The sequence below is a fragment of the Harpia harpyja genome, chromosome 1, assembly GCF_026419915.1.
Source record: "Harpia harpyja isolate bHarHar1 chromosome 1, bHarHar1 primary haplotype, whole genome shotgun sequence".
In the NCBI taxonomy this organism is placed as follows: Eukaryota; Metazoa; Chordata; class Aves; order Accipitriformes; family Accipitridae; genus Harpia; species Harpia harpyja.
The window spans coordinates 106,465,526-106,536,418 of NC_068940.1; the positions used below are offsets into that span (position 1 = coordinate 106,465,526).

Here is a 70,893-nt window from a genome sequence, read left to right on the forward strand (position 1 = left end):
CAGGGCAGGCTGCTTTTCCACAAGTTTATTTTTGCAAAGGTTTGGTCAGGGACTGGGCTGGGATGTTTTACACATTAAAAATTAAAGCAGCTTTCCTCCTGCTCCCCCCCTGCCATGCTTTTATTCTGAAAATAAGCAGAACCCAAATAGTTTGCACAGTGCTGGGAAGGCTGGAAATGCCTGAGTGCATGGCCTGTGGTGAGAATAAATTCACCGAGCTCCCAGTGTCCACCACGGTTATCCGAGGCTCTCGCCGTCTTGTCGTGCACCCAAATTGTCACCAGCTGGGCACAGCGGGGACAGTGGCTTTTGAGATGAGAGTCCAGTGCCAAGTACCTGCGTGTCCTCCTGTCTGTGTCCCCGGGGGGACACGGGGCGGTTCAGCAGCATGACACCCACACACACACGCTCCGGAGTGAAACCTTTTTGTTATTGGGTGGCAGCAGGTGCAGAAATTACCTCGAGGATGACGACGAGAGTGACGTCGACCGACCTGCAACGACTCTGCCACCAAGCACCCGGCCCGAAGAGCTGACGTTTTGGGTATTAACTACTTCCCAGCCGGGTTGCTCATCCTCCTGTCCGTGCATTGGGGTCTCTGCGCATCGCTCTTGCACGGGGCTGGGAGTGTGCGCACAAGAGCGTGCGATGCCCGTGCCTTTCCACGTCCAGCCTTTGCACGACCGATCGGCTCTTGTGTGCTGGATCAGCCCTTGCCCATCTTGCCTCTGCACGGCTGTCTAGCCTTTAAAAGACTCACTGGCATGTCCGACCCTCGGACAACTGTCCGGCCTTTGCACAACTATCTACTTTTTGCATGATGGATCATCACTACCTGCAGCCCTTGCGTGTCTAGTCATCGCACGCCTGGCTTTTGCACGCCTGCCTGGCCCTAACATGTCCGGACCTTACACACCCAGCCCTTGCACAACAGTCTGGCCTTTGCACGCCCACCCTTAGCCCAGCAGCCCATCCCTGCCACATCCAGCCCTTGCACACTTAGCTTTTTCACGACTGCTCAGCCCTTGCCCGGCTGTGGCACATCCAGCTCTTGCACATCTGGCCCGTGCACGACCGCCCGTTTGTCACGTCCCAATTTCTCAGGACGACGACTCAGGTTTGCTGATTCCCAGGTCAGGATTAAGGTGAAACGACACCGGGGATCCTTTAACTCACAAAACTCGACTTTTATTTGCTCACAACAAGAATTGGCATGCTCATCCCCCAAAACTGGTACGCTCACAACAAAAATTGGCATGAAACTATGTCAGTAAACTGTGTAACGTGCTAACCGTGCATCACCAAACATATACTGCAGGCCTTGCTTATCTGGGAATCAGTTCAGGGAAGACAATAAGGAGATTCCTCCCGTTGGGTCAGGGGGTTCAGAGCAGACCCCCTCACTTTCTAGACCCCTTCTCAGAGAGGAGCCCGGGGGGGCTGGATCTGCTCTTAGTCCCAGACTTGGTCAACGGTTTATGTCTAAAGGGAGGAGGGGAGGGAGAAGGGGAGAGAGAGCATCGGTCCAGTCGGCCGAGGGGTCCCGTGCCGGTGGGCTTGCACACCCGGGGGCTTCAGTTTGTGTCCTTTTAGCATCCCCACCCCTCCTTCGGGTGGGCATTAGGCTAATTAGGTGTCATGAGCGGTTTGTGAGCCTTTGGGACTTGGGGGTCATTTGGGGAGTGACTTCCCCTTCCCTGCAGACAACATTTTTGGGCACGCACGGTGAGCTGTGCTGCTCAGCACATCAGAGCAGGGAGCTGGGCACCCTCCTGCACGCCCTCCCCTCCTGGTGCTGGTGGGTGCTGGTGGGTGCTGGTGGGTTTCTTCTCACCTGGGGTTCCTTCCTGGGCAGGGTTCCTGGTTAAGCAGAACTTGCCCCACCACAATGTTTGAGACATGAACTCTTCCAGCCTCTCACGCCATTTCTGGCACATCTAGCCCTTGCACACCCAACCTTTGCACATTTGCCTGAACTTTGCACAGCTGCCCATCCCGGGCACACCCAACCCTTGCACGACTGCCCTGTCCTGGCACGCCCAACCTTTGCACATTTGCTTGAACCTCGCATGACTGCCCAGACCTTGCATGCCCAACCCTTGCACATCTGCCTGAACCTTGCACGACTGCCCAGCCCTTGCACGCCCAACCTTTGCACACTTGCTTGAACCTCGCATGACTGCCCAGCCCTTGCATGACTGCCCAGCCCTTGCACGCCCAACTCTTGCACATTTGCCTGAACGTTGCACAACTGACCAGCCCTTGCACACCCAGCCCTTGCACGCCCAGCCCTTGCACATTTTCCTGAACCTTGCACGACTGCCCTGCCCTGGCACGTCCAACCCTTGCACGCCCAACTCTTGCACATTCTCCTGAACCTCGCACGACTGCCCAGCCCTTGCACAACTGCCCAGCCCTTGCACGCCCACCCCTTGCACATTCGCCTGAACCTTGCATGACTGCCCCGCCCTTGCACGCCCAACCTTTGCGCATTTGCCTTAGCCTTGCACGACTGCCCAGCCCTGCCACGTCCAGCCCTTGCACGCCCAGCCCTTGCACATTTGCCTGAACCTTACATGACTGCCCTGCCCTGGCACATCCAACCCTTGCACAACTGCCCTGCCCTGGCACGCCCAGCCCTTGCACATTTGCCTGAACCTTGCACAACTGCCCTGCCCTTGCACGCCCAGGCCTTGCACGCCCAGCCCTTGCACATTTGCCTGAACCTTGCACATTTGCCTGAACCTTGCACGACTGCCCTGCCCTGGCACATCCAACCCTTGCACAACTGCCCAGCCCTTGCACGCCCAGCCCTTGCACATTTGCCTGAACCTTGCACGCCAGCCCAGCCCCGCCACGCCCAGCCCTCGCACGCCCAACCCTTGCACATTTGCCTTACCCTTGCACGACTGCCCACCCCTTGCACATTTGCCTGAACCTCTCACGCCAGCCCAGCCCTCTCCTGCCCGGCCGTTTCCCCCGTCCCGTCCCGCTCTCTCCGCCCCCTCCGCGCCGCTGCCCCCCCCCCCCCCTCCTCCTCCTCCTCCTCCTCCTCCTCCCCCCCCTCCCTCCTCCCGGGGAGGGGGCGTGTCCCCGCCGCCTCCCGCCCCGCCCCTCCGCCCGCCGCCCCGCCCCTCCCCGCCCCCTGCCCCGCCCCTCCGCCGGCCGGGCGCTCGCCGCCGGCCGCGCTATAAGAAGCGGGGCGGGCGGCGGGGGCCGCAGCGGGCGCGGCGGGGGAACGAGATGAGCAGCGCCGGCGCCGCTGCAAGATGCTGGATGGACACGTCCTGCTGGGATGGCTCTCCTCCTGCGCTCTCCTAGGGCTGCTCGCCTGCGCCCCGCGGCCCTCCGCCGCCTACTTCGGGTAGGTGCCCGGCCGCCCCCGCACCCCCGCTCCTCCTTTTTAACTTTTGCTTTGGCTTGGGTGGGTTTTTTTTTTTTTTTTTGCAGTTGCAAAAGGGGCTTTTCTACGTTTGGCCGTCCCGCCCGAGGTGGGGATGCTGCTGTGCGCCTGCCGGCAGGCTCCTTGCCTTCTTGCATCCCCTCCCGCCGGCGCTGACAGCCGCCCCGGGGAGCGACAACCCCGTGCCCCCTTCTTCCCCCCCCCCCACCCGGCCCGCCGCTCGGAGCCGGCTCTCCCTAATCCCTTCGGCGTGCTGCCTGCCACGGCCGGGCTCTCCGGGAGCTGCAGGTTGCAGCCTGCCGGGGGCTGCCGTGCGTTCCCGGGGGGCCGCGGGCAGAAACCCCGTTGAGGGCGAGGGAGCGTTTCGTTCTGCCCTTTCCCCGACGGGGTGCGCGGCGGTGGCCCGCACCGAGAGGACCCGTGGCGGGGTGACCGAGGAGCTCGGCTCCCAGGTGCGTGCTGTAACCTCCACCAGCAAGGGACAGCGCCGAAAAAACCTCCTTTTTTTTTTTTTTCCCCCCCTAATTTAAGTGCATGCTTCAGCACCAGGTGCTGGCAAGCGGGTCCCGCCATCACCCCGGCGGCGTTGTTTTGGGGGTTTTTTGGTTAGGTTTTTTTTTGGTTGTGTTTTTTTTTTTTTGGGAGGGGGGTCTGCATGCTGCCGTCACCAGCCTGCGACGGTGCAAAACTTATTCCCGAAGGAGGTGAGGATTCCCGCCGGGCTGGGTGCGGAGCGGTCCCGCCGCATCCCGCCGTGCTCACCTGTGCGCGGTGCGGCGGCGCGGCCGGCAGGGGGCGCCAAAAGCTCGGGCCGCGCCGCGCAGGTGGATCCCGCTGCCCCCCCCCCGACCCCCCCATCCCCTTTCCTCCGGAGGGGGGGGGCTGATATGGAGAGGCCAAATAAAACCCGCTCACCCCCTTTTTTTCAAGCCCCCCCGCAGCCGTATCGTGAAGTTTCAGGCCGTAGCGATGGGGCCCTGCTGGCTTTCCATCTGCGCGGCCCCCCCGTTTTGCTTTTTTGGGGTGTTAATGTAGCTGCCTCTTGTCTTTTTTTTATTATTATTATTTTTTTAAAGGCTTAGTTCCAGAATGGGGTCGGTTTGTGAGGGGAGTGGGGTGCGAGCACCTGATTAAGGGGTTTCGGTGCAAGTTTACTCCAGAGTGATGGTTCTTGCTTCTTTTGGGGATGTTGTGTTGTGACCGCTGGTAGGAGCCACTGGACCGGCCCTGGAGAATGTTTTAGCAGACTTGAGGTTTTTCCCCCTCTTTCCAGTAAAACAAATCCTGGTGTTGAGGCTTGTCCATTGCCTGTGGTCTGGCAAAGTTTTCCAAACAGTGCTACTTACATCTTCTGTTTCCAACTCGAGAACCATTTAACTTCCTGCTGCTGGGGCTGGTTTTCTGAGGAAACAGCCTGTCCTGTGTTTGCAGGTTTTTAGGAAAAGCCCTTTTCTCCCTCGGCAGCACACGGAGGGCCGTACCGAGCCCGTTAGCTCGTGTGTCTGCCGAAGACCACCGGCACTGTGCAGTCGTACTGTGCCTCAGGGACTGACAGGGCTTGTAAGGAGCTTGGCTGTAACTCTCCTGTTAATCCACGCGGTACGGGAATCTGCTGTAGTGCAGCAGGTAACTCATTCCAGTCGCTTGCTTCTGGGATTTCTCTTCTGGCCTCGTGTGGCTGGTGTAGATTTTAACTTAAGAGCGAACACATTGAGCCAAGGGAAGTGTGCTGCTAGGTCTGTCCTGACCGCTTTGGGTTATTCTCTCCGTCTCAGTACGGCTGCTGTTTCTGATTTGAGGCTCCCTCTCTGGCAATAAGGGGGGTGAGAGGAGATGCTGCCAGATGTGCACCCAGCCAGATGTGCACTCCAAGTGCTCCGGGGCTGCTGCGATGCGCAGTGAAGTTTGCTTATGCAAAGAATCCTGCTCTCTGGTTAGAGCCCCAGCGAAGGAGCAGCATCTGCTGCTAATCTCCTCTTTGTTGTTCCAAGAGGCCTAAAACAGAGATCGCACTTGCTGAGCTGCTGGGGACACGGGGGAATAGTCACTGCTGAGGTCCAGGGTCCCCGCTAATCCCCAGCGATATGTGATCTAACAAGTGTGTGTGGAAAAGCTGAGCCCTCCTTGCTGCGGGCTTACTGTATATTGATAAGGAAAGTAAATCTTACCTGGTAAAAGCCGTATGTTCCTGCAGAGCTCTTGGTGCCCCTGCGAGTGCCCTGTGAAGGCTAGTATTAGCCCTTCTTGGTGTGCCTAGAGAGGTAGCCACACGCATGGAGGAACTGCTCCAGGTGAGGAAGGACATCTGTTTTATCTTAAAATAAACCTTTCCTAAAGACCTGGGTGCATCACCCTTTGCTCAGGAGCTGAGCTGAAATGCTGAAGTAGGCTTAGTGAACGCAGACCCCTTTCTGGGCAGGGGAAGGGACATTCTTTCCCAGTCCAAGGCATCATCAAAGCTACCATGACACCCTTTAGGTAGCCTGCTGGACCCTCCGCTCCGGGTGCGAACATCCCTGTCGGAGGAGGTGGCGGGGCGCAGAGCGTGGCAGGCGGCTGTGTTAAACAGATGTCATGCTGTAGCTGCAGCTTAGCTGCTCCATTCCGCAGTCTGGTGGGGGATAGGGACAGCTGTGGATGATCCCTTCTCCCCCCCCTCCCTGCTCCCATCCCCAATGTCTTATTTCAGGGAAAGAATTCAGTGTCTCCAAATGTGTGGCCTGGCAGGGAATTAGTGCATGGGGACAGAAATCGGGCATGGTTACACGATAACAAGATTGTGTCAGCATGTAGTTATGTCTGTGTCTGTCCCACAGGGGCAGCTAGGGAGCGGGAGGGGATGCTGGGGTGGGAAGGCCATGGCCGGAGGCCGCTGCTTCTCTGTATGTCTGGCTCTGGTGTTCTTAGAGGGATGCACAAGCAGCCCAAAATGAGAAATGCCCTCTGGAAGTAGAGCTTGGTGTATGGGAGATAAAGCGTTGGTGCAGATGAGGCAAAGATGGACCTGAAGGGATGCTGATGCGTAGCAGTGAGCAGAGCTGAGTCTCTATAGGCCCCTGCTCAGGAGGGGTTTGCTAGCCCTAATTACCAGAAAGCACCTCAAAGAGGCTGGCTTCAGGGATGTGGTGATGCTACAGCTCCTAAGCCTTGTTCCGATAGGAGACTTTGTGATGCTAGAGAGGAGAAAGCATGCCTCCAAAAGTGAGCAGGACCTGATGGCTTGTGGTAGGTTTAGAGTTGCCCATCAGGATGCCTGATGATGATGACGACGGGTGCATTTTAGGGTAGGAATCCGTATGGGAGACTGTTACTGGCTGGGTCTATACCAGAGGGGGAAGCATTGCCTTGAGATAAGCATCAGCTGAGGCTGACTTGCTGAGATGCACTGGCTGTTCTAAAAGTGAGCCTGCTTTTATGTTCAGCCATCTCCTCTGCAGCTGGGCTGTCTGAAAACTAATTTGCACCATATTGCAACTGGCTGATGGGGTAGTTTGGAGCAGCCCCAGACTGCCGGGGTCCCTGAGAAAGCATTGCATTTCACTTTTCCTCCCTGCTCTGCTTTTCTTGTGCCTGACAAGCTTTGGGTGTGGGTACCTCCCCCTCCCTCCCTTTCCTCTCTCAACTGTGGCTAGGGGGTGGTGGAAATGCCATAGCAGCATCTGGGAATTGTGTTGGGTCTTGCACTACTGGGCTTTGGAAGTGGCAGATGACAAGATTAGCCATGCTGGGGTGACAGGCAGGCTGATTAACTTCAGTCCTGCTGTGCCCTGGTGCTAGTGGGAAGGCAAACCAGCCCTGCAGGAGCTTGCTGCTTTCCTGAGCTGCCTGGTCTGTGGATCTGAGGTTGCGACCTGTCCAGGCCATAAAGCAAAACTCCTCTGTTTCTTTCTGGGTGTTCTCATAGTCTGATTCAGTTTTGATGCACCCCCTTTTTTTTTTTTTTTTTCCTTGCTGGAAGAAGGGTTGCTCTATGGGAGATACAGCTGAACAGCTCTGCTCCTTTTGCAAACACTTGTCAAGACAGTAGTAATGTTACAAGTGGCTCATGCTTACATAGTGTTTATATTGACAGATTGCAATGTTCTTCATAAATGTAACTGATCTGTATGCTGCACGCAGGCAACAGGAACCCTTAAATGCTCTTGGGGGGGGGGGGGGAGGGAGGGGAAGCATAGCTTGCCCTAATTTACCAACACATCGCTAGCGAGAGCAGGTTCCTTGCTGTATGGTGGGGTTTTTTTTTTTTTGGTGTGGGAAGTGCAATATATTTTTGTTCCCATTGGCAGGTGCAGAATAGGTACCCTGCTATGCTTTAGGTGCTGCTGGGGTAGAAACCCTGCAACTGAGGGTGTGATTTTACTAAAATTACTTAGAAAAGATCTGAATGCTGGACTTGAAGGGGTATTCATGGCTTGTGACCACCCTGATGGGGTGGGATCTTAAGGGGGCTGAGAGTTAGCATGAGCTTCTGAACTCTTGCTACAAGCGTGTGGCATCAGCTTGAATGTCATCTCCAATAAAAGCAAGCCCACTGGTGCTGGCAGGCTTTGCTGCTTGTTTTTTCCAGCCTGCGGGATACGCTAGGTGCTAACATGGCTGTTGCATATCAAGAATTTCTGTACCTGTCACTTGATGGTAGTGTGGGGCCACACGCTCGCGTTTCCAGCTTCGGCTGAAGGCGTGTGAACTTCTCGGGAAGCTGTTGCGTAGCCAGGCCACAGCGCGTTGGCTTTCCAGACACGCCGGTCGTCTCTGGCGTGTGTGAGATGGAGCAGCTGGTTCTCAGCGCAACCCAAAAAAACAAAACCTGGACTCGGGTGGCGAGGGAGGAATGCGGCACGCAGGCAAACACAGCTGGAGCGTAAGGAGGCAGCTCCTGGGGCCGGGAGGGCGGCTTTGCCATCCCACCCTGTGGTGTTCTGGTTTTTTCTACATGGCGATGCTGGTTTTTAAGGTGCTGGGTTTCTGGTTTGCCTTGGAATAGGGTGTGCCTGGCTGTGGTGGTTTTTTTGGGTGGTTTTTTTTTTTAACCCTGCTCCTTTTGAGCTGGGTGAATTGTCACGTAGAGACTGATCCGAGTCCTGACTGGCTTCTCTCCCAAAGTTGGCCTCTCTGGGTCAATTCAAAGCAGTGTTTAACCTCCATTCCTTTGCGAAGGGGAACCCCGTGCCCAGAAGAAGCATTTGCTTTGTAGATGTTTGAAGGTGGCACTGGATTTGATGAAGTGCCATAAAGGTGGTGAGAAACCCAGGAGTAGTTGGAAAAATAACTGTGCATGCAGCTAAGGTCTACCAGACCTGCATCTTCAGCCCTGGGGACTGGGATCTGTCCCAGATCAGGCTGGGAAGTACCTGAAAGCGCCTTCAACCTGCAGTGTACTTAGAGGATGGAACAAAACTTTATTCAGACGGGGATTAGTATGTCTTAGACTTCTGTATGGGATTGACCATGTTGCTTGAGACTTGGGAGCCGCTACCTTTGTGCCTCAGTTTCCCTTACTTGGAAGGGCACTGGGGCTATTTTTCTCTGAACTCAACTTAATAGTGAACATTGTATGCAGCCTCTGTGTCCAAAAACTGCATGTTTTTTTGCAGGGTTCACCAGTGCTACAGATGACTCCTTAGGGGGAGATGATGGCTGTTAGGGGAATATTGAGTGTATACTTGGCAAAGCAGGAGGCCAGTGACTTTATTTAGTGTGACTGGTGATGCAGAACTGGAGACCAGGAATCTATAGGACTCTGGTCTCCTGGTGAAAGGCCTGGTCAATGATTAACTTGCTTTCTGGAAGCTGCTAACAACAATAAAAGGGAGTCCAGCCCCACAACCCCAACACAAAAAGCCCGTGAGTGTTTAATAATTAAGGGCCTTGTGCTTTATCGCAGGGTAATGAGAATCGCCTTAAGGCTTATTCAGTGGTAGGTAATTGAATTAGGTTGTGGGATTGGGAAGGGGGGGAGGGTTAAGTGGAAGGTCTGGAAGACTGCACGGAGAAGCCAATGTGATGCTTCTTAGTTTGAATCTTTCTGACCAGACTGGGTTTTGTCAATCTTTGCTGCTTTCTTCATTTTTTTTTTTCTGTCTGCTTAATGCGCTGTGCTGGCAGACTTGGTGCAATTACCTCCTGGAGAAGATGTTCCTGTTCCAGGGATGCTCCATTCCATTCCCTTCATTTAGGGAGATGCGAAAAAGGGGTTTTATTCCTGGTGTTTCCCTCTGTGAAATGTTGATATTTAAAGGCTCCTTGAGATTTTTTTTTTTGGTGGAAGAGCTAAACCAGAAGGCACCGCTGAACTGTGCTATCCATATTCACGGAGGAGCCTGACTAGTCGGAGGAGGTGCTGACCCAGTGAGCATCACGAGTGGTTCCACTATGTGAGGCAGTTTCTGATGCAGAGCTGACCAGAGCTGCACGGGGATGGTGGGACCTAGAAAGCTGAGCTCAGAATAGCTGAAAGGCTAGACTTGCCTGCCCCGTCTCCCTCTTAAGTCCCTGTACATCGCTGCTTTCTAAGAGGGACTTAGGTTGGAAGGGGGTTTTGAAGCTGTTTTTAGAGACTGAGGAGATGCTGCATATCCCTGGGAGGGAGACCGTCTTGAGCATGGTCTCAGGCCACCAGAGGTGTAAGGACTTCTGCTGCCAGAAGCCTGATAGAGATCCTCCGCTCCAGTTTCATGGAGCAATGCGGCACCTTCAGGACTTGGGTTCTCTAGTCACCTGAGTTCTCTAGAGTACAAATGGGCCAACTCATCCTAATGTTTACCTGAGGCATTTGAGAGGAGAAGGCTCAATGCATTAAAACCGTCTTGATCTGGTGTATGTGAAGGCTCTCTCTGTGCCTAACCATGCCCCTCCAGCTACCTCCTGGAGAAAGCACTCTTGGGTGGGATGGCCCTTGCTTAGTTCATACTAAAAGCCTATGTTAGACTATGTTAGTCTAACAAACTTTTTTACCCCAAGCTCCCTGACTGCCCAGGTAGCAACCTGCCAGCTTCCCAGTGCTTCCCTTAGGGGGTGTGTTGAAGCAATCCAAGAAGTCTCATGTACCTGGCTTTCCAGACTGCAAACATGCTGAGCCTCTGGCTTCCCTCCATAATGAAGCAGCCTTTCTCTGTGCAGCCAAAAAAAAAAAAAATCTCTCCAGTGGCTTGTAGCACGTTAATGCAATTGGTTTCTTAATCTGAGCAGCCCTAAGCAGAGGGTCTGTTGCTTGCACTCTTAAATGCTGATGGGAGGCTGTGGCTGCAGGGAGACTGGTGCTGCAGGTCCTGGACCAGCACACGGTCTGGCTGTGGGCAGGACAGGTAGGATATGTTTTCCTAACTTGCTGGATCCAGAGCTGGGGAGCCAGCTCAGGTCAAGTTAAGTAAGAGCTAGAAATTATTGTGATGCTGGGTGGAAAGGGTTAACCCTTTAGAAGCTGGTTTTTGATGTTTATTCTCAAGTTTTTCCTCTTCCCCTGGTTTTAACTGCTTTTTAAGGTTCCCTCAGATCGTGGCTGTAAGTGCTAATGAGCCTTATCTCTTGAGATACTGTCATAAAATACACTTATGAAGCTTATCAGCTCAGTAAGCTTTACATTTTATTGTAATGCCTGTTTGCACTGTGCTAAGTGGAACAGGGAGTATTTTGACTACATGGATAAACATAGCAGTTACAGGATTTGCTTTAGCTGATAGAAAAATCTATTCTGACTTTTTTCCTTAGCTGTTGCAGAGAACTCTATTTCAAATGGATCAAGCAGCTCCTGCATGAGCTATGTGGTCTTTCAGTCTGCCTGTGATCTTAAATCATTCTTCTGTAAGGTGTGGGGAGTATTTTCTTAATTCAGTTGCTGAAGGATTTCTTTTGGGGGAAGGGGAAATGACAGGTTAAAAAAACTTGAACTCTTCCTTTGGAAAGAACACAGAGCAAAACAGCTCTTCTATACATCCACTGTAGAACATGCAAACTCAACAGTATCTGACATTAATGCTGAGTCTGTGCTGGCTTGGAAGGTAGCATGGAGCGTGCAGTTCATGTTGATGGGATGTCAGGCTGTATGGGAGCTGGCATGAATTTTGTGAGCGGATTCATTTGGCCTAGCTCATTAAAATAGTGTTAATTGGATAGCCAGATGCTTATGGAGTTTGGGGAAAAACTAGCTTGCTCTGACTTCTGCATTTGCCATGCGCTGGATGGACAAGTTTCACAATTGTGGCAAAAGTTTCCTTTCTTGGAAAAACTGCTCTGAGTCTTCCAGAGACTGAAGTAGCATAATTGACCATTTACTGTGCATAGTAAGAGGTAGCTTCTTGCGCTGCGGAGCAACATGTGATTTCCTCTAGATGTGAATGAAGTACTGAGATGCCCATAGGAATATCTGAGCTTTGCTGAAAAAAAACCTGTCAAATGGCCCTGTCTAAGGCAATCCTGGGAGGAATGGGCAGAAGTTTAGCCCAGAGCCTTGGTCTGCTGTTGGGAAACCTCCTGAAAATCAAACTATAGGGCAGCCTCCCAAAGCAAGTGGGGTCAAGCAACTGTTGCTTTCAAGGCCAAGTCCTTTTGGAAGAGGTCAGCTCATGAGCAAAAGAATTGGCTTCCATTGGATTACTTAGATTTTTTTTTTCTCCATCTTTAGGGTCTAGCAACAGTTTACTTTGAGGTACACAAGGGTATGTTTTGAGTCTGACCCCTGGGCAATGCCTTAATGTATAACATGCAGGTAGATGTGACAGGCTGCCAAGATTAATTACTTTGCGCAGAGCCCATGGCTTGAAACTGGTTTCTTGCTTCTGTGTCTTAAGCGCCTCTTAACTTCTTCCCAAAAGGAACTGGTCATGACTTGGTTCCAGAAGCATCAGCACTGCCAGGTGAGCATCTACAGAGGTGGGCTCACCCATGTCTTCAGGAATACCTGTTCTAACTTCCAGTCAGAGCAAGTTATTACCCTTTAAATTCCACCTCCACAAAGTGCCTTATTTTCCCTGCTGTCATCAATCAGCTGTATGTGACAGCTTTCCCAGCTCTGCATTTGGGAGTGTACTCTCTGTTGCTGCAGCGTGCAGAGGAGTGCCCTGGTGCTAGCTGACCCCTCCATAGGCTTGGCTGGGGGGGCTGCAGGACCACCGAGTGTTCATGTTACAGCGGAGTGCTCATCCGCTCAGCCCTGGCATGCACAGCCTGGCAGGATGCTCTTGTGACTTGCTGTGATTTTTGTAGACTTCCCCACCTGATTGCTTAAAAGAAACTGCACAGAGGCATTGCTCACCATCTGCCTGCAGTGAAATCCCAGTGTAGATCTTGCTGGGTGCTTTGACTGGCTTTCACTATTATGGTGAGCTCAGACCTTTAAATATCCTCATTGTAATGTCTTCTCTGCGGGTTGATTTTTTTTTTTTAAGATTGGTGATCTCATGCTTGGTATTGCAATGAAACAAAGCTGGGCAGCCCTGGGGGTGCATAACTGCACTTCTGTTAGAGATTGCAGCTGAAGATGGGAGATGAAGCTGGTTCTGCATGTTGCAGAGGACCTCTTGTGGGGCTTTCCAGTTCCATCTTTTAGGATTACTGTTAGTAAACACCTTGCTCTCTGAAGCTGCCAAGGTGAAGTGTTCAGTCAGGGTGTTGAGACAGCGCTCCTTGGCTATGCCTGAAGCTGAGCTTATGGGGGCTTCATTTTACGCTGGTGATCAATACAATGCTTCACTTTGAATCAATGCTAAGACCTCTGGTAGCTAACTGCTGGTAGGGTGGGTTTGGTTTTTTTTGATGGGGATCTGTCCTGCTTGGCCTTAACACTGAAGCTCCTCACTCTGCCTGCAGGAAGGGTCGGTGTCTCACCTGCAGGAGGTCTGCCTGATCGTTTCCCAGATGCCTTGCTTCCCCAAAATCTTGCTTTGACTTCAGTGTCTCCTGATTCCCGTGGAAAACCAGTCAGTCCTGTCTCCTATGGGTGCAGAGCCTCTTCTAAGGCAGCGCCTTCCAGCTCTGGGGAGCGTGGGTGAGGGTACATTGGACAAGGCATTGCAAAATACTCAGGCAAGCAAAGAAAATGTTCTTCCACTTGAGTTTAGCAGAGGAAGGCCACTGTGTATTTGGGTGTTTCTCAGCTGCTTTACATCATTCTGCTCTCTAGCCTCAACCACAAGTATCCCAATCTGCCCAGGTCTGAGGATGCCTGGATATCTCCTCCAGTGGTCTCAAAGGGGACTTCTAGTGTCCCCCCCCAGGTATGGGAGCATCTGTACCCCACTGACCTGGGCCATGCCAGAGCTGAGCTTCTCCGATGTATAGAACCAGCCTTGGTCTTGCTCGGGTCTCAGCAATGATGTGAGTGAATGAGCTATGACATGTGCTGTGGCATCAGAGTGTCTGGGAGCCAAGTCCAGCTCAGGGTGGGATATTCACCTGGGAGCCAGGGCAGCTGGTGGGACTGGGTACCTGGGAAACTGCTGAGCGTGATTGCACTTAGGGTGAGGATCCAACATGGGAAAAGCCTTTTGGACTGGCTACAGGGATCTCTCCCGGTGCAATCGATGACTTCAGTGGAGCTTTCCCACCTCAGGGACACGGAGTTCAGCTTACTGCTCCGCTGCAAGCCCTGCTGTGCTACAGCTCTCCAGGGCTGCCCATCTCCAACAAGAAACCCTATCCTGGAGCCCAAACCCCTCTGGGGACAGTTCACCAGAACTGATACTTTATTTAAAAGAACTGACTTGTTTTGCTTAATCTTGACGAAATTCTTTTCTAGCCCTAATCCTCTTCCAGTGTAAGGTGAGATCTTGAAATACCTGGCAAACTTAGAGCATAGCTCTCTTTCTGCATCTCTGGGCCTCTCTGTAATCAAAGGTGAGGGGGGGCAGGGATGTTTTCAGCCCCTGCCAAAGATAAATCTCCTGCTGGGAGCTAGCAGGGAGCTATTTCCCAGTCTGTGGTTAGCAAGTTGATCTGACAGGCCAGAGGTGAAACAGCCACTTCAGCTGAATTACAAGGTCTAACCAAAGATCCAACACTTCCTTTGGCTCATTAGCACGACTGTGTTGCATCTCTGGTGACTATTTCTATCTTCTGGCTTGTCCCATGTTGACTCTGGAAATCCAGAGGTTTAGCATGATTTTGAAGAGAGGACTGAAGCCGAAGAGCTGCTCTTGGGAGAGAGTGAACTGGACTAACCAAGGCTTTGAGCAGTCCTTGTGGTCAGCGTTACAAGCCATAATCTCCATGCTGGTTTTTATTGCTGATGAAAATGTGTTTATAGGCAGAGACCTGTTTCTGCAAGGTGCGGGACAGATGCTGGGCCAAAGAGATGGCATTTGGAGGGGAGTGGGACAAGACATAATCCTGCATTTGTCTCCTGAGTTTGCAGAGATGTCAACAGCCACGCAGAAACAAATCTCCCTTGATGTAGTGGAGATGCCTTAAAACTAGCTGCAGTTTGTCTCTGGGGAGCTTGTGGTCCCAGTCTTCCCAAGTGCGTGGACTGGGTTCCCAGTGGGCTGTCCCAGACACTGCCTTGTGGGAGGTACTGGGGTAAGAGAAGGGCATCCTCCCTCAGCGCTGCATCCCTTGAGGCACTTGCTTGGGCTGTTGCAAGGCTCCTGGAAAATCTGAGAGCTGGAGCTGGCACAGGGAGAGGGGAGGTGAGCTTGAAGGCTTGGTCTTTTCTGACTCATTGGAGTTTGGGACAGCACCAGGCTTGATGACCCCGTTATGTGGTGACACTGGTCGTATTTTTACCGTGTCCCCTAGCAGCTGGCTGGAGTTGGATGCTCTCCCTTGCAGACCATGCTGTAGGCAGGGGGGGCATCTCATGGTGTGGAGGTGACTCCCAGGGGCTGACTGCTCCAGCGCTGAGGGTGGTGTGAGGCTGGTGAGCTGCTCTCAGGGATGCTGTGCTTCACTTGCTGTTGGACAGATGAGCAGCACAGGGGCAGTGGGGTAGCCTTGTCCAAACAGATGCTCTTGCCTGGGGCTGTATACTCTGTTACCAGAGCTTTTTGGAGCACTCCTTTCAAGTGCTTTCAGTTGAAGTGGCTCTAGAGCTGGTGGCTGATGTGTCTGGATGTGTTTGGAGGCCAGGAGCAAGTTTGACCGTGTTGCTCCATGGCGGTGAAGGGAGCAGAGAGATTGCCAGGCATCTGTACAGCTTTGGGCATGTTCGTTAACCTCAGGGTGCTTCAGCTCATAAAACAGGGCTGTCTTCAGGGGGAACAGGCTGTGAGCTGAGTTGGGGACTTGGTGCTCATCCCTTGGCTCTTCCCGGGACCCCCAAGGGCTGTTAGATTATAGACTGTGTCTGAAAGCATCTTCTATAGGTGCCTGATGAGGCAGAGCCCTCTGGGATTGGAGTTACTGCTCCTGTTGCAGCAGTAAAGGGGCTTCAAAGACAAACGTGCGGGGGAATCTACTGGTGGCTCAGTGATCTCTGAAATGCTAGTAAGCAGGAAACCCCTTGCTTCAGCCTGCAAGATCTGACTGCAAAAGAAGCTTCATTTTAGGGGTGCAGTGTTGTACCGGCTATCCTTTTCCAGAGCCTTGCTGGGAGATGCATGGCTGGATTTTCAGTGCAGCTGCTGCCCTTGCATAAAGCACCAGCCATGCATTGCTCTTGCTACTGTCAGCTGCCTGAGCGCCTCTGTTTATGTATCTAAAACTTGAAGGCTGGAGAAGGAAGAAATCTGACCAGTGCAATGGAAACCTTCAATTCCCTGCAGTCCCAGGAGGAGAAGAGTAGCTTCAGGCTGGAGCAAGGAATGAACTTCATTTGTACACTGCCTCGCCTCTCCAGGAGGATCAGCCAGGAAAAATATCAACAGTTCCATTAAAAAGTCTGCTGGTTTGCTAAAGTAGTGGAATAAACATACCTGTAGGCATAACGGCCTGAACCGCACAGGAAACATTAACTAGAACGAACACACGCAGACTTGCTCCCTCTCCCCCTGTATATCTACCAGATAAAAAACACTGCGCGTCCATGGTAATGTGTAAATCAAACAGCAGCTGGGGGGATTATTCTTAGCTGGGGAAGAACTGGCTTGGATCAGAGAGCCTCGGTGCTTTCCTAGAAAGGCAAAACCTGTGCTGAGCCTGCTCGGTGCTGCTGCCTTGTCTGGGGGGGGGGACCTGCGGTAGAAACTGGGGCAGGATGGGGTTTGGGGTGGTTGTTAGCCCTCTTTGATTCCCGTTGCCCCTTCTTAGCTTCCCTTTCCCTATTTCTGCGGGAACTGTGTGGGGCTGAACTGCTTTTGCTCTAACCAGTTGAGTCCAGTCGAAAAGCTGGGGTGGAAACCAGTGGGAAGTGGGTGACACCCTGGGAGCTTGCAGAAGAGTGGGGTGGGTGTGATAGCACTAAATGGGGAAACCACCCACCCCAGCCATTAGTGTATGGTGGAAATGGTCCCTTCAGTCCTCCGCTGAGCCCACAACACGTGTCCTGACATCTCTGGGACGGGGAGAGTAGAGACCTGCAAACTTGTGTTACGTATTTCAGCGAGGGGATGTGAGCTTCAAGCATGGCTTGAATGAGAGACGCTGCCAGCGCTTTTTGGACCAGCAACCTGGTCCCCGAGCTGCCCGTAAAAACAGCTTCCCCCTTGGCCATACCCAGCGTATATGGTATGTACAGAAAATACATGTGGAAAATGCCTTCAGTTGCAACCAGATGGCACCTGTCAAGCACAAGTAGACATTTCTATTAGTGTTCTTATTTGAGTGTCTTGGACCACTCCCAGCCTCTGGACAGCAAAATAGCCCTGCTGTAGCTGTCTTCCCAAAGTAGCCCCAGAGGCAGATTGATGTGATTATTGCATGCTAGAGACAGTCCCTGTGCTCCCCGGCCTCATCTGCACAGCCACTTAGCACAACTAATCTGAACTGACTTTTAAAGTGGATTAGTTCAATTACTCTTAACTAGCCCTGGTGGAAACACTCTCCTTGGGGATTAAAGATCCTTAATTCACTTTAACGTACTTGATTTCAATGCAAATCAGGCTAAACTGAATTAAAGGCACTTTAGAGCCTTGTGCAGAGGCACTCCTTCAAAACTGATGTGGTTTAACCACCCCACTTTGCATTCCTGTGCTCAATTCATTCCAGTTAGCATTGCTGAAGTGTCCCCTTACAGATGACTAATATAGGCAGCCTCTCAGATATAAAGCTGCAAACACATTACCTAGGCTAATGTGTGAACCAGCTTCTGTGAAGAGCTCCTGCATCTGCTGATTCAGTGCTTAGAATGCTCAGCCAGAGTGTTTCAGAGGTGTTTGCTCTTCTTTTTTTTCACTCTTTTTTTTACTCTTTCTTTTCCACGTCTTGCTTTTTTAATTCTTCAAACCAAGCTCTTTGCTTTTTCACTTAAAAATGCAGGGCAGTGAGTCACACACCAGTTTTTTCTCTGCTGTCCTTAACTTGCTGGATAAAATGGAAGTACTTCACCAACAGTGCACTCATGTTCTTAGCTCAGTAATTTAACTCTCCAGTCGAAGATGAGCTGTGGTTGTGAAAGAGATTGGCCTGTTTCCCTGAAGCTTGAGTGAAAAACAGTCATTACATGCGATGCCCTGGGCAACTGGGCAGGATAATTCTTCCTTTGGAGAGAGTTGGGTGGGACAGGGGTTTTCTTCCATGTTTTAAGGATGGTTTTAAGGGGTTTTCTTCCATGTCAGATAATGTGTGTCTTGGGGAGAAGAGGGAAATCCTGCCAGCACCAACTGAGGGGGAGATCCCTGAGCGGGGGGGAAAAATTATCACAATGTCTTTTTTTTTTTTTTTCCCTTTACACTGACCCTAAATGTTTTGGCTCTGCTTTCTGAAGGAGACAGGAGGTAGCACTAACCCCACTGCAGATAAAGCTCTCCATCCACTTGCCTGCATCCCTGCAGTCCGTTAACCAATTTAATACCATCCTGACCCTTTGGGGTTCACCTGAGACCCCTGTTTTGCTGCTTTGAGCTTAAATTTAATCCCTGCTGAGCTGCTGCCAGCAGACCGGGGAGGGGATGGCTATTTGGCACAGCTTTGCCATCTTTCACAGGGATGGTGGCCAAGCAAAGGAAGGGTTAAACCCGATGATTGCAATGAGTGCCGATGTTGCTCTTGGTACTGCTTCTTCAGCTTGCCAGAAAGTTTATTTTGCTAATAGCCCTGCATAACTTCACTCGCCCTCCCTTTACGTCTCCCCCTGCTTACGATATTTCAGCTCCTTGTAGTTTAGCATCATTTAAGGGCTAGGTGAGCAGCTGGCAGCTATATGAGCTTTTTTTTGGGGGGGGCGCGGGGAACAAACTTCCAGTTTCTTTAGCTCGGGTTTTTCATGGCTCTCATGACAAGTCCCCTGGCGCAGCGCAGGCTGCGGAGAAGGGAACAGGCGTTGCACGCAAGCGGGATGCAGATGCTGCTGCCCTGCTGCGCCGGGGCTGTGAGACCGCTCTGCTGCGATGCTGCAGCTCCGAAATTCCTCAAAGGACCCGCTGTGCCGCCGTCCAGAGTCTGCATCTCGCTTACAGCCGTGGGGATGGTGGAGGAGAGGCATGTCCAAAGCTGCGGGCAGTCTCTTTCTAATTAGGTGTTCGGAGATGTTCGGGGTCTGTTGGGTTTTGTTTTGGGGAGCTGAGGTAGAAGGACACAGCAGCCTGCTGTGGGTGGATTATAAATTGGGTCTGGAAAGGTCCCTGTTTTAAGTGTCTGAACGATCCCTGGCAGACACTTTCCCACCCCAAGCTTTCAAATGCTGAATGAAATCATAGAATCATTTTGGTTGGAAAAGACCTTCAAGATCGAGTCCAACCATTAACCATGCCCCCTAAACCATGCCCTGGAGTACCCTGTCCACTCGCTTTTTGAATACCTCCAGGGATGGTGACTCAACCACTTCCCTGGGCAGCCCATTCCAATGTTTGACAACCCTCTCAGTAAAAAAATTTTTCCTAATATCTAACCTAAATCTCCCTTGCCTCAACTTGAGGCCAAAGATGCTCTGCTATGAGCCTGGGTGCTTTCATCAGTGCTTCACTTCCTAGCAATAAAGGTTTTCCTCTAACAGGTGATGGGAATTTCTCTGGCTGAACCATAAGCTGATTTAATTTTATTTTCCTGCCACTGAGGAACTCCTCCTTCCCTCTCTGTAGCAGCTTGTGCATGGCTGAAGAACATCACCATGGTGCTCTTCAGTTCCTGGCCTTCTTCAGGCTTGGTCATGAGGTGGGCACAAACAATGACAATATGGATGTTTGCTGATGCAGTTATGCTTTAAATCTGGTTTCTTTGGCTAAGTTTCCTGGAGCAGTAATGTAAATCAGTGGCCAGGTTTTGGGAGTTTTTTTCCTCTTATTCTTGCTCAAAGAATACCCTCAAAAAGGAATAGTCAGGGTATTCTCTACCAATATGGGGAAAAAAACCAGCCCTATAAACTTATTATATCTTTAGGTTTTTAATTACCTGAGCCAAGACCTCTGTCTTGCTAGGTTTTGGTGGCAAGCCCTAATGAGTTCAGCACCAGGAGGTGTTGGTGTTTCCTCCTCTAAGACTTGAGGCCATAAACCTAATTTTTAGCATCTCAAGATTTTCTGGGGGCTATTGCTCTGGGGCAGTAATGAAAACAACGATGACTGATCACACATCGCTTCTTGTGTAAGCAGCCAACTTGTAGCTTCACTCCTGAGAAAACAACTGAGGTCTCGCTGAAAGGTGGTGTTTCACCTAGGTGCATATTTTTATTTGGGGTTGATGCTGGCTTTCAACCTCATGATCTATGAAGTGCATTAATACATTCTGCCAAACTATGGCATCTTCAAAACCTCATCCTCTCCTAGGGATGCCTGGACAAGCCTGGGGGACCTTTCCAGAATAGCTCTTTGAAAGCCTCTCTGTTGAGGCCATGCTTGTATGAAGTAGGCTTTTCAGTAGAAGATAGTAAATAGGGTTGCAGGTGCTGGGAGAAAAGGTATCCCAATAGAAAAGAGAGGCCAGCTCCCTGGGGGAATTGCCATCCCTCTGTGCAGCATCTTGGGGCTGAGGATCTGCTTTAGCTAATTACTCTCCTGCCTCTATCTTGGGGGTGTCACCCTTACTCAAAGCTTGTGACCAAAAGACCTCAGACTTCAATGCCTGAAGGCATCTGGCATTTGATTGAGTTTGTAAACTTCATCTAAAAGAGTGAGGCTAATGAGCTGCCTTTGTGAAGTGGGAATTGCTCACATCAAAGAGCAACCCAGAGTGTGGCTTTCCATCCCTTGTGGCTTCTTAGAGTGGTGGCAGAGAGCTCCAGGGCTACTCTTGTAAGTAGTCAGGAGTGCTGGAAACCTAAATGCAAGACCTGCTTAGACCTGTGAGCTGCATTTTAAACCCAAATGAAATGATTCTGCTTGAGGTGTGACTTCTTCCATTGTGCATTGCTATGACCATTGGGCGGAATAGTAAAGGACTTGCTGGAGTGGCCCTTAAAAATGGGTTTTCAGTAGGTGGAAGATACCTGGCAACATCTGAACTGAGTTCTCCCTCCTGTGAGCGTTCAGTCTGAGGGAATGCTGGCCTGTGGCTTTCATGGGGTCTGTGGGGTTCCCTTGCTTTGTTTTCAGGCTGTGTAAATTGACCCCTTCTTTCTAATCCTGCAACTTGTCCATAGGAGAGTATCTGCTGTAGAAGATGCCCAACTTCCATTGACAAAAATGAACTAAGCACTGTCAAAATTGGGAGTAATGGATCAAGTGAGATATTGGTGTAAGGGTTTTATGGCTTTTTGTGATTTCAGGTTGGTCAGTACAAACCTCAGAAGTTAAATTCTTGCTGTAATCAAGTGATGACTAGGAGGAGGGCTGGGTGAAGGACCTGAACAGAACTAAATCTGGAGTAGTATCTAGGCTGCTACCAAGTCCTGCCTCCTGTTATTATGAGGACTAGTTTACAGGATACCCAAAGGACAGATTTCTTTGCAGACTCAGCTCTTCTCCACTTAGATGAGGCCAATGTCTTCTCTGGTACTTACAAACATACCTTTAACAAAAAGACGGTGTTCTCTTAAAATCACTGAAAACTCTTAAAATCAATAAAAATCTCTGCTGTGGGATTTTTATACATCCTGCTTAATGGGTTCAGACCGGAACAATTCTTGATCTCTTGCTGCCCTGTTTTCAGCAGCCTCTGGACACCGGTGGGCCGTTGCATTTAGATGCCGGTATAATTTGGTAAGGATTTGTCCCTTTTAATGGTTTCTTTCCCACCTCACTTTTTAAAGCTGCTCTAATTCCATATTGCCCTAATTGTGATATGCAAATTTTAAAAGGAAAATTGCAGCCAATGTATTTTAAGATCCTTATGGGCAAGCAGCCCCCTGCTTAACGTGATAAATTTGGACAGCTTTTCTCACTAAGGCAAATAAAAAGCCTTCCAAATCAAGAAAATTATGTAAGCAAATCCGATGAGTGTGCTCTAAAATTAAACCTGCCTCGCAAGCTCTGGGGCCTTCACTGTGAAACCAATGAAGATTATTTTGGGGAGCCTGTAAAGCCTGGCTTGGGGGATGTCCAGTGGTGTCCTGAAATTCTCTCCCTCTGTTGATCCACTCACCCATTTGTTGTAACCAAATGGGTAGGAACATAAAACTGTCGGGGACCATCCTTGCCCAGGACCAGCTCCCCATCATCCTAAATGACCCACAATAGGTATTGAGCCCAGAAACTTCATAGAAACACTAGATAACTTGTCCCCTGCCCTCATGCAGCTCCTGCCATGCAGCATTCTACTCAAAGGCATGACTCTGTAGCACAGTTGTAGCTCGGTGTGGCTTTGCTGTGGTGGAGCGAAGCAATGTCTCATCATCTGTGACCAAAGATGTGTGGTGTGATCTTCCTAACCCTGGAGTTTGCAAGCTGTGCTACATGCACTCTGCAAATGATTGTTATTCTAGGGTGAATAGAATAGAGTAGTTTGCCCTCAGCCAGGGCAAACTGGGTTAGAAAGGCTTTTCCTTGTCGTCTTGCCATAAACCCCTGTCCTCCTCACTCCATGTGCGTTGTGAGGAATGCTCTTTTCTTGCTGCTGTGCCTTCATCCTCCCTTCTGTTGTGTTACCTAAACTTTTCTCCACTTTGCAGTCACACAAAGCATGTCTTTCTGCGTTACGTGGCCAAAACTGCTTTGGAGACCTTCATTCCCGTGCTGCAAGTTGTACTTGGAAAAGGTCAGCATGATCCTCCAGGGATTTGAGTGTTTCCATGAGGTTTCCCCATGGGGACTCTGGTGCCAAACTCCCCTCCAGTTTGGGGTGGGTTGAGGGGAAGACCCTCGTCCCTGCATGCGGTCGCTAGCGCAGTATCTCCAGCCACAGTGGGAGTTAACTGACCTCCTTCTTAGCATTTGTGCTGAGACAGCTTTGGGCTGTTGATAGGCTGGGGTAACCTTAAGGGGTTTATGGCACTTCTGGCTGAAGCCAGATATAAACACCTGGAAAGTTTTAGCAGGGAGCACCTCTCACATTATGCTCTTAGTTCTTGTTATGCCCAATAGATCTGTCAGCTCAGCTGCACAAGGTATTTCCATCTGGGGAAAAATCTCCCTTAATTTTGTTTTACTCTTTTATTTGCAGATTGATGACAGGTTTCTAGCAAACATACAAAGCATTTGGTAGCGTTGCTATCATTTCCCTTCGCCTCAGTCATTTTTTCGTTCTTGGCCCTTGGTCCTCCTGAGCTCTTGCGGCCAGGAGATACTGAAATCACAAATGTGCAAAATACAAGATGGATAAACATCTTAATCTCATGGATACTTCAATCTAAATGTTTTCTGAGGCCCTCCTTCAAGAAGGATTAGCCGGTAACAGCGTCTGAAAGGTCGTAGCCTTGCTTTGACTTGCGCTGCTGCTCAAGATGCTAAACGTGTGTGAAAGCTTCAGCAAAAGGCCTGAGATGCCATCACTGTTCTCTAAGGCTCCGGGGAGCATCTGTGTGTCCTCTTGGGCTTTGGACATTCGCCTTGGAGCTCTGCCTGCCTGTATTAGCCATTGTGATAGCGTTGCCTAGAGCGCCCAAATGTGACATGTATCAACTGGCATTTTGGCTGCACTAAGTGTAAGATTTTTCCAGTGTAGGTTTATATCTGTTTTTTTTTTCTCTCAAGTGTGTGCATATTACTGTTATGATTTATTTTCAGGCTGTAACTTTGGTTTTATCACTTGAAATACTTTGGAAACTTGGAGGGCTTTTTTAATTAGTTGCAAGCCCTCTTTAACTTGGAGGAAAATTCCAGTGTGAAGAATGCTTTTGATTCACAAAGAAATCATGTTACAGAGCTCTGGTAGAAAGGCTTTCTCTCATCTTTGTGTTATTTGGGCCTTACTTTCCTCCCCGAAGCTGCCGTTTGCTTTGATATAGTTGATTTTTGCTTCTTGACAGCTCCAGAATAGATCAGAGTTTGTTATTGAAATGTCAAGACTATCAACATGGATATCCTTTGGCAGAAAGCTGGGTGGGAAATCATGAGCCTAGGAAACTAGTCTTGAGTACTTAAACTCTTTGACACAGGGTGGGAGAAATGAATACAAATAGTGGGTTTTGATGATAAGTAATAATGATAGTTGTGTGCTAGGATGGGTTATTCTTGTTCCCTTCTGTCCTGAGACCTGCTAGTCAGCCTGCAACAACCAAAAAAAGTTCATGTCTCCTGGTTGTTCCTTTGCTATAAAATAAAATGTCTTTCCCTGATTTTAGTTTCAGTATTGCTTATTGCTCCAGCTGCGTATGAAAGTTATATGCTGTTGGGGCACTTTCAACCACTGCTATTTTGGGGCTGGAGAGAGGTAAACTAGAGGGATTCCTTTCTCCACCACTGAGAAAACAAATGTCACTCTGGGGATTGTGGTGGAGAGAAAGCTGGCAAAGCAAGTGAGATCCTGCCACTCTTGTTCCTGTGGTTCAGCCTGCAGAATTGCAAGTGTAACCAGCGCTCGCGGGGTTTCAAGGAAGTGAGGTGTGAGACTTGTGGGTTAGCATCCCTTGGGGATGCAGGTCAGGGGATGCTGGATGCCTCCGTAACCTCAGGGAGGGCTGGAGGGAGCTGGGGAGGTCGGTGGAAGGCTTGGCAGAAGACGCACGCTCCTGTAGGGATGAGGGACCAAGGCAGGGGGTGGGACAGTCTTCTTGACGCATGGCCAACTGGAAAGTCTCAAGCGCAGACGAAGAAAGAGGATGGGGAACGTGATACCATCTACCAAGGAAGGACGTAAAACCTAAGAGAAGGACGTAGCCAAGTTTTGTGGCAGTGCTATAGGGTTTCAGCTGCTGCTTCAGCAACACTGTTGTGCAGTGATTTGCTTAAAGCTCTGGGAATTCTGGTTTGGTTTGTACAAGAAGCCAAAGAGATATCTCATCTTGGTGTATGTATCTGTTTAAACCTAAAATTCCTTGAATCTCCTCATTATTTCCCTTCAACCTGCATTCATACCCTTCCTTTCAAATATGCTTTGCCACCGGATTCAAGGGAAAATAACTCACACAAAATTGGAGTGCAAGTGGGGTTCAGCCAGCTTTTAACTTCTTTTGCCCTGACTTTTGTCTTCTGTGTGTTATCTAGTATTGAGCGGACAGCTCTGGTCCTGCTTATCCCCTATGGTGAGAAAACCTGCTTGTGAGACTTATTCATAGGCAAGTTGTTTCTCTTCTTGGAAACATAAGTCTGTACTCTTGCTCCAGTATCATTATTCATAGTTTTTTGAGATTTTGCTGTACAGCTGAACACCTTTGTGACACTTGGAAATTAAGTGAGACCCTTCTGATTTTATTTTTCTTATTGTTTTTGACCTATTGGCTCTAATTCTGATGGGTTCCATGTAGTTGTGCCCTGTATCATCCTGGGATGGTGACTCAGTCTCCAGACCCACTGAAAGAGGTGGGATGTGGGAATTGTAAAGCAAGCCCACATGCGTTTTGAAGACAGATGGAAACTCCATTTCAGGCTGGAGCTGCTCTGGTTGTGATTAGCTCTAATGAGCATCTGTTGATGGAGTAGTCCAGGGAGGGGGTTCTTGGTATTCTTTATTACTGATCATGTTAGAATATGAAGGGCTAAGCTGAAAAGGAAGATACAGGTTGTTAAGACTTACAGCAAAGCTGCCTTGCTTACAGAATATGCCCAATGTGTGTTTTAATTTTTCTTTTCCTTTTTGTAGTATTTCCATGTCAGACAAATTCCACCTGCACTAAAGCATTGGCACAAATAGATTTATTATCTGATTGTTTATACATGCCATAGGATTTCCCTGATGTGTATATACCCCCCCCCAGGTATAGGCTGGAGCCCCTGGAATTTGCTTGTCCCTTGTAGTGCTGAACAGAGTTTCTGGCAAATACATGTGAAAGCTGAGCATTAACTACTGAAGTGCATCTGCAAGTGAATCCAGAAGTAATGTGATTTAATGCCAGCACCTAAAGTATCTGGGGATACCTTTTAATACACAATTACTGCTAATGTAAGGCTTCACAGTTTAATTTGGGAAACTTCAGAGGTGAGCTGTATGAGTAATCTAAATCATGTCCTTTGTACATGCACACTGCAATGGAATCTTGTTTCATGATTGCACACAAGTTTTGTTCTGCAAAATCCTTGCTTCTTTGAGTGAATGGGCAGTTACTAAATATTTCTCTTTACTGTTCTCATTAACCGTGAGGCCCCAAGGCTTGTTTAGAACACATTATCCAGGTTCTGTACTCAATGGAAAACCCATTTGGTTCCTCGTGGGTGTTTTTAAGATGCTGAGAGACAGAGCTCAAAGAGAAAGCTATCAAGAGTCCACTTATCTACAGCATCCCTTCTGATACTGAAAGTCAGCTTTCTTTTCATTACTGCCGAGTACTTAGAATTATTATAGGTCATCCCACGTTTAGTTGTCACACTAGGGAAACTCAAAGAATCAGTACCTGGAAAAAGAGGCATGCTAATGACTTGAACAACTGTAAAAGCTCTTTCACTGAATTTGCCTTCTATCGTGGCCCTGCTAGAATGAATTTTGGATCTCAAAAATGATACTTATAAGATCTCAAAAATGATACTTATAAGATCACAGTTTGCTCCTCCCATGGTCCACTGCCTCCTTTCCATCTAGTTGTCCTGAGGGAATGAAGACAAGATGGGAATCTGGAAAAGAATATCTGTCTCATGCAGTGCTTCTTTGCAGAATGTGGCCACATAACCTTTTTAGATAGAATTGATTTGCTAATGGATGCACATAATTATGCTGATGTTTCCTGGCCCCCGAGTTGCTGAATTGCAAGTTGTTTGTGTATAACAATTTTGTTCTTTTCATTTCTTCCACTTACAGTTCTCAAAGGAGTTCACAAGGAATAATTTAGACAAACTTTCAAATCTCTTCATCTCCACTTCACAGATGGACTCTAAAGCATCCTGAATTCAAGAGTTTAGGGATATAGATCATAATTATTTCAAATGAGATGTCGGCTAAATGCCTTTATGAATCTGGGAAAAACTGATCATCCAGGCCTGGACAGGGAAGATGGATCATGTATTTTCAGACCACACAAACAATTTGTTGTAAGACAGAATATCAACCTGGATCATTCTTGTAGAGTTGAGTGCAGAAAGTGCACTGGTTGGTTTTTGTTCTTCCCTGTTGGTTTTCCCTAAATGTGTGGATTAATGGGACATCTCTCAGTTGGAGCTTCTGACCTCGCTATAGATTCTCACAGTCAGCTGAACCTTATGCCATTTATTCAGCTGTAACTTGATAATCTTTTTAAAGGAAAAGATTCCAATCCTGCACTGTAGATTTATTGAAGAGGGTGGACCCAATGACATTTCTGGGGTCTAAGGAGTAAAACTATTAAGACAAATGGAAATGGGAAGTATTTTCCTTTTTCCTCAAGTTCTTTGGGGCTGTACGCTGCATTAGACACATGGCCACTATTTTCCCCTTCAGTCCTTGGAAATGGCTGTTATATGACATATTGAAAGGCCACGCTCAGTGTTACACCATGGCAGTTTTATATACCTCTTAATCCTATTCAGTAGGTGAAGATAGGGCATCATGTAGTAGGCACCCACAGAGCTCATAGCTTACCTCCATGGTGTTTTGGGGTAATCAATGATGTAAGGACTGTCTTTCTGCTCTGCTTGTTTTGCTAGCTGTTGGTGGGTGGTTTAGAAAATGGGAACTTGCACAAATTGGTTGACACTGTCTTGGATGATGTTTGCATGCTGGGATAGCTCTAAGCCTGTGGATTCTCTTCCCATGAGACAACTTTTCCTCAAGATGCTTTCTAGCATGTTTTCTTGCACTTTTTACTTAGAATTGAAAATGTTTCTCCCTTTAGATGTCTGCAGGCACTGGGAAAGAGTGGTGTAGGGATTGGCATAGGAATAACATTGTGTAGCTCTGCATTTGTTGGGACTTCCTTGTCCAGCATGAGCAACTTGCAAATCACATGGCTTCCTTACCTGGTTTGCTACTTCTGAGGTCGTATTTTATAGGCAGTGGTAGTAATTTAAGGCTTGCTCTGAGTTTGTTCTTGGAATTGCGGTGAAACAGTCCCAGCTTCATGAAGCATATGTCTCATGGAGCTGGGAAGCAGTTCTGAATGAATATGGATACAGCTGTGGCATCCCACAATGCTGCATCTTTATGTCCAGTCTTAAAGTGAAGCTCTATCCCCCACAAAGTAACATGAAATCTGTCAAAATACTGTGAAGAACAGCTTTCACATTCAGTGAGGATTGGGCTGGCGAGGTACAGTGTGACATAATATGTCTTTGCCCTCTATAATCTTTTACCCCTTCCAACATCCAGGCGCACAAGAGCCGATTCAATTCTTAATCTTGGTGTAAAGAAACCACCTCGTGGTTTCTGTATTTGAGTTGATCTAAATTGGGATGGAAGGAGTTCTTGAATCCAACAGCTTTAGGCTATTTTAGGTGGTGAAAATCTGCCATTGGCACTATGGAAGGTATTTATAAGTAACAAGCTAATTATGTAAAATGCACACTGTCCACTTGTTAAGATCTTCTTAAAGTTTCATAATCTAATCAGAATTTGCTATGTATAACACTTGGCTTGTTGTACTCCCCCCTGCCTTTTTAATGCAACTTAGTTGGATGGATGGGTGATCGGTACAGGAAGGAAATGCTTTCCTAAATACTGGTTGGTTGAGTGTGCCCCACATGCCTTTTTAATACAGTGCATAAAGGATTCTTCTTTTAATTACTGAGCACAGATGCATTGCTTTGAAGATGGGTGATATGCAGTCCTGTCTGCTCAGCATCACTCATAGAATAAAACTTTGGCTCTCCCTGGGCTATGGTATTTTGGTTAATATGACTCTCTTTTCATATAGATTCTACATAGTATCATAAAAAAAGTATATGCTGAAGTCACCAAGTATTCTGAGGGTATTCACCCGAAGTGTTGGCAAAGGTAAGTGTGGCTGAGGTCCTTGCTAATATTCTGTAGTCCGGTCACCTTCAGAAGGTAAGTGAGGGTCCTGCCAGCAGCACGGGTCTGTTAAAGACATCTTGGCTCTCAATATTAATTTATTCATCACCTGTGATTAGCCACTGGTACAGCATCTGCTTCCCTTCCACAAAACTGTGCATGGATTCAGTCCTTTGAGGAAGGGTGGCACCATTCTTATAATGGTGTGGGACCTGGGTCTGTCTTGATAGTGGTGAATGGACATTGGGAGGTTGATGGCAGATGTTCACATTGTTTGTTCTTTCCCTCTTCCTCTTGCTGGGACAAATTGTGGTGTGGAGGAGCAGGGTTTTGGGGTGCTGGGGGAGATCAAGGGAAAGAGAGCAATGTTGTTCAATGGACGGCAGTGAGGGAAGGACCATGCAGTGCCCGTGCATCTGGAGCAGAAGACAGTAAGGTTGGATGTTGGTTGGCTTCTTAGGAACTTGTTCTAGGATACATCAGCAAGAGTGTCGTCTCCTGCGCTGGTGGTTTATCCTTATGTGATAAGTTTGAAACCTTGGGCAGAGCTAGTTTGCTTAGCTGGAGATCTGACCGTTGAAGTTTCATTTGAAGCTTGTAAAACCTCAGGACTGCAAAGCTCCTGCAGAAAGAAATTCATGAGACACCTTTTGTCATGGGATGACCTTTATGCAAGAGCCTTTGAGTATCCTCCTGTTGAGTTCTGTAAGGAACCAGCCTCTATGTTCCCAGTTCATTCCCACAATCTCTGTTGGGGCTCAGAATGAGGATAAACTTCTACCATCCCATCACCATAATGTGTGGCTCATGCATCCTGGTTTCTCCAGTGCCCAGAAAGTTTGTTTTTTCACCTGTTTAGTTTTTAAACCTGCCATGAGGATAATATGACATTAGAGTGGAAAAGCTATCGCTGCTGTGCAGGGGAGGAATTGCAGAGCTGTAAACTGCTCCCAAAATAGATCAGATGAGGTGTCAAACCGCCCAACCATCTAAATACTCCACGAGCTGACCTCCGTGCGATATATAATAGGGGCTGGGTAAAATGTTTTGAGGGGAGGGGGAGGTGAAACCCCCCTTCTGCCTGAATCTACATGCTTGTTTCTAGAAGTTGTCATTTGTCCAGAAGTTGATTAGGAGCCAGTCTCTGCTTCCAGCTGGGACCTCCAGGTCCTGAATATAAAAGCTGGGGCTGGGGAGGGAGGAGGAAGCTCATTCTCCAGTTGTTTTTCTGTCCCAATGAACTCGAGGAGCTCTTTGCATTCACTGTGCTTTCCCTCAAAGGTTCAATTTCAAACCCCCAGCTTCTGAGATTTGTGTCGTCTGGAGAGTAACCTTTCTTTTCTCTGTAGCCGCTGTGCTACTTGAGTGTGTGCATAGGGATATCTCCAGGCAGCCAGGGAAGCTGCTGCGTTGGCTACAAGGAGTTTCTTCCCTGCCTGCCAATCTCTGTGGTCTGGGCAAGGGCAGCTCTGTAACTGCAGCATCTGCCGAGAACAGACCGGGCAGTGTTCGGGAGGGACAGCACGATTTATCCGACAGACGGGACGGGGAGGGAGAAAGGAACAGGCCAAGTCCCGCTCTACGATGCGTGCTGTGGAGCTGTTAAGCCTTTATCTCCCAAATTTAACAAAAGGGCTGGCTGAGGTGTTAGGGAGACAAACGGGCGATTCATTACAAAGTCAGATGCGTTCCCTGGCAGGGGCGGGTGGGAGAGACTGACACTAACACATGGCTGGCCGTGCTGTCGCTGGAGCCGTGCGAGGCATGCCCACGTCCCGGCGTGCTGCGGACCGCCGTGGGTGGGAAGCTTGCTGAGGATGTGGCAGGATGGCTGCCGGCACCGCGGAGGTGGGGTTGCCGAAAGTAAGGGCGGCAGCGATGGCTTCTCCGAGGAAAGAGCGGGGTGCCCTGGATGTAGGAATCCGTCGACCCGGCGTGGCCGTGTGTTAGCGCGCGGCGCGTTCTTGGCGCTGTTGGGTCGGGTCTTGCTCTTATCCGAAGGGTTTGGAGAGCGCGGGGGGGTTAAGCGCCGAAGCGAGGTCCTGCGGCGCGTCTTACGGGTGCCCGTCGCCGGTGCTGAGAACGTAACAAGTGCCGTACGGGGTTGAACCAAAGGTTTCTTCAGCCAGGCATGGACATCTTGGGGAAGCCAAGGAGAAGTGGGACGAGTGAGGTGTCTCCTGGCGTGCCCTGCTCGCTCCTGGCAGCCAGTGGTTTAGAGGCTTCCTGAGCCAGAGGCTACGTTCAAGCCTTCGTGTTTCATCACCCACCTGGGTGAACCTCCCTTTCCTGAATTTATCTAATCCCTTTTGGAATCTATTCATAGTTTTGGGCTTCACAACATCCGGTGGCAACGAGCCTTGCAGTTTAATGATGCGCTGTTTGGAAAAAAGGCTCCATTCTCGGAGTGTCTAGCATTTATTATTATTATTTTTTTAGTGCTGCGCCTAGCCTGAGTCAAAAGGTCTGATCCCTCCATTGCCCTGAGCAAAGTGCTCCCTGTAGAGCTTCCAGCCTTGGGCAGATCTGCAGGACTTGGTTAGGCTTCATGTCAGTAGCCTGAGCTGTAAAGAGCCAGAAGGATGGATGGGGGGTGTTTTGGGAACTGGAACTGCCCTTGTGAAGGACTGCCGTTACCCCATGAGTGATGCTTTCCAATGCCTTCTTAGTAAACCTGCTGGAATAAATATAAAGTAGTAGCAGTGCAAGAAGCACAACAAATATCTATGGGTTTTTTGGTCCTCTTTGTTTAGATTTCAAGTGCTAGATATCCTTTGCTATATGCAACTCTCCCCAGACAAGGGAAGTTACCAAGAAAGGCCGTGAACTTGGATTTTTTTTTTTTTTGCTTGGAACAGAAAAACAAAACTGTTGCTGCAGGTTTATCGCACAGATGACTTTCTGGCTTTTAGGAATTCGGGCTTCATGGTAGGAGCAGATGTTACAGAGTTTGCATATGGCTCAACTCTTTATTGCAAGAAAATCATGCCATTGAACACTTGGCCCATTTCCTTTGGTCTGCTGTCTAAAATCTGGGATAAATTCTTTTGTGGTGTTCCTTTTGTGTAATCCATTATGTCTGTGGTCTTCTGGTCCTCAATCGCACCAAAAACTATTCAAAAGCAAGGCAGGGGGAGGGATGGCTATGTGTATTTTCTATAAGTGTGATCTAAAAATGTCGCTTGTTTTTTATGTCATGGAGAGCTGTTAGGCCCAATTCTAGATTAAAATGAACTACTTTAACCCCATGTCAGGGATGGAGCTGAGCTGTTTTTTACTGCAGCAGGGATCTGAGATCCTGGGATGGCTGGATTTTCAGCAGTGTGGAAAAAACCCAGCATTCCCCCCCCCCCCCCCCCCCAAAAAAAAACCCGCCCCAAAACCCCAATCCACAAAACCCCCCAAACAAATCAAAACACCAACCACCAAAAAAACCCCACCAACAATCGAACAAAACCCCCTACCTTATGGAAGTTTTGTCTTCCTGCTGCAAGGAGGTGTTACTATAGGGCACATATATTGTGCATGTGTGCACCTCTGACCAATTCATCCTATCATGGAAAATATTCTGAAAACCCCTCTCTTTCCTTCCTCCATACCAGGTGGAGCTAAATGGGTTAAAACAAACCTTTTATTTTTTCTCTGAGCTTATTTCTTCATCTTCCATCACATTGCTCCCCACTTAACTGCTTCCCTGCCCCAAAACTCACAGCTACACATTGCCTATGGTCTAGTGGGAGTCGTGCCAAAAGAAATGATGTTAAACTAAAAAAAAAAAAAAAAGCAGTGGCCGGGATAAGGAGCAGCAGTGGTTTGCAGGGTGGGGGTCCAGGAGTTGTCTAGCTGGGGAGGGGGTTGCTGGTGGGGGGGTGATTCTTGGCACAGGCTGCCAAGGGCAAAGCTAATGCCGTCTTAAATCAGGAAAAATCAGTGAAAGCCCCTATTGCTGCCTGGCCCGTGCATTCCACTGGCACCAGGGTTCACCGGCCGGTTTTAAGTTGGTTTGAAAATCCTTCGTAAATCTTGCTGATTGCTGTTTCATTCTTGAGAGGATGAAGGGGAGAGGAAACAACCTTCCCCTCCTCTTCTCCTCCTTCCCTGCCTCCTTTCTCCACCTCTGCTCGCTTACCGACAAAAATGGGTTGTTCCAGTGGAATTAGGTTGCTCTTGGGGCCAAGCTACCTGGGACCTCCAAGCCAAGGGTAGCTAATAGTCATGGAGTTGTAAAAACTAAACACTCCCTCCTCAAAAACCCAGCAGTGTTTTCTAAAGGTGTTTTGGTGCTGGGAACCGTTTGGCTCAAGCCATGGGAATTGCAAGGGAGTATTGCAAATGCCTGTAGAGCTGGTCCTGATATTTGCCCTGTCCTTGTATCGTTCCCATGCTGGTGAATTTTAGATATTCACCTAAAATAAAAATGTCTTTTGCTCTGGTGGACTGGAAACTTCCTGAATAAGGTTTGTTGTAAGGAGAGGGGGAGAAAGGAGGAGAGGTAGTTCAGCCTTGTGGTTCGGGCACACCACCAAGGGCTGAAAGACCCAAGTTTGATTCCTTCCCCTGCTGTGGGGTTTCTCTGTGATTGCTTGTGCCCTCCTCCCCTGGGGGAAGGGAGGCAGAAGGGAAGGCAATGCTTCCTTACTTCAGTAGAGTGCTATTAGCTGTAATTCATAACCTGTGCGGGTCTTCTGCCTTGCATGAGTGGGAAATGTTGCAGCAGCTTGAAGTATTTGCTTGTGGTGCTTCTGATAGCCACAGTGCAAAAATAGCTGTTCCTCCCGGCACCTTGGTCCCATAGGTCCTACGCAGGAATGCACCATAAGGAGAACATCTCCAGCCCTCCACATCTGAACTGAGTCACGTATTCCCTGCTCATTCACTGAAGTATTTTTCATTTGGTTGCTAAATTTTGTCCTCGTGTGCTATGTGCCAAACTCTTACTTGGTAATTTGTACAGGAGAAGTTGAGGCATGTTTTGGCAGGAAATCTCATGGAAGCTTATTTATCCATGCAGCAACCATCCTGTATCTGGGAGGCAACCGTTTGTGTCTTGCCCCATTCACAGAAAAATCCCTTCTGAACTGATGTGACAACTCCTTTGTAAAGGTGTTGGGGTCCAGCTCCCTTCTCAATGCAGGACAGCTGGCCTGGAGAGATTTCACTTGCTTGGACTGCTGGTGTTAAGCAGCCTGGGAGAAGTCCTCTGACTTCTCTGTGAACATCAGCTAAGGCTAAAATGGGAAACTCGGGCATAAATTATCTCTGTGGTAACACCTGGGCCTGAAAAGAGCTTAATGATTTGGGATCAGAGTGGCTGCTGTGAGTCCTAGAAGCATTCAGGAAAGCGGTGTTGGAAAGGGAAGAGCTGGAGATTTGCACCAGCAAATTCTTTCTTCCAGAAGCAGCTGCTGTTTCTCTTTTTGCTGGATGCTGGAAATAACTCTTGATAGGACCCCAGAGCCTGTCAGCTATGTGTACCAGGTTCCTTACGTGCCCATTCTTCCATCCCCTTGCCCAAGATGCTCAGAGAAGATGCCCAAAGGAAACCACTATATAGATCTATCCAGGTAGAGGAGTGATTGAAGACAAGTTTGAATGACTGAAGCCTACAAGAATCTGCACCTTTCTGTCTCCTAAAAAAAAGAAAAAGCAAATCTGTTTGAGCATACTGCATCAGCAATCTGATGGAGACTGATGCTTCCTTCCCTGGTAAGTGGGACCTGCTGGGTTGGAAATTCCCCCATGCTGTAGCTCTTCTCTCTATCCTAACTCCCACCACTCAGAAGCAGATCTAAGGACTTGAAGGCATTTCCCTCTGTGAAACATATGCTTTCTGTTGGAGCATGAGCGTAGGGTATGGTTGCTTTCCACCTGCGTGCAGTGAGGTTGCAAGGCCCTATTGCTCCTACTATGTGTTGGTGGAAGTGTGTAATGTTGTAGTGGTCTCTGTGGTGGGGACTGCTACTTGTTTCTTTGCAAGTAGAAGCTGCAACTGAGATTTGGGCACTGTTGACTAACGAAGAAGCCCACATTTGAGGGGTTGCCACCTAAAGAAAAGCTTTGGGGGTGTGTGCCATGCTACTGAGAGGAAGATAAGGATCAAAATAGCAATTGGGACTTAACAAATACAGCTATTCTCATCACAATTACTTGAGTTTCTAAATGGGTTTTTTGCTTTCTTTAATGGTCTCCAGCAGCAAGCCACCATTGTTTACGGAGAATGACATGACATGGAGAGGAAAAAAAAAAAAAAAAAAAAGAGGTGAGCACCAAGCAGAGAGTTTGTTGGGAATGACCTTGAAGGAAAAGAACTAGCATGTGCATAAAGGGCAGTGATCTGTGGGTGATGACAAGGGGAGGAAGCCTTGCAAAGTGCCAGGATAGATGAAGTTTTAGCAAAGCTGTTTTTGATTTCTAGGTGGAGTGTCGGCTGTTTAGCTCTGTCCTGTAAAGCCCTGGATGATCTACACTTTCCCGGGCTGGGAGAAACACTTTTCCTCCAGTCACTTTCTTTGACCCCCACACAATGTCACAGCACCATGCCAGAGGAGGTCGGTGGAAAAATTACACCAAGGAAGACTTGAGCTAGGAGTAACTCTAACAGAGCAATCTTCATGGAGGGACTTAACACTTGCTGAGATGGCAGGATATTGTGGAAGCCAAGAAATCCTTGCTGAGGTTTGGAGAATGCCTTGCATTATTTTTTTGTAAGGACTTAAGGAGATATGGGGGTCTTTTTGTGTGTATACATAAGCCAAAGTAGGAAACCCCTGGCTTTGTAGCTCAGAGAACGGCAGAGAATTTTGAAACTAGCATGTGTGGCTTTAGAACTTGTGGTCTAAGCAAGGCAGCAATAGACATGAATGCCTGAATGCTGGGGTGAGCAATGTGTCTTGGAGCAAAAATACTTAGTTCTGACTTTGAGGGGTAGAAAAGAAATAGAGAACTAATTATTTAGTAGCAAAGAAGAGAAAGCCTTCTCTGACACCAAATGACTTGGGGATACACCAGTACTTCTGACAGCTGTGGGAAGAGCAGAACTGAGGTTGGTGGGTGCTCTTCAGATGGTTTCCTCCAAAGGATGTTGAGTTAGTGTGAGCACAGTGGTGACACTTGGACCTGTGAACACTTAAATCCAAACAACACAGTGCAGAATGAGATAGTTGATTCTTCAATGGCCAACTCTTGCTCCAAATACCAAGTCTTCGTCACTCACCATGGAATTCACAGTTTTCTTGGACTTTTGGCTTGTTATACTTCAAACAGCAGCTAGCCTTTGTGGGATGGGGGGGACCATGGTAAATTAATTTAGGAAAGCTTCTTCACAGTGTGGGATTCTGATGGTGGGAGAGAGAGAGGGCAACTGAAGGTTGTTGGATGCAAAAAATAATAATGTAGGCCTGGTGCCCAGCATAACTCAGTCTGACTCCTTGAGTTGTGGAGTCATTAATTTAGGTATTGCAGAGAAGGCTAGTGTTTAAGTTGTCAGCTTTTCAGAAACTTTTTTAATTATTAAAAGAAAGTAAAGAAGTGGTGGAAAAAGAAGAAAAAGGGTTGGAAGAGCAGCAATACTGCAGGAAAAACATTCATGTGAAAAGTGAAAATAGAATCAATTCAGCCATTGTACAGATGTACCAAAGATAAATCTCCTGACAGAAGGAAGTGCCGGGATAGGAATGCAATATTTCAGCAGGCCTGTCATTCCAGGCGGGTATAGCAGAGGCGTTTCCTTGCAGGAAGGCAGCTCACCTTGGCTCGTGTCTCTGGCGGCACTTGCAAAGGAAACTCTTGAGCATGTCAAAAACGAGAGTGCACTCACAGGTCTGTGCAGGCGCCTGCCTTCTGTCTTGTCCCCCTCAAATTCTCATCAGGAAAATCCCCAGTTAAACAAGGGAACATACGGGGACACTGATGGAAGAGTGAGCTGACGAGGCAATATAAACACTTGACTTCTGAGATGAGCTGAAAGCAGGACCCATCATGAATTGCCTCTCTGGAAGGGCAGTAATTCCATGGTTCTACAGATAAAACTTGGCTATGCAGCTATCAGTGCGAGTTGTGCAGTGGCAGGGGCTGTGTTTGGGATCACTCCCAAGCCTGGCTGATTGGAGTGTAAACTTCAGCAAAGCAATTAGCAATGTTTGACATGAAGTTCACAACCAAGGCAGCCAAATGCCACCAGTAATGTTACGTGCAAACCAGATAGGTCTTGCTATTTACATCTGGTGATAGTAAACCTTCTGGTTTCCTGGCTTCAAACTAGTGACAGACTGAACTGGAAGGAGAATAGTGCAAATGATGTTGCAGAGGTTCCTCAGCTTGGTGGGTACGGCACTGAGCAACCAGGTCCTTCCTGAGGTCTGGACGGTGCAAGTGTGCCACTCGGAGCAGAAGTCAGGCAAGGTGCACAGAAGAGTAGGTCAAAGTCTGAAGCAGAAAGTCTCTTGGCTTTGTAGATTCATATTGCTTTCAGAGGCCAGAGTTAATTTCCAGAGAGTTAAAGCTTCCTGGGTTGTGTGCAATGAGCTGTTTGGTCTCTCTCCAGGTTCCTAGTGGACAAACACACCTTCATCTCAAGCTCAGTTCCCTCGATCCAAAATAATACAATTGCACAGAGTGCTGGCTGGCAGTTTAATTGTAACAGTTGTGGATCGGGTGTGTATAAAATAAAAACCACCCCCCGCTTCCCCTGAAAAATTTCCTTGGAAGGAACAGCTCTGTCTTTGTGAGGAGCTGAGAAAGCATCCGACTCTGACACCGTTGCCTTACGGGACCTCACTCAGCCTAGGTTGCATAAAAGGGCTTTATAGGATTATAAAGGTTCCATGCAGCGGCAGCTCCGAGGCAGCATTTCAGGTGGGGCCACCAGCTCTCCTTGGCTCTGCCTGCGCTTGGTTATTATTGATGCCATGCTCCGAAAAGTGCTACCTCACCCTTCTTTCCAGGGCTGCTGGAACGTGTGTGCGGAGCTGGGGCTGCTGCATCGGTCCCCCCTGATGAAATGGGCACACGTTCAGTGCTGGGGAGGGAAAACGTGGGTGTGCGTGTGCTTTTGCTCATGGAGGTCTTCACCTGGAAGAGCTTTATTGCTTGTTGGCTAGGAAAAGCCCCTTTCCCCTAAATTGAGTCCTTGTCTTCTTCTGGAGATGCTTTCCTAATTCATTTGCTTTGCTCTGATTCAGACCAGCTTGAAAGCCAGTGAAATTAGTCTGAGCACTAAGCCAGGCAGGGATGGATGGGTCTCTGTTCAGCATGTGCGTTGCATGGCTTGTTTTTTACCAGTTTGGACTTTCATGTCCCCTTTTCTCTAACGGGTGAGGACAGGGCAGAGCTGGGTCAGGAGACAGGAGGTGGCAAAAGGTGGTATTCTGCCTTCTCTATAGGATATCGTGTTGGTGTCTTGTCTTTGGGTTGTTTTCTTAGGAAGGGGTGAAGTGGGTGTCTGCGTGCTGGCCCAGCTTTCTCAGCTCGCTGTGGCCACTACCGATGTGTCCCAGATATCAGAGCTGGTGAACTCCTACGTAAGCCTTTTGCACAGAGCAATGAAAATGGACGTTGCTGACAATTAGTCCATTTAATGCTTCGGTTTTCTATTGTTTCCCAAGACTTTCCATCCACTAGTTCTAAGTGGCTGCTGGAGGCCTGTCCTCTGGTGTTGTGCAGTACCACACATCCTATTTTCTACCTTCTCCCTATCCCTAGCTCTTTATTTTGTCTATTTAAGTGAGTTTTATTGGAGATACAAGCAATTGGGCTGTGCTATCAGCAAGTTTTGCAAGGCTGATCTGTGGGAAACTATACTTGGAAGTATCTCAAAGCCAAGCACCTAAGGGGGAGGGTGGGGAAGGGGTTCAAAATCACCAATCGCTCTGCCGAAATCTCGGCTGTAGGATCAATTCCTGTATCCCTCTTCACTGTGATAGCCATCTGCCATATGATACTTGGAGCTTATGTTTTCCAGAACATTTAGCTGAACAGTACCTGCTTAGTTGGAAAGGTAAATCGGGGAGGGGGAGCTATAGAAAATGTTTTTATGCCTCCTTCTCTCTTCTTTGCCAGCTGAGGGTATCTCTTGCACCAACTGTGAAAGCTTGCAGGAATGAACCTTCAGAGCACAGTATTGAGGAAAGCCAGGAATGAATGTCCTGGAGATTTTGTTACAGGTCTTTACTGCTGTGAAGCTCAGACCAAGCTACCTTTCTCATGAACAAACCTGCTCGGAGCTTTGGTTAACAAGGCACCAGGGCTGGGTGAAGTCCCATCTCCCTGGGGAGCAGTGGAGACAGAGTGAAAATGTAAGGGTTAAAATTTGCCAGTGCTTCAGATGGAGCTTGCTGTATGGCCTTTTGGATGTTTTTATCACTTTTGGGAAGCAGAATTTGGGGAAAAAAAACTATTTTGGGGGAAAGTTACACTGGGTTGCAATAGTTTTCCATGTTTCCCACAAATCACTGACTCTTCATTTTTACCATTGCAGGTTTTTTTTGCAAAATCCTAATACTTTTGAAGGTAAATGAAGGAGAACATTTCCCTGCCCATCTCTTTGTTCTCCTAAAAATCCAAACCCCAAATGCAGCCACTTTTTTTTTTCTTCTCCCTCCTCTAGACATCTGATGTTAAATCACCTTGTCAAATCATCAGTAATGATTGCATCTGTACTGGATGTTGCTGGCTGTGGCTCAGGTCAGGATTTTGTACCCATCGTGCAAGGAGGTTTGGGAGTTAAAGCATCCTAGCTGCTTGTCCTCAGGGACTGTGCTCCTGGCAGGATGCATCCCACTCCGAGAGAAATCCTCATTTAAAAAAAAAAAAAAAGAAATGACAAATTACTGCTCCTGCAGGACAGGTGGGGTTTTAAAGGGTTTCCAGGATCCATCTGTGTTCAGGGAAGGGGCTGAGCGTGTGCTCCCCTCCTGTGCCCATCACCCCATTTCCCCCAGTGGTCCTGCCACGACAGTGATGCCTAAGCCTGCGACCCATCCCCGTGCTCGCCTGTGCAGGCTTGCGATGTTCCAGCATGTTTTCAATTCTGGCTTTAAGCAATTCTTCCTTTTTGGCTAGAGAAACGTCTCTTCAGGTCCTTCGAAACCCTGCATAGTGATTCCCATTGACTGCGTGGACTGGCACCTGGCCGAAAAAGGGCAGAGCCAGGAGAGTGGGGTGCAGGCAGCCTGGCCAACAAACCGCTCATGAGCCCAGCAGATGTTCCTGCAGCCTCTCTGCTCCCTGGGGCTGATGCCAGCCTGGTCCTTTTCCAGCAGCTCGTCACTTGACACCGGGAACAGTACGCTGGCTTCTTTTTGTTGCGCATTGTACGAGTCAAGGACCTTGTGCTCAGAGAAGGCGATGGGACACGAATGTCTTCGGGTCAGTTTTTTAGGTTTTGAGCTCGTTCTGCCTTGTAAAAGCTTTTGGCAGTGTTGCCTGGAAAGTGTATCCTGCTCTCAAGCCTCAGGCTGTGGCTCGCTAGGTTTTATGTCGGGATCTGTTCTGCTGAGGGCAGGGTGGCTGTACTTGCTTTCTCAGTGTGTCTGTTAGCGTTCTGGTGGGACGAATCATCCTCTAGCCCTTCCCAAGCTGGTTCTGGTTCTGCTTGATGTGCTAAAATGATTTTTTTTTTATGTGCAGGAGACTGACCGTAGCGCTCTTGTATTTTTGCTAGTTTCCCAAGTTCATGCAGTTAGGTACCTTCAATTATTTCTTTCCAATTTTAGTTTTCAAAACAGTCCTGCGGTGGAGATTTGCCAAAGTCTTATGTCCGAACAAGCTCTGAGAGAGCTGGTAGAGAACATAAATCCAAATATTGCTTCTTACCCTTCTCTTGCTCCCACCTTGCACACCCACTGCAGGCTGCCTCGCTGTAAAATCCCTCCTTGCCCCGACATCAGCAAGTCCACGTGGGTGCTCAGCCCAAGAGAGCCCGATCCCACCACAGCCCCCAGTTCTACCACGGGCTGTATTTCTCCCTCCTCACTGCCGTGCCCTTCTGTTCCTCTGCAGGCTGACGGGGAACGAACCCCTGACCATCCTCCCTCTGACCTCAGAAATGGAGGAAGCTGCCGTCAAAGCCCACTACAAAGTCTGTGACCGCCTGAAGCTGGAGAAGAAGCAGCGTAGGATGTGCCGGCGGGACCCCGGCGTGGCCGAGACCCTGATGGAGGCCATCAGCATGAGCGCACTGGAGTGCCAGTACCAGTTTCGCTTTGAGCGCTGGAACTGCACCCTCGAGGGTCGCTACCGGGCCAGCTTGCTCAAGAGAGGTGAGCTGGGGGGGGGTGGTTCTCAGTTTGGGGGTGCTGGCATCCCCTGCACCCATCAGCTGTCCCTGGCATTTTGCAGAGTGGTCATCCTGGTGCATCCTTTGCCAGCGGTGGGTCACCACCTCCCCAGAAGTCCCAAAAGAGCTTGTAGAAGGTAAACACCAAGCCAGGCTCAGCTCGTCCGTGAAAGTGCACAGCAGGCAAAGGATGTGCTATATGGTGGTAATTTATGTGCTTGTACTAGTGAAGCAACCCCTGTCTGCTTCCCGTTGCTGGCCACGGCTTCTCTCCTTGGAGGCTGGAGGTGTTTGTGCATGTGTCTGCAGCCAAGTAGCTACGATCGCTCCTCGCTTCTGCTGGAAGTTGAGCTGTTGCTGGAGGGGAAGGTCTTGAAGTTCCCAAACCTGTCTCTTTTTTTTTATTTTGTTTTTTTTTCCTATTCATAATGTCAACCTTTCAGGAAAGAAGTTGAGGAAATGCCTTGTTAAGGGAAATAAGGCAAAATGGACTGTTCTGTGCTGCCCTGTTAGTGGGGGCAAGGGGAACCCTATCGTAGTGCAGGGCAAAATGCACAAATGTTCGTGTGTCCTGAAAAGCTCCCTGGATGTGAGCGGTGGGTAATTCCCACACCCCTTCCCAGCTTGACCAGAAGCTGAGAGCGAGCATACTGGAGGAGCAGGTCCTATTTTTATCTCCTTCTTTTGTGCTACCTCACAGTCCAGTTGCGTGCACCCTCCCGGTAAAATCCATTTCTTATTTCTGGATTGCAGCTAACGGTGCAGCAGGACCATTTTACAGATATTTTGCATGGGTCTCGAGGGCTTTAGTGACTTGCAGAAAGTCCTACGCTCAGTGATCGAGCTGGACCTAGAAACCCAGGGTCTGACATGCTCAAAGATAAGAGCAGAGGTTTGCAAAGCGCCCTCCCTTGCTAATTAGTGAGAAGGAGTAATTCAGAAGCGCTGAGGCTTAACTAGTGCACTGTCACTGACTGCGCTGGAAACAAGGAAAGTCCTTATGAAACCCAAGAGGTCCAGCCAGAGCTGCAAGACATTTAAAAATATCCCTGCATGCCAGAGGAGTCCCTGGGTTAGTGGTGCCTTGGGAAAGCCAAGCACTTTCTCATGCTGACACCTGGAGGCCACAGCTTGTTCTTTCAGATGTGCCTGCCCCAGTGGGCAGCCCTCGGCAAGGGGTATTTCGAAGCAGCCTGAAGTTGAGCTGCCTTAAAACACCATGGAGAACCTCCCCCCGCCACCCCTTGTCAGGACCCTGTGTAATAAATGATAGCTCTGAGGGTTGCAAGGCTCTGCCTGCTGTCTCATTCTTCCATGTTTTATGCCCCTGCAACATCTCTGCCCTCCACCGATGCTTTAAATCCTTCAGATGTTGTTCCGGTGGCATAACACGCTGCCCTGTAAATCTTTCTCCTCCTCTCCAGGAGCTGCTGGTTCCTGGTTCAGCATTGCAGCAAGCGATACCCCGGGGCAAAGGGGCACATGTATCACCCGCTAAGACACAGCTATTCAAATACGTCGGTGTGGGCTTGCTTCCTCTCCTCCAGGACCATTGCAGCTTTTTAAGGAGAGAAGAAAAAGCCAAAACCCCCACGTTTCACTTAAGAAAAGTTTCTCCCTCCATTTTTTACACTTGGTCACCAGAACAGCCTGGCTGCTGGTTTGCAACTTGGGCTGATGCAGCCTGTTTCTTAAAATAACGGGGGATTGTTTAAGGGACTTGTTATCCTCTTTGGATACTCGTGAACAATTTTGGAAATGGTTGAAACTGGATAGCTGCGGACGGCAGGCTGTCGATGCACTGGGGGTTAGAATGCCTGCATTGATTTAAAGCTCATTATCTTGTTACAAAATATCTTGGTGCAATCAAATAGTGCATGGCGGAGATGGCTTTAAATCTGGCCAGAGCCAAATGTCACATGGACTTGCTTGGAAGCCGCCTGAGCTGCCTGTGGGCGAGATGATACCCGTGCTGATGGGCACTGGGAATTTGGGAAGCTTTCAGTGATGAAGAAAGGGAGGAGTAGAGCCGAAGCTGATGGGGAGATTGATGGAGGGGGAGAACCTGGCAAACGAACCATTCCTCCTGGCTTTCTGTCAAACCTGGTATGCGTTGTGGTTGCACGGCATTGACTTTCTGCTGAGATTTCGCAGCCTCTCCGAATTCAGTGCTTCAAAGCAGGAAGCCTTCAAGCAGGTTGTAGATCTAGGCTTTCTACTAAATCGGACCACATCCAGGCTGTTTGCTGCTAATTGCAGTGTCTCACTCTCGGAGGAGGGTTTACGTGCCCTATTCCATCGAGGACTTTGTTACCACACTGGTACCTCTCCATTTTGTAGCACAAGTCGTAGCAGTGGCAAGGGGCCAATTCTACAATCTGGGAGCATCTGTCTCTAGCAGTGGTATCCCTCTGACAGGCGTGTGGGCAGTCTGACCTGGGGCATAACCTAGAAAAAGCTGAACTAGCCTACAAAAGATGAAAGCTGTTTAGAAGGCATTTTCTACTCAGAGGAGTCCGGTGGCCTGTATACTAATGAGTTTTTCTTGTGTGAATTAAGTAAAGAATTCTCCCACTGTTCCTGACGAGGGTGTTTGCAGTGCTGAAGATGTTTCTGGGGTGCCAGAGGACATGGTCTAACTTTAGGGAGAAAACAAGGAGGGGAAAACTCCAAATTGGGTTTCTTAACCCTGACCACTCTTTACGGTATCCTCAGTGAGTGTGGTGTTGGGCCTTTTTTATTTTAACCTTCCTTTCAGTGAGGGAAAGGTTCCTGCTTTGCTTTTCCAGCAGTAGAGTGGTTGGACAATTCCTACCAAGATCTGGTTTGAGTCAGCCCCCTTGGGAGGACCAAACCTCAGTCTTCTAGGCTGGATTTTCATCTGTGTTCTGCTGAAATTCAGCATCGTACAGTTGGGAGTGCTTTGGGAAGGCAGGCTCTGGGGATGGGCCAGGGTAGCACCCCATGAGCTTGCTTGGACTACCATGAACCTCCCAAGGAACAGTTCCAAAAATGACCTGGCAGTGTCTCTGCCTGTCCTTGGTTGACACACCAGCTTACAGATATATCCACTACTGTCACCATCCACTTGTGTTATTTTTGAGTGGGGGATTTCTTGAGTCTGATCCAAAGCTGTTCTGGAATTGCATCTCAAATATGCAGTCGTTTACAGCTTCCATAGCTGGAGAATGAGGAGCTATAAATACTGGCATGTTTGCTTTTTATTTCTGGCTTTTATCATACAGATCAAAATCATGGGTCTCTCTGGGCCTCAGTTTACCTATTGGGGTGAGCGGATGCTGTCACATCCCTGCAGCTGAGCATGGAGGTGTAAAAAGGGGTTGTGCATGAAAGGTTTGAGGTGTAAACTGCTTTTCTGAGGCATTTAAGGTGCTGTGTTAGGTGACAGGCTGGCTACTGTGTGCTTCCCAGCCCTCAGGTGCCTTCTGTTAAAAATCTTGTTGGACTGGAGTAGGACCCAGTAATTTTTTTTTTCAGGGGGAGAGGAAAGAGCAAGGAGTGCTCATGGTTTCTACCCCAACCATCAGACTGGAAGTCTATGCTGGGTTCCTGCTATTTGGTGTCCCCTCGGTAGTAGTATCGCTATACCACGGTGATGGTACCTCCATGGCCTGTCCAACTCTTGCTCATGCCTTCCTCTTTTCACGCAGAGACTATCTGAAGAGTGGCAGCCACAGAGCTGGCCAGATTTCGTCTGCATTCTTGAATCCTGGCTCGTGCCACCTCCGCTGGGTCCTCTCCACCGACAGTGATGCGCGTAGAGCTTGGCATGCTTTGACATCGCTCAAACTCTTTTCACAATGGGTTTTGCCTCAGTTTCCTCATTTTTTTTTTCTTTTCTTTTCTTAACCCTTGCTCCGGCTGCAATTAAAGCCGCTGCCTCCTCTCTCCTGCAGGTTTTAAGGAGACAGCCTTCTTGTACGCCATCTCCTCCGCGGGGCTGACGCACGCCATGGCCAAGGCGTGCAGCGCGGGGCGGATGGAGCGTTGCACCTGCGACGAGGCCCCTGACCTGGAGAACCGTGAAGCTTGGCAGTGGGGCGGCTGCGGCGACAACCTGAAATACAGCAACAAGTTCGTCAAGGAGTTCCTGGGGAGGAAGCCCAACAAGGACCTGCGAGCCAGGGTGGACTTCCACAATAACCTCGTGGGCATGAAGGTGCGTTGCAGGCTGCTCGGGGTGGGGGTTCGTGCCGTCGTGGGGGCGATAAGATGCCGCGCTTGGGTGCGGAGACAGGAACGTTGGATGCAAAAAGCATGGAGTGATCCTTCTGCTGGAAGGGTGAAGTCTTAGTTATGGGACTATGCCTTGGTTTTGTCACTGGGCTTCAAGAGTTGTGCAAAACCACTGGAGGGGGACCAGAGGGAAAGAAACAGGACTGTCCAGGTCTAGAAAACATGAGGTGAGGACAAAGATTACCAGCTTTTCACAGGGAAGAGAGGGTCTTACGCTACAAAGCGATGAAAAGACAGGTTCTTCAGGCTTATGTGAGGTAGGACAAGGAGGAAGGGGTTTACGCTGCCACAACACAGGTTGAGGGATGCTTTTCTTGCTGCAGTTCAGTAGAGCACGGACAGTCTAGCGCATCCATTGCCAGGCTTCTTTAAAAGCCGCTGGACAAACACCTGGCAGGGAACCAGGGTTCAGCTATTATTCTCTGACTGACCTCAGTCCTAAAAGTCCCTTCAGCCTTGTTTTCTGGCAGAAGCCTTCCATGTAGCCTAGAGCTGCTGGGTTTGCAGCTGACAGTGCTTGGGTGTATAGACCCCCTTTTTTTTTTTTTTTCCTCTTTTTTCTTTTCCCATCCTTATCCTCTCTGCTGAAGGACTCTCTGCTCTTTACCCCTTGTTCTTCCCACGAAGCTTTGCCCTCCTGCCTGGAAGCTTCCCTGCAGGACTGATGTAAAGGACAAAGTGTCTGCAATTGCTGCGTCATCCCAGCAAGAGAGGGGAAAGGAAGGGGCTTTCCACCTTCTCCTGTAATCTTCTTGGCTGTACCTAGCCTAGAGTTGCTCCAACACTAAAATCCCTCAGATTGGCCAGCACAGGTGCCTAGGATCAGTGTTTCATTGCGCCAACCTCAGAGGGGGACATACTGTAAGGCTATAAATAGCCTTCAAGCCTTGTTATTGTCCGTGTGATTGGATGGAGGGTTGGGGCTGGGATGGGGGACCTGGGTCTCCAGTTTCCCAGGCAAATGCAGACCAGCCAGTTGTGCATTCTAGGAATCGCCACCCCAGCTCAGTTGTTCCTGTGTGTATGCATAAAATGTCATTCCTCGTGACAGAGTTGGGGCATCGGAGAACGCCACCAGCGAGTGCTGGCCAGCAACAAGTCTCCCCCTCTCCCCACCACCAGATGCTCCTAGACAGCGCTGAGATCAGGATTAGAAATATCCTGGATTTAGCTGGTGTCTGGCTTTGGCTGACAGCTTTTCTGCCTCTGGATTAAAAGGCTCAGTGCCTCTGAACTCCTGTTGCAGCTCTCTGGCGTGTGAAACAGGCTTTGCAGGGTGATGAAATTTGTTTTAATCCTTGTGGTTGGTTGTTCCTGAGGGCCTGTCCCAACTCTTTGGAGCTGGCTGTGTAGCAGATGGGACTGAAAATGGAGAAGGTGGTCCGTGGAGGCTGTGATTTCATGCTGGAGATTGCTGTGAGATGTCCCAGCTCTCCTTCCTTTCCAGAGTCATATAATACAGTCTCATCAAAACCTACAAGGCTGTGGCTTTAGGTGCCATTAACATGTTCTTGTAACTCCGTGAATATCTCCCTTTCAGCAGTGGTGGGGCTAAAAAAAACTTGCTGAAGGGATTTGACCTAACTCCCAGTGCTCTCCACCTCAGTAGCTGCAGTCAGGACACCCGTATTGCTGAGATCCAGTCTTGGATTTAGGTTAGGTGTCCTTATTTGTCATTTCTGCTCTACACTGCCTGTGTGACTCTGAGTTAAATGAACTCCAAGGATGAGCTGGAGGGAGTGAATCTCCTCCTTCTTGCCCTTTCTTGTCCTGATCCCACTGTGAGTTATTTCCCAGAGGAAGGGGAGATGTCAGGGACTCTCTTGCATCCTCTGCCTCCACTTTACTTGGCACAGTCAGGCTCTGGTCATTGGCAGTGGTTTCTAAGCACTAGTGTAGTAGCTGCAGCTAAACAGCTGAGTAACAGTTGTGACGGTTGTCCAGACACTGAGAGCCCTCACGGCAATCCAAGTCAAAGACCTTCGCTGCAGGTCAGTGATCCGGTGTTCCTATTTTCGTCCACCCACGCCGTGTCTGTCGAGTTGGTATTGCTGTCTGACAGCTTTCCTTGCCTATTTGCAGCAGCACTTGAAACGATTTCTCTGTTTATGCTCCTGGAATAATTGTACCATAGTCTGGTTGAAAGGCAAGCCAAGCAACCCACCAGAGTCACACCACCACCGTGAAGGCAGGCAGAGAACAAGCGAACTGCATGCGGAGAAGGAAGATTTTAGGAGGGTGGTGGCTCAAGATCAGGAGAACATATGTCTATGTAGTCAGGGTATGTGGACCTAAACCACTGGCACAATACGATGTCATTAAGACGATGATCAGAGATATCTGAGTTGGAGATGAGGACCCAGGCTGGCTTTGTAATTGCAAGGTCAAAACTTGCAGCACTTCTGATTTCAAAATATTGAAACTGATTTGAAGCCTGAGCGTTGACCTTCTTGGTGTGGTTGATGGATTGTCTCTGACATTGCTTACGCTTGGGTGAAGATTAATATCAGGTTCAATCTGCTTCCTTCCTCCTGGTCCCACCGCAAGTGCAGTGTTGGTGGAGGATGAGAGTTGCTCAGTAGGCAGTACTAGGTTGAATTTGCTGAATTTATTGATGTTTTCCTTGATGAAGGTAGTGGGTTAAATATAAAACTCGGCATGTTTCCTCTACTCTTCTTTTTTCAAAGAAGCTGCCTATCGACTAACTGCTGCTGTATAGACCTTCCAACCATTGAGTAGCAGGAGATGCTAACCTAGTGACTGTAACAGTCTGAAAGCACTTTGAACTAACCAAGTTTGGTTATTTGAACAAGAACTCATATGTATTTGATTTGATGTGAATCAAAGGCAATATAGGAGGAGTGCAGATGGCACAAATCAAAGCTATTTTGGAACTGAACAATTTTGAACTGGAGCGCTCATTATATAACTAAGATGCTCTTATGGCTTCTAATGTGTTAAATGTCCCTATGAGTTCCAAAAAGATGATTATGGCCATTTCAGACAGGAGCTGAGATGCAAACTGAATGGCTTTCCCAAGGTTATGCAGCAAGCTGATGATGGAGCAGGAGACTGAAACCAGCTCTCCTGAATTCCTGCTCAGCACCCGCTGCATTTTTCCTCTAACCAAACTGCAGATTTTATATCTGGTAGTGAAGCCATACATGCATGAACCAAAATCTTTGCACTACAGACTGCTCCGGACTGGGCTGAGAATAGACTAAGACTTTCTTTTCCAGTACTTTGTTTTGCTACAGGAGCTTGCTGCAGTACGAGCCTATGTTGGAGTACTTACAGTGGATGGATGGATGTGCATGTGTGTGTTCGCTGAGGGAGTGGAGGAATATCTATTAAAGATATAGCACAAGCTTGGTGGTCTCTCACCGATTCTTAACAACATATAATCCTTCCCATCTAATTACTCCCTGCCATGGCAAAACATATAAATAGTCCCTTGAGACCCAGCAAAAAAGGACCTGTGGTTAATTGACTGATTTGGCAACCAACCCTATACCCTTCTGGTCAACGCAGCACTTTCTCCATGGTGTCACACTAGCAAACAATCTGCGTATTTCTGCGAGGGTGACATTATCCTATCCCGCCTAGTTTTAGTGTCTCTTGGTAGACGTTCTCATTTAATTATTATTTTACTTGTTTTTTTACAACCTTGATGGGCCGACTGTAATTTTGCCACCACCTATGAACTAATCACTGAACATGTTGTGGCTGTGATGGCTCACAAAGTTATATGATATGACCTCAATTGCTAATGAAAGGGCAAGCTTGTCTAGTGTGAGGATGAGGTAATTAGACCAGGACTTCTCCAGCCTTCTCTTTATTGAAAAGTAGGAGCTCTGAATAGACCACTTATTAAAAAAGCAATTTCCCTTCCTTTGCCAAATCTACTCTTGCTCATTCAGCTATTCTTTCAGAGGGGTCTTGGGTGGAAGGGGTATGTGTTGGGGGGAGATGTGTGTATGTGTCAAGGGGATGTGGGGGGCTGGTGGTGGTGAGAGAAGTCAACTGTATTAAAGGTCCATTGCCAGCAATGAAGTTTCTCGGTTATATTAAATGAAGCACAGGCAGCCTTGCTAAAGCTCTCTTCTTCTCTATATCCTCTCCCCTTTTTTTTCCCCCCTTGTACACACAAGTGCAGCCCTCTTTTGTAACCCATTAATGAAAAGTCGGAATATTAGAGCACTCAATTAGTTCCACTGGGCTTGAGTAAGTGATGTTTTAATTAAATTTGCCCAGTTTCTCAGCAAAGTATCATTAAACATGACTTTCCAACTCCCTCTCTGGAGCGTTGCTAAGTTTCTTAATCCCAGGAGTGCTGACCTCTTCCAGAGGTATGTCTGGTCAAGCATGTCTTACAGATCCAAGGGGCACTATTAAAGGGGGCTGCTGTTACCCAAGGAAAAAAAAAAAAAATAATTGTCATGTTCTCATTCCCTTTTCCCTTTATCCTTTCAGAAGGAGGGACACAAGGAAGCCTTTGCCTTCAGGACCCTGAAGTCAGGGGTATAACCACAGTCTTCTTGAGAGTCAAGAGTGTTTAGCGCAAAACTATAGGAGGGCAGAAATGGAGAACAAGAAAATCCCCCCCTCTGGCCCCCGCGAGGTCTCTCTTTAGGCAATATCCCCCTTTGAAACTGGTTCCCTTCATGAGGCTTCCTTAATTGTTTTCGCACAATATCAACCCAAGTGTTTTGGTCTGCGCAGACTCTATGTGGGTTTCTGAAGGGTCCTTGTCACCCGTGTTGCTGTAGGGTTCAAGTCCAGACCCATCCTGAGACATGTTAGCCTGCATCTCTGAAACCCCATGGGATGCTCTGGAGAGGACAGTGGGAGGTGCGTGGACTTTTCCTTGCTGTTGACTTGCTTGTTTTGGAATTCCATGCAAGGAATGGCTTTTCCCCTTAGGCAGTGCTGGCAGGGATCTATCTCAAGGGGTGAGCGTGCCTCCTGTGCTGGAGATGGACTCTCCATATCAGGTAGATGTTTGCCCAGCTATCATCTGTCTGAGGAACTTCACGAGCTATCATATAACATGTTATCAGGGCATACCACCCTCTTCATTTCTGTATCTCCATTTTACAGAGGGGAAATTGAGACCCAGAAAGATTAAGTGACTTACTAAAGGTCACACACAGGCGTAGCAAAGCAGAGACTTGGCAGCCTGGTCTCCTGTTGCAGAGACAGTGTTTACAAGCACTGCCCATCCTGTCTCATACAGCTCCTACTAGCAAACATAATTCCAGTCAAACTCCAGAGTTTAACAGGCAAGCTTAAATGCTAATCCCTCTGTTTTTCTGCACCCTCAAAAAGTGTAATAATTGCTCTGTTTGAGACAAATCCGTATGAGCTTACTAATATGGTTGATGCATGGAAAAAAAAAAAAGGAGACATAACGCATCCTTTAGGCAGTTTCTTTAGGGGTGTGTTTGCAGTGAGAAATCTAGCATCACGCTTTTACTGAGGTACAAATCAAATGTAGCAAATAGCAGCCTGTCTGAGACTAGCTCTTGACTCTGTATGTACAGATCAGTTTGCAGGGCCACCACTGGTATTAATTGCTCCAGGTTATGACAGGTAGGAATGCATAAGCATGCTTTCTGGATTTTTCCCCTCCTTCTTTCAGGCTGAGATTGGCTCAGCCAAAGTCTTTCGAAGGCCTGGAAATCAACACTCTGGAAAAAATTGCTTGCTGTGTCCTATAAGTAATTGCAGTTAGTTGTTTATGTACAGCTTGCTTTGCATGTGAAGCACACTAGGAATACTGAAGGGGGAAAAAAATACTTTTAAAGTTCTCAATTTAAAGTAGGGTTATGTTATTATTCTATGTTTAAGTGGTTTGTATTTTAATGCATATTTCACTAAAATGAGTGTTCATATTTTTAAAGAAGGAATGGTAGTGGAAAGGGAAAACTGTACTGAAAAAACAGTTTGAGCACAGGCTCAAAAGAAGGGCTTTTTTTTTAACGAGAGAGAAGAAAAGAGGCAAGGGAAAAGAAAACTTCTAACTACCTGGGAAACTCTTGTACATTGACCAATGGCGATGGCCAGTGTTAGGGGACAAGTCTGGTCTTCTAGTTGTTCGGGCACTGTGAAGAAATGGGGACCGTGGCTGCTGTCCAAACAAACACGAATACTTGAGCCGAGAGAATAGCTAAGCCTGTTTAAATTGAAGGAGGATATGTATATAGAGGATGGAAGAGATTTGGTTTGTAAAGAAGCATCCCAAAGTCCTTTCTGAGGTAAGGCAAGACGAGGGCAGGTTTTTCCTGGATGAGCTGACTCTAAGGAGGTTCATCTGCTCCCTCCTCTCCCCCAGACCATAGCGAATGGTTTGAAGCCTTGGAGCCGCAGACCAGCCATGACGACATTGGAGCTATAACCGAGGAATTCCCACGGCTGCGCGTCCGCTTCGGACTGCTGCTGCCCAGACAAGAGTTGTCTGAAAACCACTGCCAGAGCCCCGTGACCCAGCTGGGAATGAATGGGAATCTGTCCTCAGCATTTCGGCTAAAACACTGAGAAATTGTGTGTTGCCGCATGTCTGAGACTGATCATTATGGGGGCACTTAGTCTGAGCTTCGTAGCAAACCATTGTTGTGAGGAAGGATTACATGTTGCATAGCAATGCTCTGCTGTGATCCCTTTTCCCTATGGCTCTTGTAAAGCCATTTGGGCAGGCGGTCCTGCAGTGCTATCTAATTTCCTTTTAGCAGCAAGCACCAATACAGACAGTTCAGTCTTGCTCTATCATAATTGTTTTCCTCATTGTGCCTTTGTCAGTACTTGGTATTCTCATGACAAGATCAATGGGAGTTTGTGTTCCTAAGTCAAACAAACTAATTTGCTCAAAGAGCTTTATTTTTGTCTAAAACTACTCTCCTATTTATGAGACTGCAAGACCAGGTGGTTGTTCAGAGGAGAGTGGGAGGGCATAATTTCAATGTTTGATGCTATCCCTGATCCACTGATTGTCTTTGTTTGCTTTCATGGTGGAAGCTCGCTACACCATATAACACGATGAGGATTCAAATGCACACTTGTGGTGTTACTCCCGAGTTACTATGACCCTGATGTGTGGTAGCTATGGTGTTTAGCCCGTGGGGAGCATGATATGTTTTGTGCTTTGGATTTAAGCTTTGGTCCACCAGTGCATGACACTTTGCTGCTTTGCTTCACACTTGTGACAAGATAGAAGCATGCATGCGGTGACTTACCACGGTGTAGATGAAATACGATTATTAAATAAGCGGTGAGGCCGTGTGCATTCAAGAGAAAAGTTCAAGTCTATGTAGGATGGAGGCAGATCAGGCTCTGAGCTGTGTGATGTGCCTTGAAAAGAAAACAGGAGCTGCCTCTGGCTCTCAGAATGATAAGCTTGTGTTAAAAGTCTTAGTCTGCCTCGATTTTTTTGATAATAAAAGCTAAGTTATTCTTGCCTGGAAGTCCCTCCAGGTTTGAAAGCATGATCTAGACATTTACTCATTTGTCTCGGGGCCCAGCCAGGAAAGGTTTCTCCTACGCTGCTCCAAGCAACCTGCTGACTTGGATAAGTCTTGCTCTGCTTTCTGGAGGAATGAGGTGGATTTAAATGTCTGTGACAGGAGCCTGCAACAAGAGGAGGAAGGTCTTTGTGGAAGCTGGGGAACAAGGCAAGAAACAGAAGGGCTTTGCCAAGATTCATTTTGGCTCGTGGGTGGTTAGGGGCCCGTAGGCAGCAGTTCTCCATCACGCATCACCTCGAGTAGCTGCATCGTGACTGACAGCAGCAGGGGAGGCTGGCTGGGGAAGAAATTTTTCTAGGATTTTCACTATAGCTGCCTTGTAACATTCTTGAGCCCTTCCTGGTCCTTCAAGGAGAAGGTTTACGGGGCAGTTGGGATGCACCATGCTTGCACAGTGGCCATATGAAAATCCACATGCTGGATTTCATGAACTGGTGCTTTCATGAGAACGGGGACATGGAAACCTTTTATGCTTTGGTCCACCAGTGCATGACATCTAAGCCATCCTAGGCACTGCTTAACAAGGAGCTAGAAGTGGGTTAGGAAAAAACAGACTGGGATTCAGCAGAGGCTTTGTTCATCACTGTTTAAGCCCAGACAAGGAGAGTAGGATTCATCTACCTAAATATATGTATTTCTACCCTTTGAGAGACCTTGATGCTCCTGGAGGGGCAGCTGGTGGTGAAGAGCAATGTTTTACAGCACCTCAATGCTAGATGCTGATATTGAGACACCTGAATTTGTCCCAGAGGGTGGGATTCTGCTCATAGGTTAAGATGTCTGAACTGAGGTGCCTCTGTATGAGCTGGGTCCTGAGGCTCCTGTTAGTGAATAGAGATGTGGTCAGCACAGTTGGTGGAGCCTGGAGACCTGTTCAGCGGAGCATGTGCAGGTCTCTTCTTTGCTGCAGGATCCTCTGCCTGCTTTGGCTCCACTGAGCCGGATGGGAGTTTAGAGGTGTTTCTCAAATGCAGGCATTTTAAACTCGAATGTCTGCTTCACTGAGGTCAACCCTGGCTGGATGGTGTGATTCAAGTGCCTAAATCTACATGCCTATTCCTGACTGAAGGTCTGCTGCCATCTGCTAGCTGCCAATCCATCAGTATCTGGATTTTCAACATGTGTTGTGCCATATCTACCAGCCCCATGTGGATGCCTTGGATATACTGCACCTGCAATGTCAGCTCTCCCACTGAGCTCTGGAGAAGTGGTTCCTGACAAGGACAACCCTGTCTCCAGGTTCCCTTCCTGCATTTCATGACTGTGCCTTGTTCAACCAGCTCTAACTCCAGCCAAGCCTGTGCATAGGAGCGTGTCTACCAGCTGCGCCAACTCCTGTTGGTTTCTTGCTTTCCCATCTCCTGTAAAATGGTGGTCGTCTCCTTTTCCAGGTGGAGCAGATGCGAACGGCTTGGGGGAGGTGGAAGGGTTGAGAAAAGCCTGAACTGATGAATAACTGCAGTGTGCAGCCCTTCTGCATCTCAGCAATTTTGCCCAGTTTGCTGATGGTCTGGGCGTGAAATCAGGTATAGGAGCTTTGTTTCACATGAACTCAGCTCTCGCTTCTGGACAACCAGTGAAATGTGACTTTACATGAGGGACAGTATGGGTGAGGGTTGTGTGTTTTGTTTTTTTTTTTTTTTCCTCTGTGTTGAAACATGTTCTGTACGCTCTTGTCTAACATTGTGGGATTTCTTGCAGAGTTGGCTAGACACTTTGGCACACAAAGCGTGACAGCCCCTAACCAAGCCGGCCCAGCTGAGTATTATAAGCAGTAACACATCTCTCTCTGTAACCCGTCACTTGTTTGAATGCTACTGTGTATTATTGGATTGCATTTGAAAAGGTCTTGGCTGTCGCAGGAATGAAGTGTGACCATTGGCCAGGCTTTGCTGAAGGCCGTATTATGCATAGTGTCTTTCTAAAAATGTCTCTGTAATATCAGGATTGGGCCAGACCCCAATTCTGAGTCCATGACCTATTGCACATTTGCACATGGTGCTCAGCAGGACTCATGCAGCCAAATAATTAAGAACCGGATGGTCGGGAAATGGCCCAGAGCCAGTCCTCTGCTGTCATGAGGCCATAATGTAGGCAGATGCCATAATGGGCAGAAGGGGGAGACTTTTTTTTTCTTTTTTAGATAATGTAGATGCCCAAAGGAAGGGCACTTTCAGTAGTACCTTGACAGGAGGCAGCTCTATAAAACGAACTCTGAACTTATTTTAAGGGGTGGTTATACCTTACCCATTTAAAATCAAAATGTAACCTATTTTTGGGGAAGCGGTGGGGAGGGAGAACTAGAGCTGTGAATATCTGTTTATAATCTGTGGACAAAATGCAGGTTACCTGTGACTGTCCAAATAACATGTCTGCTCTCATGTTGCCCACGAAGGAGTCCCAGGCATAAATCTATCTCTGGAGAAGATGGGGGAGAACATTTGGTTGCTATTTACAAGGAGATGGATATGCTTTTGTGCCATGAAGCATCTTTATTGCAGCCTGATTCAAATGGGATGGGATGCTTTGTTTAGTATCAGTCAATTTATGGATATGGGGTCCTTTACAGGACCCGGGGGGCTTGTTGTCACCTTTGTCTCTCTCCAAGATGAATAACCATTGACTCTCTCTTTGCTTTCTTCTCTTCCTTTCCTGCTACTGCTTCTCCTTCCCATGCTGCTTTTCCTGTTGAAAATAACCTTGTCTTTCCATTCCCTCCATCTTCTGTGTGAACAGTGTGGTTCCACTGGCTCTGCTCTTCCTTCTGTATTTATGTTTTGTGGTGGTCTGAAGGGAGCTATTCCCACGCAAGCTATCCCCAAGCAAGATCTGGACGCCTTTCTATATGGAGACTTTCTTTTGCTTTGGGAATAAATCATATGCATTTACTTTCTGTTGTCTTGAGCAAGTTATTTCCCTCCTTTAGGGATCTGTGAGACGAGTCTTCTCATTACAACACCCGCTGCAAGTGTTTGAATTTTAAAATAATAAAAGTAATTAAGAAAGGACTTGAAACCAAGCTTTGTCCTTGATAGTTGTAGTCCAGAGGCATAAGCAGGCACACAGTTTTTAACATGAGAGTCCTGACATGGAGGGGATAGAATCTGCTTCAGTTTCCAAGGGTTTTAATGCCTTCCTTTTCTTTTCCACCTTGACTTTGAAGACCTTGGTCATAAGTGCTCTGCTTTTTTTGTAGAGAGAATAAAATATAGATTTCCGTCCTAGTTGAAAACACCTTACAGAAGGTTCTGCCACTACTTTATTGAAGTTATGCTAGCCTGGGACTTGAACCTTGCAGCCTGTTCCTCCCTGGACAGTGGCTTGTGTAGACCACCTTTAGGTGCAGCAGCCCCTGAATGCCTGCGTGATGCTGTTTCCCTTTATCCCCTCACGAGAAGCCTGACACCACGGCGTTTAGCTAAGTGGCTTTTCTACCCCTGGGTCAAGTTCTTTGTAAACACTTGTGCCCTTGCTTGCTGTGTTGCCTGGTCAAATCTCAGGACCCACTCACCCTGAGGTGCTGCTGAAGCATCAAGGCAGGAGTTGAGGTTCCTCACCCTGACATGGGGCAGCTCCTCTTTGCTCACGATGGGGCAGATGGTGCAGCCTTTAGTGCAGGGAGTCTGTTCCTGTGGCCAGAGCTGAAAATATAAACTCCCCTTATTTCCCTGCAGAGTGACTGCCCCACATCCTTTCTCTGGTTGAAAATTGAAGACTGCTCCCCTAGTTCTCCCTGCAGCCACCAGCCCTGTCGTAGTCCCCAGGGGTCACTACCCGATGGGCTGAGGACTGAACCCACTGGGCTGGACTCTTCTCACTGTAGCATCAACCCAGATTTCATGTTTTTCCCCTCAAAATCATCAGTGTGAGAATCCAGATTCCCCCTCCAAGCTACCTACAGCTGGTGACACAGGCAGAGTAAATCCTGGGGGCTGCGTTAAAGCACCTGGAATTGCTGAACCCATCACGCAGGGGTCTGTTTTCCATTTCTTCACATCTTAATTTTTCAGAGGAAGGGAGGGCACAGAGGACACCACGGCAGCCTTGGGCTTCACCCTGCATGAAAATGTTCTTTGTTAAACATGCATTTGGCCAGCAAGGCACGGTGCTCTTTGTTTTTAAGAGCACATGCAGTTGTCTCCATTGCTAGCAGAAAAAAAGTGGGAGGTCCTTTTCAACATGCTACCGTACTCCAGAATAAAATCCTGAATACAGGTTGGAGAGGTGGAAGCTACCTGGATGTTTTTGGAGCTGCTGGTTTTGGTGATGGTGATTCAGGCTGTTGTTCTGGAGGGCTTATATATATTTCAGCTACATGAAGTTTTTTCCTCTAAAGTGGACTGAGTGGGATGCTATGCCTAGTCGTTACTGGTGGAAACAGCACAGCTTAGCCATGTTTCCACTGAGCCTGTGCCGCTAATTGGAAGCTGTGTGAGTTTAAGGTGGTATCCTGTATGTTGTGGTATGGAAAAGGTTCCTACTGTCCATGCTCATGTTCTGGAGAATGTGCCACCCCACCTGTGTGTCTGTGTTACAGCAGCACTCCCCCTCTTCTCTCCATTAAACCAACTCCTTCCACTTTGGTTACACATTATCTCCTTGTTCTTGTTAAAACAGATAAATAGGTGTTAAAATATGTGTTAATCTCTTAGCTGCATCACAGCTTCAGATCTCTGTCTACGTAGATGAGTGCCAGCACTGGACAGCCTTTGTATACCTTACTAGTATCATTAACTAGCCAATAAAGCAGTATTTTGGCAGGTAAATGTCATATTCCTGGAAACTGGGACCCTTCTAAAACAAGTATTTCCTGTAGTATGTATTTTCCGTCCTCTTCCAACAGATAGTTTTTGTATCGGCATCGACCTTGTGTTCCAGAAGTGTCATCTCGCAAGCTTTTTTTTGCTCTGTGTCTTGATTTCTTCCCCCATAACTGATTTTCTTTTGGGGCCGTGTGTGTCTGCAGGTCATCAAAGCTGGAGTGGAGACAACCTGTAAATGCCACGGCGTATCTGGATCCTGTACTGTCCGAACGTGCTGGAGGCAGCTCTCTCCATTCCATGAGATAGGGAAGCAGCTGAAGCAGAAGTACGAGACATCGCTCAAAGTGGGCAGCACTACCAACGAGGCCACAGGGGAAGGAGACATCTCCCCACCCAAGAAGTCCATCCCTGGTCACAGTGATCAAATCCCAAGGACTACGGATCTTGTCTACATTGACGATTCCCCAAGCTTCTGTATGATGAGTAGATACTCGCCTGGGACTTCGGGAAGGAAATGTTACAAAGACAAGAACTGCGACAGCATCTGCTGCGGGCGAGGGCACAATACGCAGAGCCGGGTGGTCACCCGTCCGTGCCAATGCCAGGTCCGTTGGTGCTGCTATGTGGAATGCAAGCAATGCACCCAGAGAGAAGAGGTTTACACCTGCAAAGACTGACGCGTCTTCTGCTTGATGGCAACCCTTGGTGACGGGCGGTGGCGATCTATGAGAACTACATATGGAGACAAACAGGGTTTGATTGACCTTCTGGGATCTGAAAGCTATGTCGAGACATAAGCACTTTGTAGGGTACAGGTGACCCAGCTGTGTTGCTGTTTTGTTTTTGTTTTGTTTTGTTTTCCTGTAGACTGAATTTTAATGAGGTCCAACCATGTGGAAATAAGTGCCTGTCACACTGGGGTTAGACACCAGTTGACCTTCACCTTAGCTGTCTACGCAGTTTGACGGATCATTTGTCCTTGGAACATCTTGATGGTTTCACCAATCCTCCATGAACTCCTGGGCTAATACATTCTCTTTGGCATAAATAACCTATACTTATTGCTGAAGCTTACCCAACCGCTTAGAGAGCTAAGCAGATACGAAAGTAAGATCTTTCTGCTTTGAATGTGATGGTACGGGAAGTGGTCATTTATTTCCCCTTCTAAAACTGGAGAGAGGTGTGTAGGGTAAGCAGGAACAGCCCTGATGGTTCCTCCAGTGGAGTTTCTGCACATCGAGCAAACAAGGCTCCGACAAAGAGACCCACTGGGAGGGTAAGCTTTTCAACAACAGCTCCGTATCCGCGTGCTTTGATCACCAAATACAGCTCAAAAAACGTTGGGTCCACCATGTTGCAGACAGAAATATATCCAAGAAAGAGGTTGGGAAGACAGTAGAAAACCAGACGTGCCTGTCCCCTTCAGTCCAATCACATATTCTTTTTTTAAAACAATTTCTTCGAATGTAGTTTCTTTAGCACTATTGCCGTCTTAATTTTTTTTTTTTTTTAAAAACCACTAGATACTTTTGTTTTATTTTCACTTCGTGCATGATTTATTTTTCTCTCCTCTTCCCACCTCTTGTTGATCAAATTCACCCTGTGGTAACTGCTTCAGAAATCTGAACTGGAACTTTTTAGTCTTATGCCAGCTGAATTTGGATGTGTGTTTCTGAGTAGGACAACAGAAATTCGAGTGCATCTTGGAACGCAGGGCTGTCTTGCATTGTATAGCAGCCGTTTTGGACTGGATCAGACCTCTGGAGGAGTTGACTTTTCTTTTGCTAGGTCATCATTCCATTTACTCTAAACCATGGCAGTGGTACATGACACAAGCTGTATGTAAACCCTATGACCTTAAGATTTTTTTTTTTTTTTTAACCACTAGATCAAGAACTGTATTTTAAAAATACAACTGCTAAATGGTAACCAACTATTGGATTCGGAACAACCAATCGACACAGAGACAAACTATGAAGTGGCCAGAGAAGCCAGAAATTGACTGCAGTGGTAGATTGCTCTGACGCTGTGAAAGAGATGACAACCTCCAGCATTTCTTTTTTCCTTTGAAGAGGATACTTACAATCCAGGACTTGATGCAGCAATATCCTTCAGTCATATAAAAGTGGATTGGAAGCAGCCAGTGAATGCCTCAACGAAGCTTTCTAAGGAAACACTGGAGAGCGGAGAGCATTATATTTTATTTTTGGTAGCAATTTTTGATTGTCCGGTAGTAGCAATTTCCACCAATTTTATATAAGCCATTGATCTGGTTCTCAAAAGAGGAAAGCTGGCTGGAGTTTTCCAAGCAGTAGTAGATGTTAGCCAAGCAAAAAAAGAGCAGTTTTCCAAGATGGACCATTATTTTTCAAGGTGTTTTTTCTTTTTTTTTCTTTCTTTTTTTTTTTCTTCATTTAATTTCCCCCCCCCCCCCCCAAATAGTAGCCACTAATATTTAAGCTGTTCATGTGCATCTACTGGGAGGAGAAAAGATTTTTTTTTTTTTTCTGGTAACAAATACCTGCAGTCCAGCCTGGCTTGTTGGCATCAGATCTTGAGGTGGGGGCATAGGGAGGGACAGGATGAGGATGTTACTGTTAACAGTGCTATGGTCCTGCAAAGTGAAGCGTACTGTCTCTTTTTTGATGTTTGCTTATTTGCTGTACAATTCTGGAGGTTGGGGGAGTGCTGGAGAAGGAGGAATCCACACACGGTGTTTGTCCTTTCCACCACAGCAAATGCACGGTGGTGCATTTGATGCAGAAAGTTTGCAGGAAGGTCTTGCACCTTCTGGGAGATGCACCGCTTTGAAAGTCACCCATGAGCAGTTTATCTAATGGTTTAAAAAATAAACTGACTAGAAACCTATTATTCAGTGTGTGCATGTGTGTATACATATACACACATGCTGACACATAAATATATATATATATAAATATTGAACGAACATTTATTTATTGTAAAGCCCTTCAGAAGGACCTTATGGTTTCAATGTGGTATTATGTTAATTTTTTTTCTCCCTCTGTCTCTCTCTCTCTCACACATATGTGCAAACTCACTGTTACATTTTTGTGTGTGTGCTAGAATAGCTCTTCCCCTCCAAAGTAAGGCTGGATCCAAACCTGCTCGAAAGATGAGGATTTTTGGGTCTGAATTACTATTTCTGGCTCCATTCTTTTAAAAAAATATTTGTTCTTAATTAAAGAATGGGCCGCAATTTATGTGCATTATTATTATTATTATTAATTATTATTATTATTGTTATATTTAAACCATGGGCCTCATTTTCTTTCTTTTCACTGGTGTCTCTGTCTCCGTTGACCTCGCTGGAGTAACTCCACATTGCACTGGTGTGAGAGGAGAATGAGTCCCTAGATGCAGAAGAGAGGGCAGTGTTGGCATAGATGTCATTGCAGAGAAAATGCCTGGGTCGGATGGGATGGGGTAGCTTGGTGTGTTTGGCAGTGGGGGGGAGAGAGAGATGGGTGGGCAATAAGGCAAACTGTCAAAGCTTGACTAGAAGAAAGCGGCAAAGAGTGAATGAACTACTGAGTGAAAGAGCTCTTCTGTGTATTATAACTCACGCACTGAAGCCTGGATGCTTTCTGTAAGTATTTAAAAAAAAAACAAAAACAAAAAAACACCACAAAAAACAAATTGTATTTATGTTAATGTGGATATATTACTTGCCTGTTATATATTGTAAATAGCAAGGTTTATTCTCCTGTGGTTAAAAAAAATTATAAATAACTAAATAGTAGCGAGGCACATGTGTTAAATGTATAGGCAGTGTATAAAATATACTAACACTCTGAAATCAGGAGAACTTGTCTTCTTGGCCTTTTGACCTAGGGTGGTAAAACATATGTGGGTTATTTTTCTTCTTCCCCCCACCGCGTTGTGTGTGTTTTGGGTGGGGGGGGGTGTTTAGTTCCAGCGTTTTCCGATGTTTGCCTTATCTTTGAAGAAAGAATGGGGGGAAAAGCCTCATTTTGGAAAAATCCAGTGGAGCTTGAGTAGAATGAAACAAGTAGCAGCTGGTAGAAAAGACGTCAAACCGTCTCAAAACCCTCTCAAGTGCTTGACCTGGGTTTTCTGCTGGTGATAGATGTGTGTTGGAATCGAATTAACCCATGGAGCAGGAGCTTCTGCTTGTGCTACTCCATACACGAGTTCAGAAAACCCTAGATAAGAGACCCTGAAGTCCTCTAGAAAACATTGGGTAGTGTCCTGTAAACCCCGTTTTGTGCCAGCTGTATGAAATTGGATTTTTCCAGAGAGGCTAATTCTACCACCACACCATTGGATCTCCAGTGCAATTCAGTGAAATTGCTCGTTTTCATAAAACTACTACAAGAGTGGATTTGGGTCCCTAAATCTTTCATGGTGTCATTTCATATATAAAAAAAAAAAAGTGCAAAGCAGCTTTTTCCCTTTATCTTACCCCCAGAGAAACAGGTTTTTGCAGCAGATGTAACTGGAGAAGGATGGACGGGTGTAGGGGAGGTCTCTGGTTTCTGATCCCCTTTTACCCCCTGTCCCCCCAAAAGTGTCAAAGTGTTGGTTCTCCTAAGCTGATCCAGCAAGACTTGCGAGATCAGTTTTGGGGTGGGGGGGTGCAACCATTATTTATATAACTTTTTTATTAATTTTTTTAAAAGAGAAGTTAGCTGATGGAAGAATATTTTTATTGAATAGTGCATTTAGTTATGTCAGAAATATAAAAAAAATATATATAATATTTTTGTAAACAAGGCAAACTGAAAATGTTTGCTGTTTTATATTAGAATTTTCTATTAAAAGAAATAAAAACCCACACAAATAATTGTTGCACCCGTCATCTGTTTTTTAACAAGCTTCTATTCTGTGTGACTGACTCATATATGCCGGATGAGGAGACATGCAAAACAAGTCCTAAACATTACGTTCTCATTGTCTTCCAGCTCTCAAAACGCTCCAGTTGGCAAAACAAGCAGTGTTTAATCAAAGGGGCTTTTTTTTTTTTTTGAGTCTTGACACTAAAAATGAGTTATGAAGAATGAGTAGCTTGTAATTAAAATACAAAAACCTACCCTGAAACTTCAAGCTTACCCTTTTTTAGTTGTGCATCCTAGTCTTCAGATGGCTGTGGGAGGAGGAAAACTGAAACCTATTTACAATAACTAGATATTTGCCATTGCTCTCAGTTGGCCTGGGAAGAATGACTCTTAAAAAGGTTGTTGGGGAAAAAAACAAAAAAAATCTGAGTACACGGGAAGGTTAAAAGAAGAGGACCAAATTCCAGGCTTGATCTAACACAAGCAGTTTTTATCTATTTGAATGGGGCAGTGTAAAACTGGGGAGCTGGGAACTTGGTCTGCTGTGGTTTAGGAAGCCTGTCGTTCACCTTTGGAAGTGGGGGATGAGTTATGGACCATCTGTTTTCAAAAGAGCTTTTGGGATTGCTGGTTTGGAGACCTGAGCAGGGGCGAAATAATTTCTGAGGATTTTTTTTGTGGTCGGCCAGCTCGTACACATCTGCCTTCCTTCAGCCCAGGTCTTGAATTTCTTTGTTAATTGTTTTTCAGCTGCCCTATTTTAGCCAACATATATTAGGTTGGTTTGGCTGTAGTAGGGTTGGATGAGAACCCAGATAAAGGGACAGATTTCTCAAGGGTACTTTCATGGAGTAGATGCTGCTTAAGGTAATTTTCTGGTGGATTATGGTGCCTGTGAAAAATTCCTCAGTTGATGTTGCAGTAAAATTAGGTCTGTTCTGTACTCGATAGAACAGGTGCAGCAAAGCTCTATGTTTCCAGTTTATTCAGCTCTGCGTGCACATCTGTTGGGTTGAGTCTGGCTTCCATGGTCAGCTCGTCCTGGCTTTCAGTTTTCAGGATGCTAACTAGGTGATGACTTTGGGAGAGCAACATTTTCCTGCAAGAGAAATAGTGCCTTTTAGGACCATTACTGCTCGTGTAACTTGAAGGAGGCTCAGCATGGCGCAGGATCAGGCCTGTAGAAATCTGGTCATTGCTAAAGCAGTTAAGCTTAGGGCCATGCATCTTACCATTGAATAGGTTTTAGATCTATTTTTCACTGATGAACATTGGATTTGACCAAGCTATTTACATGTTCCAGGAAACAGAATATTTCTGAACAAAACCAAAAGGGAATCTCTAGTATTTGTGGGTGGGGAGAAAAAGCAAATGGATATTGCAAGCACAGTTTAGCATTGGCATCATGGTAGGCTTCCTGTAACTACGTTTCTTCAGGTGCAGGGTGCGAGTAGGGGTAAGTTAAAACCATAAACGATTCAGACACGTAAAATTCAGCAGGCTCTCAGGGGACGCATCTGAATAACGCATTTTTCTCAGTTGTTGCTGAACGTTTTCAGAAATGGGCAAAGCCCTTCTCAGCAGCATTGGGCAAGGTGACCTAAAGGGACAGGAGATTCCTCCCTTTCAGCACAGGGTTGCTCAGGAAAGTTTGGAGAGATGCTGACACGCGTGGTGTTGTGGGGCATTTGCCATGGGCCCGGAGTCATCCCCCCTTAGATAAGGAGCCCGTGGTCTGCAATCAGTGTAAGCACCTCTAGAAGGTGTTTTGGCCCATGTGGAGGTGCCAGTTTCTTCCCGCTGACAATAGAAGGGGATAAAGACATAGACACCCAGGTTAATAGAGGTGGGGATAAATTCAGGACTAATCAAGGTATGTGTGGGTAACCCTGCCAGCTCCCCTTGGGCATGGACCCATCTGAAACAGCGATCACCAAACTAGCACAGGAATTTTCCCTTGTTCCACCCCACCCCAGTCTCTAACAATGCCCTTTGAGGCCTGAATGTAAAGTCTAGGATTTGTTTTGCACACTTGGGATGGCATTTCCTTTTAAAGGGAGGTGGGAATACTAACATGAAGGATTAGTATTTTTCTTTTGGTTTTTTTTGTTTTTTTTTTTCCAATGTCTTATGGGAGCCTAAGTTATTTTTCTCTACCTCATATGTACAGCTTGTAGGTATAAATCTGATTCTGAGTGACTGTTGAGAATGTATTTAAGTTATTTAACATCTTTGTATAACAAAAAAAGCCAGAACAAATGAAACAATAAATGTATTTTAAATTATACTTGAAGCGTGCTCCTCTTTCTTTGCATCTGTTGAAAAAGGTCTATGTTCAGTGGTTGTGGGAGCCCCTGTGCCTCCCTCAGCACTACTCCTGACCTCTGGTCCTGGAGCCAGCCTGTCCCTGTGGCTAATGTAAGCCTCAAAAGACTGTAAAGCCTAGTAGGGTGGCAAGCGTGTTGCCTAGATGAGTAGGATGGTGTATTTCCAGCCTGAGGTTGCAGTATGCTTTGGGAGAGGTGAAATGATCCCCATTAATTGGTTGGGTGGTGGAGAACCTCACCTATGTCTCATTACAGTCTTAGTGTCATTGCTGTCTTCCCCCCCTTTAAAAGCCCCCAGGCTTTTAGGGGAAGGGATGCTCACAACCTGCATAGGAGAAGGTGTTCTCCTTTTCTCTCTGCAGTAATTATGCCTGCAGAAAGCAGAGTCAACAGCTCAGGAAACAGGTCCTTAACAAGCCCAGCCTTGGCAACAACTAACCCTGGCCAAGTGAACTCTGAGATCTGTCCATCTTAGGTCCTTGAGATGGCTCTCCCATCACAGCCCATGTAGTGCCTCAGAAGTTTAAATGTAGTCGTCCTTGTAGCGTTACTGTAACCTGGAGAAATGCCTCTATGCCAATCTTGCATGACGATGGAGTGACCTGTCTACAGCAAGGCCAAAACCCCCAGATTCCTGCTCGCCCCCACCCCAATCATCTACTCTCCCAGTGAAACAGCTCACAAAGTACGATCTCATTGAGGACTGTTACAGAGTGCTCTGGTTTGGGCCGGTCACCGTGCCAGTGTTTTGAGCAATACAACGTTAAACAAGCTCAGGGGGTTGATGGACTCCATCAGATTTTCATGGAATTGCATTGATCATCATATGTTGCTGGAAAAGTAATGATACCTTGGCAGAATGTCACTGTCATGATGTGATTGCAAAGTTACTCTGATAGAGTAACTGGCTGGAGCTCAGAATAGGGAGGACATGGCCAAATTTAGTCTGGCTGAATGATGACAATTAAAAAAATTGTCATTATTCCAGGCTATATATTGTCTTGCTCGATCAAATGTCTTTTTCTTCCCAGTGGCCCCCCTGGAGCTATTTAGTATCTAAAATTCATTTCAGCTGAGCTTTAAATAAGCAGAGCCTGTTGCTATTCGTCTTACAACCTACTAATGACTCAAACATGGGTGATTTGGGTTTGCAAAGCCTCTGAGAAACAAGTGCCCGCATACGTGGGTGCATGCAATGAGATGCTGCTTCTCTGGACGGCAGCTGTGGCATGGTTCACAGATGCTGCTTTTTCATGTGGACGAGGAGAAAGCTTAGAAATCAACCAGCAGCCACCTGAGGGCCAACTGCTCAAGGTGTTTAAAACTAACAAACAACCAACCCAACCCAAAACCTACTCCTGGAGTAGACAAAACTTGTGGCAGAAAAGATCTTACTGAGATAGCAGGTGGTGGACTATTGAGTAAGGGGTTGTTTACATTACTGGGCTACTGTCTTTTGAGGCAGGCAACCTTGTCATCTCCCTTAATGGTCAAGTAATCGTATTAACATAAAGCATCCTCGTAGGGTGGGGTAAGAAAAAGCACATAACCAATAATGGTAGGTCAGGAGGCAGAAGGTAACTTCCTACCCTGCAGTAATTTAATGGTTTTCATGCATGTGTCCAGGTACTCCTCAGCAGTTTGGCACCCTGTCGAGACAGCTAAGTGTGGGCCAAATGATTCAAAAAAGCAGACAGCCAACCCAAGCTGCTTGACAGGCTGACTGGGCATGTGATAGAAAAACTGAGCTTGGAAAGAGCCTTAGCCACAGCTGTCCTTTCAGTGTACCCTTGATAGACTTCTGTACACCCCAGGTTAGACTATTAAGCAAGGGCTACTGTGTTCTTCACGGTGTGCTGGAGCACTTTGAAAACTCTGGCTTGTGTCTCCAAAGTGCTTCACAAAGTCAGAGTTGGTTATCCAGTTCTCTCCTTGCCACGCATGCATAGTTCTTGCATTTATTTTACCTTCCAATCTCATTTTCCACTGTGGTGCAGCAATCACATCCAGGCCTTTAACCAACCCTTTAAAAGATGGGTCCTCAGTACTTTATGCAGAATCAGCACGGTCCATCCTCAAACAGAGATGATGGTATCTTTATCCAGTATCATGCTGATGTTGGTATTGTATAGCAGTGTTGCACTCCCCACAGCTTATTATCCTCAGCATCCACCCAAGGAAATGTTTACTAAATCACTGAGAACCCTGCACAATCAATGCACCTTCTGCTTTTGTTTTGCTTTGCCCCTCCTTGCGATGAGAAATATCAGCACCATGCTCTGAGGAACAAGGCAGATACTTTGGCTGATGTTTGGTCCAGGTAGTTTTAAGCAAGAAGAGTGGATGATTGGAGATGATGGGATTGGAGATGGGGATCCATGGAGCTACCTCTGGTCTGCCTCCCGTCAATCCCTGCAGCATACCTCCCTGCCTTCTTCAGCTTCCCAACTGACCTTGCATTACGCTTCCTGGCAGTTGGGTAATGAGAAATCGCAGGCTCGAAACCTCACAGCCAGCCTCCGCCAGACCCTTAAAGAGCTGCTAATGTGAGTCGTAAAGCCACAGTAGCCTAGGATGTAACAGCGTTTTGACAGCTGTTCCCGCAGAGGAAGTGGGTGAAGCTAGAATGCATTTTGTGAGAATTTGGGATTAAACAAAGGAAAAAAAAAAATGTATCAAATGAGAGACTTCACCTCCAGAAAAATAAAAAATAAAATAGGTTTCCTTCCCCCTTCTCTGCCATTGCTTTCCTTAGGGCCACTGCTAGGTCTTTGCAAGAAGGTGGTTTCAGCCTGCATCTGTGGATGTGCTGAGCAGCAGGGGAGCACGAGAACTAAGTAAAATCCAATAAACAATAGAGGTGCCTTTAGGGTAGAAAGAAGTAAGGACTTGCCTGAACCTCTTATGAGCTTCTAGCTGCACATCTGAGGAATGTGTTCTGTGTGGAACTGTGTGTGTAATCCAGCTAGGAAACTAATGACTGAGCACAGATGAATGTAGAAGAGCATATGCATTTGTGAGCAAAAAAAACAGAATTAGGAGAAAGAGAGAAAAAGTCGTGAGGGGACAAATTTTTTAAAGAGCTTCCTCTTAAATAAGCATGAAGGATGAAAATCTGACTGTTACTTGGACAAAAATAAAATTCATCACCAAGAGATGAGATGGGAGAGTCAGGTCCCAGATATTGACTCATCATCATCATCATTAACATAACTCAAACTGTGTAGGTGCTTTTGGACGTGTCATTGTAGAGGTCCTAATTGAGTTATTTGAGACAGATGCGATGCCTACTCTCTTTCAGTCTAAATAGAAGTACAGACACAGAATCAGAGAGATGAAAGAGGGCTAGAAAGGAGATGTGACTTGTCCAAACTCACGCCTTGGTCATTTTGAGAACTGGGCCTAGAACCAGGTCGTGGTAGGTGCCCTCAACACTATTGGAGATGTGGGGGTATCACAGGGGGGCAAGAAAGAGACACAAATCATGCTACACTTCAGTGTTCATATCCTGCCTTTCTGCAATGGGAAGCAGATGGGATGGCAGCATGATTCGTGTGCTTCCCTACGGATTTGCTTCAAGCCTGGCTCTCCGGGCTTATGCTAGAAGCCGTCTCCTCCATTTCTGCCAATTACCAGACTTGCAGTGGGAATCAAAGCTGGCTGGAGATGACTGCCTTCTATGCTGTTGGCTACAGTACTGGTGGGCTGTAGCCAGGCTAATAAAGGGTATAGCTGCTGTCAAATGCAAAATGGAGCATTTCCCTCAGGACCTGGGATATAGAGATAGTGAGAGGAGATGCTCCCAGTTGCTTAGAAAAGAGGAGTCATTTCACTTTCTACCTCTTCTCCCAGGTCATCTCTGCTCCTACTTCCAAGAGTCACAGTGTCAGTGTAGGGAGTGGATTAGACTTTCTGGCTACATCTCCACTAGTTAATTAAACGTAGCTCTCATGCTGATGCCACCTGACATAAACCAGCCCACATCTAACCTATTAAATACTCTTGCCTTCCAGAACAAGGTGGCTCTATGCAAAATGTTTCCTGGGAATGGCCCTTGGCCCATGCTAACTCTTGAACCATGCCCAGGAATTCCTTGGGAGTGTGCTTTTACCTGAGCCAAAAGCACGCTGGGGACTTTCTAATACTTTAACAATATATTCGACCAAGTTCCAGTGCCCAGGAATGTTCCTTGCCACTCTTTAAATCTGCTAAAATAGATGCAGAAATTCAAGTGCTCTACAAATAATCCTCAAACACTAAGTCTGAAGTAGTTGTTGGTCAGTTCTTTCATTCTGCTGGTGGGGAAACCACATCTCAGGGAAGGCTGGCCTTCCTGGGTGGCCAGGGCTAAAGCAAGAACCAAGTCCATCAGAGCTGCTCCAGCACATCAGCCTCCAGGTACCCCTGAAGTGATTTCTGTAATGGTGATTAACTATAACTAGACCTCACAAACCTCATCACTTTTTGGATAAGACATGGACAGATCTTGAAAAAGACCTCATGCCAAAAGACAACCAAAGTGGGGGTAATCCGTTTGTGTGCTTATCACTGTTTGTAGGCCCTGCGTAGCCTTCCACGGCTTCATTCAACATGCTCAAGTACTGAACAGCCACAGCTTCCTTTAATTATTTAATTGAGGTATGTATATAAGGAATGCAGGTAGTGTAATCTCTGCCTGTAGTTAATGGAGAGGTAATCAAACCTAGAGAATAACAGAGAGGGTAAGTGGTGCCTGTCATGTGCCTCTTTCTCCATTGACTGTTCATGCCTTGGGTTATTTGTATGTATATGTGTCTGTGCTTGTGCCCATATATTTATAGTGACATATCCTATAAATTTAATGGCTGGCAGCATTCACCGCAAGAATGCCAAACCCAGGGACTGGTACAAAACCTTCAGGATTCAACAGAAAGACCCTAGTGGGCTCTGATCAGAGTGTGAAATCCCATGTAATCCACATAACTGATATTAGAATATCAGTTGTAAATATTAGAATTCAAGTCCAGAGCCTGTGTTTCAGGCTGTTCTGCACCTCTCCTTCGATGATGAACTACCCAAAGCCCCGGTCTGCTAAGTGGACTCTGGCCAGCAGCTCCTGCTTTAAAGAGCTTGATATTGCATGAGGTAAGTCAAAGGGGGAAGAGTTTCAAAGCTCTGGTTGCCTGGGGCTGTGCCCCCATCTCTAGGCTGTGCTATCCCTGCCTTCCATCACCTCCCGCTCCCGCTGACTTTAATAAGAATTTAGACTTAGCATCAGAATGACACTTCTGTCCTGGCTACACTTTCATTTACAGCCTTCTCAGCTTCCCTGGGCAGTGTTATTTTCCAAGTTGCTAATTGCAAGGGCACTCATCATAAATTATCACTCATTTCTCCCCCTCACTTGCACGGAAGAATCCCTCAAGGGATTATGCTTGTTAAAGCAGGACCAGGCTCTCTGTGAGCAATATCCCAGGAGAACTGGGAAGGCTGCTGGGAGGACTGAGGGAATAAAAAGAAAGCAAAGGTGTTTGGGCACTGAGGTGTAAACTGGAGGGACCTCCAGCCCTAGGGAATCCCCCAACATCTGCTGGGAATGTCTACCAGCTAACCCTACTTGATGATTCAGACAGAAGACTGTGTGTCTGAGATTTCACTGCTTTTTGGAAGGGTTAAAGATGACAAAAAAATGAGGTTAGTTACTTCTAACAAGGTAGCACTTAAATTGAAGTATTGGACACAGCTTAACAAAAAAAAAAAAAGCATAAAGAAGACATTTGAGGCACTAGTGGTTATCCCTTACCTGATTTGGTGTCTTGGTTAATTTTACACACTGGCAAAATGTCCCAAGCATCAAGACTGGTCTGCTATCATGTTTTCCATTAGTTACCTCTCTCTTGTTCTTCTTTTTATTGTCTCCTGAGGCAAGGAAACCTTAACAAAACCAAAGTTTTCCCTTCCCCAAGTGTGAATGACCTCACCTGGGCCTGTTAGCTTTTCTTTTCTCCTTGTGACAGGTCACCGGGCTGTGTGCCCAGTTCAGAAGCACAGACTGGCTGTACAAGGACATAGTAAGGAGAGGGTATATTTATAACTGAGTTTTATTTTGGGATCACATTGGCTATTAACTTTGAATTTGCCCT

General features: G+C 47.4%; 1 protein-coding gene across 1 annotated transcript; it reads left to right on the plus strand.

The window, feature by feature from the left end:
- Positions 1 to 3,238: 3,238 nt before the first annotated feature.
- On the plus strand, positions 3,239 to 59,995 carry WNT9A (Wnt family member 9A). The gene is made up of 4 exons (XM_052808676.1): positions 3,239 to 3,364; positions 40,811 to 41,070; positions 45,005 to 45,267; positions 57,831 to 59,995. Exons 1-4 carry the CDS (start codon positions 3,270 to 3,272, stop codon positions 58,302 to 58,304), a joined length of 1,092 nt encoding a protein of 363 aa, XP_052664636.1. The 5' UTR covers positions 3,239 to 3,269; the 3' UTR covers positions 58,305 to 59,995.
- The last annotated feature ends 10,898 nt before the right edge of the window (positions 59,996 to 70,893 follow it).

Excerpts from the sequence above, each read along its gene's own strand:
- WNT9A (XM_052808676.1), top strand. The coding sequence starts at position 3,270 with ATGCTGGATGGACACGTCCTGCTGGGATGGCTCTCCTCCTGCGCTCTC. Across the intron at positions 3,365-40,810 it reads CCCTCCGCCGCCTACTTCGG|GCTGACGGGGAACGAACCCC; the intron begins GTAGGTGCCCGG and ends GTTCCTCTGCAG. Across the intron at positions 45,268-57,830 it reads ATAACCTCGTGGGCATGAAG|GTCATCAAAGCTGGAGTGGA; the intron begins GTGCGTTGCAGG and ends GTGTGTCTGCAG.